This window comes from Aedes albopictus, chromosome 1 (genome assembly GCF_035046485.1).
Source record: "Aedes albopictus strain Foshan chromosome 1, AalbF5, whole genome shotgun sequence".
Taxonomy (NCBI): domain Eukaryota; kingdom Metazoa; phylum Arthropoda; class Insecta; order Diptera; family Culicidae; genus Aedes; species Aedes albopictus.
In genome coordinates, this window is record NC_085136.1 from 263,358,450 (window position 1) to 263,430,538 (window position 72,089).

Genomic DNA, 72,089 nt, shown 5'->3' on the forward strand with positions numbered 1-72,089 from the left:
TGGTGTTACACGCAATATGAATTCCCAAGAAGGGATTTCAACATGCTGTGGTGCTAACATCGCCAAGTATTTCATCATATTGGAATTCTGGAGAAGGCTTCAGATGGTGATGATTTCAAGGCAATGCGAAACTTTAATATATGAAGTCATTATCTCAACTCTTATAAAATTTTATAAACGTATTTTATGCGATGAAAAAAAAACGAGAAAATTATCAATTATGCAAAAAAACATGTTGCGAAAGAATTTTATTCTTTCAAAACAATAAGTGATGCTTGAATTGAGTCAGAATTCCTAGATAAAAAAAATCGATCGAAATCCTTGTTGCAATCTACAGAGATTCCTCTAAGGATTCGCGCATGAGTTCCACCTGGAATTCCCCCAAAAAATCATTAATGAATTTCTTCACAATTTCCTCATAAAACTCCTTCAGAAATTCTTCGAGGAGCTCTTTCAGACGCTGCACCAGAAATTTCTCCAGGAAGCCTCATATATTTCTCCAGATATTCCTCAAATAATTCCTCCAGAAAATACCCCAGGATTTTTTTTTTCCAGAAAAACCTCTAGGAATTCTTCCAGAGATTCCTCCTGAAATTTCTTATAGAGAAAGCCCTCTAGGAATGTGTGCCAGTATTCCCCCAATATTTCCTCCAGGGATTCCTTCAGGAATTGCTCCACGGATTCCTCCAGAAAATCCTAAAGGAATTTCTCATGGAATTCTTCCAGGAATTCCTCTTGAAGTTCCTCGAGCAATTCCTCCAGGGATTCCTCCTGAAAATTTTCAAGGAAATTCTCAAGGAATTTATACAGAAATTCCTCCAGGGATTCAATTTCTTCAAATATTCCTCAAAAATTCCTCTAGAAATTACTCCAGATTTTTTTCCAAGAATTCCGGATGAAATTCCTCCAAAAATTCCTCCAGGGATTCCTACAGAAAATCCTCTAGGAATTTCTGCCAGAATTCTTCAAGAGAATCCCAAAGGAATGTCTCCCGGAACTCTACCAAGAATTCCTGCAGAGATTCCTTGAGAAATTCCTCGAGAAATTCCAGGAGGACTTTCTCCAGGGAATCCTCTACAGATTCCTTCAGGAATTGCTCCAGGATTTTTTCCAGGAATTTCTTCTGGAGTTCCACCAGTGATTTATTAACGAATTTCTTCAGAAATTCCTCAAAAAATTTCATCTGAAATTCCTCGAAGAGTTCCTTCAGACACTCCTCCAGAAATACATCCAATATGCCTTCAGGGATTCCTCCAGAAAATCCTGAAGGGATTTCTCCCGGAACACTTCCAGGAACTACTCCAGGAATTCCTCGAGGAATTCCGCGGGGATTTCTTCCAGGGAATCCTCCGCGGAATCCTCCAGGAATTTCTTCAGGAATTCCTCCAAGGATTCATTAATGAGTTTCTTCAGAAATTCATCCAAAAATTGCACCAGAAATTCCTCCAGCGATTCCTTCAGGAGTTCCTTCAGACATTCCTACAGAAATTTCTCCAGGAAGCCTCATAAATTTCTCCAGAAATTCCTTAAATAATTCCTCCAGGAATTCTTCCAGTAAATACTCCAAGAATTACTGAAGAGATTCCTCCTCAAATTTCTTCCAAGAAAATTTTTCTTTGAATGTCTGCCAGATTTCCTCCTATATTCCACTTGCCACGGTTTCCTCCAGCATATCCTAAAGGAATTTCTCACGCAACTCTTCCAAGAATTCCTCCTGGAATTCTTCGAGAAATTCCTCCAAGGATTACTCCATGGATTCCTCTAGGAAATTTTCTAAGAAATTATCAAGGAATTTCTTCTGGAATCCCTCCAGGGCCATGAATTTATTTAGGAATTCCTAAAAAAATCATTCAGAAAATCCTCCAGGATTTTTTTTCAGAAATTTCTCGAGGAACAACTCCAGAAATTCTTCCAAGAATTCTTCTAGAAATTCCACCAGGGATTTGTTCAAAAAATCCACTAAGAATTTTTGCCGGAATTCTCACAGAAAATCCTAAAGGAAAGTCTCCCGCACTTCCAAGAATTCCTCTAGGAATTCCCAAAGGGAATCCTCCACGGATTCCTGCATGAATTTCTCCAGGATTTTTTCCAGGAGTATCTTCAGTAATTCATTAATAAATTTCATAAGAAATTCCTTACAAAATTCCAGTAAATACTCCAAGAATTCCTCCCGAAATTTCTTCCAGGACAAATTTTATAAGGATGTCTGCCAGAGTTCCTCCGTTATGTCCAAGAAATTTTCCAGGAAATTCTCAAGGAATTTCTTCAGGAATTCCTCCAAGGATTCCTCCAGGAACTGCTCCACGGATTCCTCCAGAAAATCCTCAAGGAATTTCACACGCAACTCTTCCAAGAATTACTCCTGGATTTCCTCGATAAATTCTTCCAAGGATTACACCATGGATTCCCCCAGGAAATTCTCCAGGAAATTATCAAGGAATTTCTTCAGGAATTCCTCCAGGGATTCATCCATGAATTTTTCCAGAAATCATAAAAATTCTTCCAGAAATTCTTTCAGGAATTCTTCCAGAAATACCTCCAAGAACTCCTCCAGAAGTCCCTCCAGGAATTCCTCCAGGGATTCCCCAGAAAATCCTCTAGGAATTTCTGCCAGATTTCCTCCAGAGAATCCTAAAAGAACGTCTAAATTTCTTCAGAAATTCATTTAAAAAATCTTCCAGAAACTCCTGCAGGTATTCCTTCAGAAATTCCTCGAAAAAATCCTTCGAACATGCCTCCAGAAAGTCTCATATATTTCTCCAAAAATTCCTCAAATACTCCAAGAATTCCTCCTGAAATTTCTTCTAGGAATTTTTTTCTAAGAATGTCTGCCAGATTTCCTACTGTTTATCCTCCAGGAATTGCTCCACGGATTCCTCCAGTTAATCATAAAGGAATTTCTTACACAACTCTTTCAAATATTCCTCTTGGAATTCTTTGAGAAATTCCTCCATGGATTCCTCCAGGAAATTCGCTAGGAATTTCATCAAGAATTCCTCCAGGGGTATATCCATGAATTTCTTTAGAAATTCCTTAATAGTTCTGCCAAAAATTTCTCCAGGATTTCTTTCAGAAATTTCTCAAGAAAGAACTCCAGAAATTTCTCCAAGAATTCCTCCAGAAATTCCTCCAGGAATTTCCCCAGGGATTTCTTCAGAAAATCCTCTAGGATTTCTGCCACAATTCCTCCAGAGAATCCTAAAGGAATGTCTCCAGGAATATATACCTCCAGAGAATCTTCCACAGATTACTCCAGGAATTTCTCTAGGATTTTTTTCCAGGAAATCCTCCAGGGATTCATTAATAAATTTCTTAAGAAATAACTTTAAAGCATCCTCCAGAAATTCCTCCAGATATTCCTTCAGAAATTCCTCGAGGAGTTCCTTCAGACATTTCTCCAGAAATTTCTCCAGGAAACCTTATATATTTCTTCAGAAATTGCTCAAATAATTCTTCCAGTAAATACTCCTAGAATTCCTCCAGAGATTCCACTTGAAATTTCTTCTAGGAAGTATTTCTGCAGGAATTCCACCAGAAAATCCACCACGGATTCCTCCAAACATTTCTCCAGGATTTTTTTCAAGGAATTACTCCAGGAAGTCATTATTAATTTCATCAGAAATTCCTCAAAAAACTCCTCCAGAAATTCCTTTAGGTATTCGATCAGAAATTCCTCGAGGAGTTCCTTCAGACATTCCACCAGAAATTTCTCCAGGAAGCCATATATATTTTTTCAGAAATTCACAAATAATTCCTCCAGAAATTCCTCCAGTAAATACTCCAGGAATTCCTCCTGCAATTTCTGCTAGGAAAAAGCCTGTAGGAATGTCTGCCAGAATCCCTTCAACATTTCCTCCAGGGATTGCTCTAGGAATAGCTCCACGGATTCCTCCAGAAAATACTGAAGGAATTTCTCCCGAAACCCTTCCAAGAATTCCCCCATGGATTCTTCCAGGAATTTCACCAGGATATTTTCCAGGAATTCCTTCAGAAATTCCTCCATGGATTTCTCCAAAAATACCTCAAAGAATTTCTTCGGAAATTCCTCCATTAATTTTTCCAAAAATTCCTTTTAAATTACTTCTGAAATACCTGCAGGAATAGCAAGATTTCTGCCAGGAACTTCTGCAGGGGTTCCTCTAGAAATTCCTCCTCGGATGTCTCCAGAAAATCCTCAAGCAATTTCTCCCGGAGCTCTTCCAGGAATCATCTCAGGAATTCCCTTAAGTATTCCTCCAGAAATCCCTCCCAAATAATTTCTCCAGGGATTCCTCCAGGAATTCCTCCACGGATTTCTCCAGGAATTTCTAAAAAAAAATCTCCCGGAACTCTTCCACAAATTTCTCTAGGAATTCCTCGAGAAATATCTCCATGGATTTCCCCAGGAAATTCTCCCAAAATTTCTTCAGTAATTCTTCCAGGGATTCATCAATGAATTTATTCAGATATTCCTCAAAAATTCCTCCAAGAATTCTTTCAGGAATTCTTCTACGGGTTCCTCTCCTCTACGGATTCTTCCACGAAATTCTTCAAAGATTTCTTTAGGAATGCCTACAGGGATTCCCCCAAAAAATTCTCTAGGAATTCCTGCCAGAATTCCTCCAGAGAAGTCTAAAGGAATGTCTCCCGGAACTCTTCCAAGAAATCCTCCATGGTTTCTTCCAAGAATTTCTTTAGGTGTAGATATTCACTAATGAATTTCTTCAGACATTCCTAAAACAAAATCCTCTACGAATTCCTCCAAGAATTCCTCCAGGAATTTCTTCAAGGATTCCTTTAGGAATGCCTCCAAGAATTCCTTTTAAAATTCCTCCAGGGAATTCCTTCAATAATTGCTTCAGCAATTCCTTCAGCAGTTCCTCCTGGAAACTCTTCACGAATTTCTCTAGACACCTCTTGCAGATTTTGTGAGCTTCCTTCAAGAATTTTTTCAAGCACACCTTTGTAAATGCCTCCAGGGATTGTTCCAGGAATTTCTCGAGGTAGTAGAGTGATTCGCAAAATGATCCACGAAATGCTATTCTGATGCGCGAATTACAAAAAATGGTAAATAAAATTCAATTGTGGTGTATAAGATGCCTGGATTATACAATGAACACCACTAAGGTGCATTGCATTTTTTAATAGGTGTAGGATGTTGGTATGATACATTATATACCTTAATGATTAATGTATCGTCAAGATAGTGCATGCGTGGCAAGTAATTGTAATTTGATTTTTAAAACGCTAAGATGAAGCAGAGGATTTGGAGATGGTGTTAAAATTAGTTACTGCATCAAAATCAAATTGCGTGCGGCAATAACGGTGCATGATGTAACCGTGGTGAATAGGTTCCCTAGATAACACTGAGCTGATTAGAATGGTGCATGGAATGCTGATATGGAGCATGCCATGCAAAGATGGCGCATGATATCTGATACATTAGAGTTTACATATAATAGTGGTATCGGGTATCAGTAGGTCGGCTCTAGAGGCACGTTCTCCTCCATTCGGGAAATTTGTGCCATCGCCATGAACACGAGCCTATTCATCATTTACCTGACGGAGAAGGGAAGGAAAAAGGATAGGACATGGGAAAGGACAGGTAAGGGAATAGGATCGTCATACTCGCAAAAGCGTACCACAATGGGTTCACATAGCGTCCTGAAAAGGACACTGTAATAACGCATAAGCGTGCCACAATGGGTTCGAACAGCGCCCTGAGAAGGGCACCGTGATAATGCATAAAGCGTAAAGAGAGCCTATAGCTCTTTACCACAGCGGGTCAAGAACAACAGAACATCCTGAAGATTCAGGTTTCTGAAGTCAGTTTCACTTAATAAGTGTTTCCCGAGTGCTCGGAAACGCAATTGCGCAAAAGCTGGACAGATACATATTAAATGATACGAAGTTCCATAATCGGATTCACAGCTATCACATGCAAATGAATCAGCTTGCTGAATATTCGCCATGTGATAACTGAGTCGGCAGTGGCCACCCAAGTAACCACGAAGCCGTATTTAAGTGCATCAATTTTGCCATATATTCATATTTAAAATTGTGTATATAATGCTGCATTACTTTATACACCTCATTGAAGCAATATTAAAGTCGAAAAGGGCCCCACTAAAATCAGATTAGTGCCACATATTGCAGCACGTTGACAGCCATTGCTAAAGTGACATAAATGCATGTGCTGTACATTTGCATTTGCACATGCTTAATACGTGCAACATGAAAAACCAAAACAAAAATCTATTTTTAGCACGGTTTCGTTATCGACGGTACTAATGCCCCCCACATGAATGTTTTAACCATCATTTTTTTGTTGCCGGATCGGGAGTCGAACCAGAAGTGTTGAAGACCGCTAGATGAGTTCCATACGTGCTGGCGCCTTGGACTGTTTCTGCTGCAGTGATAACAACAGATATTTCGTTAACTAAAAGGAAACTGTTCTTCTGTCTCAATCATTGCTGTAGAGGGCAAAACGACTATGTCATATGTAATAGAATCCCTGTAATTACATTCTGATAAATCACTGAAAAATACATAATGCATTTTAGAATATATTTATTCAATATAAGAAAATTAAAACACCTCTCGCACACAACTCATATGCTAATTGGGGTTTCCAGCATTATTTGCATGCGATAGCAGGTAACAGAAAAGAGAAAAGTCATCTCTAAAAAGGTTTTGCTGAAGAAAGGCGTGGATCGGTGGTTTAAACCGCTTCAAACGGAGATTAAGTTGATCGGGAGTCGAACCAGAAGTGTTTAAAACCGCTAGAGTTGACCGTAAAGTTGTTCACTCTTTTTGATTTCATTTGTTTACCATTAGAGTCAAGCTTTTATAATTGTATTGTTAGAGCAACCTTTGCTAGTTTGTACATTGCATTTATTCAGTTTTTGCAGTGTTGAATTATTGAATTATCGTATATCACCTTTTAATGCACCCTAATGTAAAGAAAAAATGTAATGCATCAATACATTGATAATGTCAATCTAAAGGATTATTGCATGAGAAGTGTGGAGTTACTGCATTTTGCATTGCAAAGGATGATATTCAGTCTAATTCGTGCAATGATATAATGCTTGTGGTTACTTGGGCAGTCAATGCTTTGACCAGCATGCTGCAATTCTGCTTTGACAGATTTGTTAGATACTTTGCCACCCCTAGAGATGGCTCAGTACAATACAATTTTGTTTGACGACATGACTCCAAACTATTCCAGTATTGTTTGTGCTGAGTGGCAGCCCAGGTGTCAATCTGAAGCTTCACCCAACACTTGGATACCGGAATAGCTGGCTCAGTCATGTGATGCTCCAGTGCGAGCTAACTCATCAGCCAATTCATTTCCAGCGATGGAAGAATGGCCAGGTACCCATACAAGGTTAACAGCGTTTGCTGAATTCAGCTCCTCAATTTGAGTTCGACAAGCGATAACTATCTTCGACCTGGAGTTCGCCGAAGCAAGTGCTTTAATAGCAGCCTGGCTATCTGAACAGAAGTATATTACTTTGCCCATTACGTGCTGCTGAAGTGCTGATTGCACTCCGCACATAAGAGCAAAGATTTCGGCCTGAAAAACGGTGCAGTGTCTGCCAAGTGAATAAAACTGATACAGCCTTAGCTCACGAGAATAAACACCAGCACCTGCTCGACCTTCGAGAAGGGAGCCATCAGTGTAACATACGATGCCGTCTGAAATACTTCTCTCCAGATAACCAGATGTCCACTCTTCCCGGGAAGGGAATTTCGTGGAAAATGTCCTATATGGAAAATTACAAGCAATTGTAAGATCACTTGGAGCAAGGACAACTTTGTCCCAATTCACCAAAAGTGGAAACAACGAGGTGTGTGTTGAACTGCGGTTCACAGGAGTTTCCTCTAGTAAACCGAGTACCCATAGGCGGTAAGTGCAAGAAAGTGCTTCTTGTTTGAGATGAATGTGTAGTGGAGCAACGTCAAAGAGCACTTCGAGCGCTGCCGTGGAAGTTGAAGAGAACGCTCCAGACATCGCCATTAAACACATCCTTTGGAGATGGCCTAACTTTGATTGGACCGTTCTCACTTCGCCCTTTTGCCACCACACAAGACATCCATAGGCCAATATTGGCCGAACAACAGTTGTGTAGATCCATTTGATATACTTGGGTTTTAGACCCCAAGTTGTACCAAAGGTTCGCCGGCATTGCCCGAAGGCCATACAAGCTTTCTTGATTCTGAACTCAACATGAGGTGTCCAGGAAAGCTTGGAATCAAGAATGACTCCAACGTACTTTACCTGTTCAGTCACATTGATTTCAGAATCAAAGAGACGTAAAGTTCGAACACCATTACGGTTTCGCTTTTCCGTGAAAAGAACAATAGATGTTTTACTCGGATTTACCGAAAGGCCATATTGGCGACACCAACCCTCAACTACCTGAAGAGCGTTTTGCATCAGGTCGAAAAGGGTGCTGATGCACATACCGACTAACAATGTTAGGTAGTCGTCGGCAAAACCATAAGTAGGAAAACCGCTATTATTGAGTTGCCTCAATAGCGTATCTGCTACGAGATTCCATAAAAGTGGTGATAAGACTCCCCCTTGGGGGCATCCACAAACACTCAATTTCCTAATCGCCGCTCGACGCAATGTCGAGAAGAGATGTCGGTTTTTGAGCATTTGGTGAATTCAATTGGAAATCATTGGAGATATACCATGACCCCGTGCGGCTTCCAATATGGCATCGAAAGGCACGTTGTCAAAGGCACCCTCGATATCTAAGAAAACACCCAAGCAGGATTGCTTTTGAGCGAATGCCTTCTCGATATCGTAAACAACTTTGTGTAAAAGAGTCACAGTGGACTTTCCAGATTGTAAGCATGTTGGTTCACATGAAGAGGCACATTGGCCAGATGAACATCACGGATGTGATGATCGACTATGCGTTCTAAGCATTTCAGAAGAAAAGAGGTCAAACTGATAGGTCTGAAGCTCTTTGCTTCTTCATACGACGCGCGACCCACTTTCGGAATAAACTTCACAGTAATATCCCGCCAGGATTTGGGAATATACCCTGTAGCAAAACTGCAAACAAGTAGTTGTTTCAAAACATGTTTGAAATGATCAAATCCCTTCTGAAGCAAAATAGGATAAATCCCATCTGCCCCAGGAGATTTGAAAGGAGCAAAGCTATTAAGTGCCCATTCAATCGATTCTAAAGTTATGATACTCCGAGCCGAAGCTAAAGAATCATAACTACAAGAAAAGACATCAGGTTCATCCGAAGATGTAATATCCACACATCCGGGGAAGTGTGTACTGAATAAACATTCTAAAACTTCCTCATCAGAGGAAGTGAAATCACCATTTGGCAAACGAAGTTCGTTCACTTGAAAATCCTTAGATTTTGGAAGGATTTTGTTCAATCGACTGGCTTCACTCAGACTGGAAACATTTGTACAAAGGTTTTTCCAGCCTGATCGTTCAGCAGACCGAAGAGCTTTCTGGTAGGCCTTGCGAGCCGACCTGAAAGCCTCCGATCCAGCCGAACGTCGTCTGTTCCAACTCTTTCTACATTGTTTCCTGAGCTTCGCCAGATCGGAGTTCCACCAAGGGGTTCCTCTTGTGGTCTTCACAGACCGCAGAGGGCAGGCTTCTTCAAAAGCTTCCATGATGAAGGCCGTTGTAGTATCAACGGCATCATCTAAATCACTTGGAGTGTCAATTGATGGTGAGTATCCATGAAATTTGGCTGCAACCAAATCGGTAAAGAGATCCCAGTTGGTTGACCGGGGATTCCTGAAACGCAAAGTTTGCGAAGTAACATTCACATGTTCAAACAAGATGTAACGATGGTCAGATAAAGATTCTTCATCTGACACATGCCAATTGGTCAGCTCATGACTAATTCTGCTAGAGCAAAGCGTTATGTCTAACACTTCCTCTCTACCAGATACCATGAAGGTTGGGCGGTTGCATATGTTAAGTAATCCAAGATCTGTACTACTCAAGTATTCCATCAAACTGGAGCCTCTCAAATTGATGTCTGAGCTGCCCCAGATTATATGGTGAGCATTAGCATCACTACCAACAATTAGCGGAAGGCCTTTTGAAGTGCAGTATGCAATGACTTGCTTGAAAGCATCCGTAGGGGATGGTTCATCATGCGGTAAATAAACCGAACAATAAACGTATTTCCTGTTGAGGTTTCCAACAGATACATCCATTGTGATAGCACATACATCTCTGGTAGTTAGTTCAGAGATGAGTGTAGCAACGATTGCGTTGTTGACAAGCACACATGCTCGAGGCATGACACGTGAGTTTGCCATTTCATTTTTACTGAAAGTAGCAAACACCGGATTCACAAGGTTTCCTAAATAGAAATTCCCCTTACGAAAGTAAGGTTCTTGGACTAACGCCACTTGGGCTGTACCATTTTGCATAAGTCTACAAAGATTGATCGTTGCTGTTCTTTTGTGCTGAAGATTGATCTGAGCTATCCTAACCGTAGCCACTACCCAAACTAGGCAAGATTAAACTCTTAACAATCACAGCACAAAAAAGAACAGCAACAATAAAGCCAGATCGGTATCGATTTGAGTGCGCCAAAGGCGAGGATGCACAGAATACACTGTGTAAAACGCATAATGCGAAACCATATAGGTGAAAATTTAAACTAATTAATAACATCTTCATAATCCCGCCCTTATTCAGCCTCAAGTATGAGATTGAAGAAGGGCAGCTGATTGTCTCGGAGAAACACAAGGTCCACCGCGCTATTGCTCCGGTTAGCACAGTAAGGGCAAATACTGTGGAGGGTGCCCTGGTACTCCACGGGCTCCGTTTGCGATTAGGTTTTTATTGGACCCCCCTAGCCATTCATTCCTAGGCACGGTAAGCGTAAAGCCGCATAACACCATGAATTAGGGGTCACCTGATTAGTGGATTCCTACCACTGGAACAGGCGGTCCGTAGTGCTATTCTTAGCCAGTTGAACTAACCGCTACCGACACTACACAGCTATCTAGGCTGATCGGGAAAAGAAGTTAATATTGGTGATCAACTTCATACGGGCCCGAAAAGCCGAAAAAAGATTATACAATGCACACCACTAAGGTGCATAACATTTTTTAATAGGTGTAGGATGTTGGTATGATACATTATATACCTTAATGATTAATGTATCGTCAAGATAGTGCATGCGTGGCAAGTAATTGTAATTTGATTTTTAAAACGCTAAGATGAAGCAGAGGATTTGGAGATGGTGTTAAAATTAGTTACTGCATCAAAATCAAATTGCGTGCGGCAATAACGGTGCATGATGTAACCGTGGTGAATAGGTTCCCTAGATAACACTGAGCTCATTAGAATGGTGCATGGAATGCTGATATGGAGCATGCCATGCAAAGATGGCGCATGATATCTGATACATTAGAGTTTACATATAATAGTGGTGCAATTAATGCCAAAATGATATAGCCAACGCCACGATTACGCTTGAAAAGCTTTAGTATATGAAATTTAACGATGGTGCATGATTTCGCATTAGACACATATTTGATTCAAAGATGGTGCGTGAGATGGTACCTAGATGATTCTGTAAACAACAATTCGTGCAACGGTGCAGGAAACTCAATGTGCAATAAAAAAAATCAACATGGTCCAGGTCCAGGAACATGGAATGCTATTTTGTATGCGTGAATCTGGTGTGATGGTTAAAGCACGTGACTATCACGCCGAGGACCTGGGATCGAATCTCACTCCCGACAAACTCACAAAACGCGGGTCCCGAGATGACCTAGCCTAGAGCTAAAAATCTCTTTAATACAGATTAAAAAAAAGTTTATATGCACAATGTCAAAATGGTGCATCGAAAACCACATCATAATGGTGCATACGATGCCTCGATGATATAGTAAATGCCAAAATGGTGCATGCAAAGCTTTGAAGAAGGCGCATGATGCTAATGTGCTGCATTAGTTTGTCACCGTAATTCAAAGATTATCAACATGTTGCATAGTTAGGTGCACGAATTGCAAAAATGATGTATAGAATACAAAAAAGTATGTGATCCTCACACCATAATGGTGCATCAGATGCGTGGATGATATAATAAACGCTGAAATGATGCTTGGAAAGGTTTGATGGTGCATGCAATTTATTGATGGCGCATATCAGTATGAGATTCCAGATTGATTAAAAGACAGTGCATGAAACCAGCATAATGCATGGATACCTAGATGATTCTGTGGACGCTTTGAAGAAGGTACATGATGTTAAAGTGCTGTATTAGTTGTCACCGTCAGCGATACTCGATATTTTGTATAGCTAGGTGCACGAATTTCAAAAATGGAGCTTGTAATTGAATGTGATGCCGAACTCACCATAATTCACGTGCATGGAATACAGTTTTGGAATACGAAATACCAAAATGGTGCATGTTATTTAAATATGGTGCTGACATCACTAATTAGTTCAAAGATGGTGCGTGAGATCAGCATGGATGCCTAGATGATTCTATGAACATCTAGGTTGTGCATGGGATACTTAGAAATTGTATGTGTCAGTGGTGCATTAGTTGCCACCATGATTCAGTGATTCTCAACATTGCATGATAAGATCGAAGGTGCAAGAATTGCAAAAAATGGTGCATAGAATTTGAAGTGGTACGGAAGTCAACATGGATCAGGTACATGGAATACAATTTGGTGTACGATATACCAAAATGAAGCCTGTGATATTCAAATGTGAATTAAATGCTTAGATGATACATGAGATGTTCAGATGGTGCACGGAACTTAAAGATGTTGCATGATGTCAGTATACTGCATTTGATGGCAATAGAATTCAATTACTCTCAATATGGTGCATGAGATATTTTTTTATAAAAGGGGGGGGGGGGCAAGTGCCCTCCCTTGCCTCCCCTGTGCACGCTAGTAACTGGCATGTTTCTGATGAGAAATCATTATCAGATCACGAACATATCAGGTTGGGGATGAACCAGCCTCGGGCTGAATTTCCCCATAATAAAAAGTCAATAATAATAAACATATCAGGTTCGATTATAAAGCCGGATCAAATTTATTTGAAAGCTATAGAAATCCAAAGAAATGCCCATATAGCCGAGGCGGTAAACGCACGGGTATTCAGCATGACCATGCTGAGGGTGACGGGTTCGATTCCCGGTCGGTCCAGGATCTTTTCGTAAAGGAAATTTCCTTGACTTCCTTGGGCATAGAGTATCTTCGTGCCTGCCACACGATATACGCATGCAAAATGGTCATTGGCAGAGGAAGCTCTCAGTTAATAACTGTGGAAGTGCTCATAGAACACTAAGCTGAGAAGCAGGCTTTGTCCCAATGGGGACGTTACGCCAAGAAGAGAGAGAGAGAAATCCAAAGAAAACTAACTGGGAGCTCTACCGCTTTGAAAAAAATGCCGATTTTAGCGTTACGCTTTATTTATTGGACGCTGCCCAATAAATAAAGGTTTTCAGGTGATAGGACACGCAGATGGTGCGGCCATTTTGGTACGTGGGAAATACGATACTACACGATTTCAAATCGGCTTCAACATGCGTTGAATGTTACTCTCAAATTGTGTACACTTAGTATGACTGGTTAGAATTATCTGCCTCTTTTCGTAAGCGAGCAAAGCCAGGATTAACAAATGCAACGTAGTTTGATTTTTTGATGTTTCATCTTATAAGGACACACTCGTTTTGAGGGCACAAATCTCATTGAAAACCAAACCAGCGCAACGGATCTTCTTATTTTAAGATTATTACAAGAACAAAATACAAATTACACTACCGTTGAAAGTTCACTGGTTCATTTCTTAAGATTTGTGCATCTGAAGTTCTAGTGCAATATTGAGCTGGGATTTTAAGACGTTTGTCCTTAAGGTATCACTGGCATGAAAATGGACTGTTTCTCTATCATTTTTCCACTAAAATAAACGCAGTAGTTGCTAGTTACTCTTGATAGCCAATAAATTTATTTTCTGAATTTCAACTTCGTTGCATTTTCTCTGAACTTTTATAATCTTTGTACGGTTTTTCTTCGTTTGATCAACAGGTTTTAACAATTCGCCTCGATGAATATATTACAATATTTAGTGCCACTTCGAGTCAGTTTCAAGTTTCTTACATTATTGTTATATTTTCTTCTGTTCCGTTTTTTGGTTTGAACTTGGTTCGCGTTCATCAGGTACTCTTATCAAGTAGGTGAGCGTTTCTTCGATTTATCATTTACTTATTTTTTTTTTGTATTTAAACTATGCTTAGAAATCTAAAACGAATCTGAAAAATGTCTAGTTTTGTAGTTTTTGTAATTTTCATTAGTATCGTGGATTTATCTATATCTATAATTATTTTCATCGCATGAGTAGTTTTCCTTGAAGTGTATCTAAAGTGGAACCATTCCACAACAGTTCCGCAGCGGAAACGAAGCATGCAGCGGATTATCTTATGTTCCATCGATAAACATAAGGCCAGCAAAATGGTCCGATCAGCAGACAGAAGAAGTTGCAAAGTTTTCTTTACAGCTCATAATGGGTTGACTTTGAGGCTTCTGAAAAGAACGGTAAAGGGTAGGGTGACGACGACGTATTATAGGATTGCTCCGAGGGAAGGGGCAGATTGTAATCTTTTTCCCGAACGGTTGTCGTTTTCTTCTGTAAAGTTTATACTTCACATTGGATTGGAATGGTTGGTTGGTTGGTTGGTTGTGCGGGCATTGGCCCATCCCACTTGTTGTTTGTTTCGACTGTTTTGCGCCACGATTCGGTGCAGTGATTTTGCTTTCAGGATTGAAAAGGACGAAGAGGGGGTTGCCTTGCCGTTTGTCGTGTCGTGTGTCAATTCCGGGACCGGTTTGTTTGACCTGGGTAAGTGTGGAAAGTCTGATTTGCAACTGTTTTTTTTTTTGTTCGATCCAGGTGATAACATTTATGAGTTGCAGCTGTTTTCTGCGTTGTTTGAATAGGGGTCGCAAAAAAGGGTAACTACTTCCTCGACATTTTGTACCGGTGGGAATTTGAGTTTTGTTCCGAGGTGAACAAATTTCGATCCACCGATTTCAACGAAAAACGGATTTTTATACAGCTAACCCGATTAAAGTGAATCGTGCAAACGCTTTCCATCTGAAATCGAGGTGGAAATTTGTTTCAGTGTTTGGAGATCAAAACAGCTTATTTCAAACTGTATCAATTTTTAAAGATTTAAAAAATACAAAAAAAAAGCATTTAGTCTTTCCAGTACACTTAGTGTACGAGAAAGGCGAAACACCCCCAAATGTTCAATAGTGGATGGTTTTTACTCAAATACATTTCTTAATGTGTTGTAAATACATAGTATTTTATGAACTTTCTGACACTTTCTAACATAGTGTTTCATGAACTTACTCTAGATTTCTTCAAGTGTCAAACAACCAAGTGCAATTGTTTTATTGATTGTCAAATTATATTGCAAAATTGTCGATGAAGCAGTAATATTAATGCTTATTGCAGGCACGGACGTTTGAAAAGTTATTCTGGATATGATTTTCAACAGTTTTTCATGTCAAATGTCGAATTCTTGTAATCAATAGTTGAATATGAATCATTCAAATACTTCGATTTTCAATTGTTAAGATTCATGATAAGAAACAAAAAAAAAACAAATTTGTTTAACTCGAATTGATAGGCGGGATGCTTTACTGGGCTTATTATATTATGAATAGCTCTGTAATCTCGAAAAACCAAACGGAATGCGCTCCGCTCCGATCATTAAAGCGGTCATCTTTGAAAGCATTGCGACAATTGCCCGCCTCTTTTGTCCCATTCAGCAACGTCTACAATTTTCAATTTTTAAAATAAACGAATGTCATGAAATATTTGACAATATATGATAAAATTACTAAACTTGTCTTAACTGTACCGTATACGGTATTATACTGTCAGTGTTCTCTGGATTGTAACAGGATTTTTAAGAGTGGCATACTGGCAAGCAAAAGCTTATTGCATTCGTGTAGTTATTGAAATTTGAATGAATAACTAAAGGAATGTTCCCCCAGATCCTCCATATTGAATTATTGTTAAAATACTGTATTCAAACATTACAGTTTTTTTTTCAAATTGCGCACATGCAATTTAGCAAAAGAGGAAACTATTATTTTATATTTGTTCGCCAGGTTTATAAATGCGTCTGAAGAATGTAGTACAGATATTATTAAAGTATCATTTGCTATGTCATTTCCAATGCGGTGTCTTTTTCATTTTCCTTTTTACTGTTCTTATTTTCAAATATTTTACCAAAGGTATATCGTTGTTTTTTTTTTTTAAATTCCAGAATCTAAATAAGATTTTTCCACTATTACAAATTCTGAATTAATTTTAAGATTTATCATGAAGATAATTTGAAAAACGAATTTGGCTTCGTTGAAATTGATTTAACTAATTCATTGAGTGTTTTTTATCAGTTTTAAACTTGGAGTTATTTCGTTATAGGTAATTACATGGAATTTAATTGGAACCTTTAAACCAACTGGCGTTTCTTCTTGGAATTTGATTCTTATCAACTAATCCAACTGGTAAATGGGGGTACTATCGGTAACTGTACTGATATGGTTGATACATAATAATAGTTATTTATGTAACGAGTGGCAAAAAGTTTATTTTTTCAACACGAGTCGTACATTTAAATACAAAAGGTGCTGAAAAAACGAGTTTTGCAACGAGCTCCATACACAATTTTATGCAATGATTTTTTCCATTATACCACTCATTTGAGTTGCATAATGAACATTATGCAACTATTTTTCATTATGAAACTGATTCCAGTTGCATAATGAACCGGTACGCAAAAGCGGGTCATTATAATACTGAGATAAGTAGAATACAATAGAAATTATGATACCGAATTGCATAAAAGTGTTTTTTTTTTGCAAATATGACTGATTCTAGCCATTTTCAAAAATGTTTATTCTAAAACCATTTTGTTTCTTCACAAATTTGAGTTTTAAGCCACCGAACTTTTATTTTAACATATATTCCTCTTGTCTGTGAAAGTTTTATCATTCAATAACCATGATTCAAATCAGAATTCTGAAAAAAACTTGAGAAATTTTTGAGAATTTATTACCCAACTAATTATAATTTCGAGCGTTGATTGAAAAGCTAACATTGAACCATACGTTAGAAGTGTAAATATTCATGTTCGAATCATTCCAAACTCGAATTTTAAAGTTTCTTTTGTTGATTCATTCATACATGAATGAATGAATACAATTAGAAGTTCATGCTAAATGTGTTTAACTTGTCAAATTAGTTCAATTTTTTTTTTATTAAATTCACTAGTTTACAGCATTTTTGAACTCGGTAAGCTGATGATTGTTTTTGGTGTAGAATCATGCCCTGAGTTTGAAAACGCGAAGGAAAAAAATTACAGTAGAGCGGAATTTTTTTCGACTTTCCATACAAGGTTGATGGTTTGAAATCGATTTTAGTTCTATTTTTTTCTATTTTTAAGCAAAGTCGCTCACTTCACACATCTCATTCTCCGTAATCAATGCTCCGATTGAGCTGAATTTTTTACTGTAACTCGCCCTATGATATGTCAAATAAACGTTGAGAAAGAATTTTTAAATTATTTTTTTCTTATTGAAAAAAATACATTTCTTCATATATTTTTGGAAATTATGCTAAAATTTAAGGAGATCGTCCCCAAAACTCGCCAATATCTTGAATTTCATCCATCTGACGCAAAACCTGCATTCAGATGATCGAATGGTATTATATTCAGCTTTTAATTTATGGAAAAAGATTTAAAATTGGTTGAACAAAACGCAAGATATTTGAATTTTATTAAATTTCATATTTTAAAAAGTTGTTAAACTCGATATTGAGCTAAAACTCAAAAACTGCTCTACGTTAAATTTATTGAAGCCCGGGTTCGAAATTAGCGCTAAATTATGCCTCAAAAATTTTGGTTGTTGACAGAAGTTCACGACTTTCGTTTTAATTTGTAAACTAGTGATTTCAGTCAACATTCATTTTGCTCTTTTCAGCAAATGCCTTTTTTTTCAAAATTTTTCTCTTTTTTTATGTTGAAAAAAAAAATTAAAAAAAACTATCCGAAAAAGTTCAAAACTAAAATTAAGCCATTGTTTCTTAAAAAATATTGAATATGTACCAAGGGTAAATTTTAATTGAGAAAGTCCATATCCAGAAATAACATTTGTGATGAAAAATGTGCTCAAAATTAAAGTTATTCAAATGCAAACCTTTTGATATTCTACCATAACCAGTTTTGTCAACCAAAATTCAAACAAAAGATATGATAATGAAAAAAATATATTTTAAATTTTGATTGGTTGAATGACTAAAACAAAGATTTTTTGAATAGAATCAATCGCGTTTAACGAATTCGCAAAATTTCATTTGTAGACAAAAAGTTTTAAAACAAGATGTCATCGCTCAAGAAAATGACCAATTAGCTTCTTTAGCAGTGTTCAGATAATTCCATATTCTGAATTTGCACGCCAAACTGGGCCGAAGTCCATTTTTTTATGAATTTTGGTGATTTAAAAACAATTTGAAAACACTCTTTGAAATTGATTTTGGGTATCAAAATGGAGTTCCAAAAATCCGAAAAAAAATCATAGTGGCACAGAAAAACGTGCTTTTTCGAAAAAAAATATAATAAAAATTTACATTTTTTAAATTTTAGATACCGAATTTCATCCCGGCAAAGAAGAAGAGCGTGTGAATCGTTAAGGCCCCTCGCTTTTATTTGTTTTAGATCATCATTCATTAAGTTATAAAAGTTTCTAGACGTATAAAGATTCACATATTTTAAATTTTCACATTAAAGGTGGTAGACAATCAAATTTTTCAAATTTATGGTGCACGGGAACTAATATAAAAATGTGGGTTTTGCTTTGGGCCGAGCTTTCATGAGGAAAAACCAAAAAATCTCAAAGACATTGTTATTAGGTATTAAATCTTAGTGGCTCAAAAAACGTGCTTTTTTGTTAAAATTAAAAAAAAAATCATTACATTTTTAAAAACTAATCCTGGCACGCAAGGGTAACACAGAGCGTATGAATAGTTAAGGTCGCTCGCTTTAATTTGTTTAGATAATATTACATTTAGATATAAAAGTTTCCAGAGGTATAAAGATTCACATATTTTTTTAATTTTCACATTAAATGTGGTCGACAATCAAATTTTTGAAATTTATGGTGCAAGGGAACTAATATAAAAATGTGGATTTTGTTTTGGCTGGAGCTTTCATGAAGAAAAGTCAAAAAATCTCAATGAAATTGATTATAGGTATCAAAAGAAAGTTTTACAAATCTTAAAAGATAGCGGGTAAGGAAAAGGTATTACGTAGTTTAAATAAAAAAAACAATTACATTTGAAGGACGCAATTTAGTGAATAAAGCAATTCAATCTATCATAAAAGTAAACGTATGCACAAAATATCCACTTTTTTTTGTAAACTTTAAAGTTTGATGCGGTCGATTTTATAAATTTATTCAACTTTTTTTCCTTACTTTTTAGAAGTAACATGTTTGAATGGTCAATACACGTACCTTTTTTTCAAAATAGCAGATAAAAATGTATTGTTTTTCGAAACATTTAACATTTTGATAATTTTTAAAAATTCAATACAAAATTTCAATACCGTCAACCCCCGTTGGTTTGACCTCATCTATCTAAACACTTTTTAGTGTGACCCCTCTAATCTGCACATTGTTCAAACTAAAAATGGTTCAAATGTCATTCTGCTTATGGAACGGGGTGAAACGGAACGCAGAATCAAAATAAAACAGCAAAAAGGGTTACTATCTGTGTGTGTTTTCGATGCCCACAGGGTTCCTAGAAGTTCAAATTAGAAAATGAACCCCGTTGATTTGCATGAGGTGTCGTTCAAACCAGCGGGGGTAGACGGTACAGTGCTTTGGAGGTGAACAGGAGTATTTTAAAGTTTGGCAGTTTTGTTGAAGGTTCAATTTCCATTGGTAACTTCGATTAAAGTTTTGATAGGTCTAAAATTCTAAAATGATCGTGTTTTCATTCCATCCATTATGCAACTTTATTAAGGTGAATATATAACGAAGCCACACTTCGAATTTTCAAAAGCACAAATCTGAAGAACCGAGGGTTGGTTTGCGCTGAAAAGTTGATCGATTGGTCACCACCAGCGGGTCACCAATCGATCAACTTTTCAGCGCAATCCGTCTTTTAATTCCTCAGATTTGTGCTCTTGAAAATTCGAGGTGTGGCTTCGTTATATATTCACCTTAAAATTTTGGAATTTGCAAGCTAGGAAACATGTTTAAAACAAATTACCATACATTCTACCAAATCAAATTTCAAAATATTGTGTAATTAAGTTAAAAAACATTGAAAAATAATAATCATCAGATGAGATTCAGAAGATGAAATATGTTACAATAGTTGTGTTTGGAGATTTGTGAAGCATGCATTGGCTGAAAAGATGCAATTTGCCTAACTTGGTGGAATTTCGATCGATTTCTATAAATTAATATAAAAAAAAATATATATATATAGGACCTCTGTCCAGAGTCAAATCCCTATCAAGTACAGTAGAAGTTTGGTTGATGCAAACGGTTTAACTGCAATGCTTTTTAACTGTAAGTTCAGTAAGTGCAACAAATTTGCAGTTATCGCACTGCCAATCGTCAAAATGGTACGCCATGTTAGCCCAAATGAACAGTTGGATGAAGTTCACGTCCATTTAACGTCAATTGATGGCTTGTTGATGTCTGTCTGGCGTTGCAGTTATCAAATTTCGTTCGATTAGTGAAACGCAAAAATGTTGCAGTTATCGAACGTCTACTGTATCAAGGCAACCACATGTTTTAGATTTTCTCGAAAACTGAGCCTAAAAAAAAAAACAAAATCATAGCAGCTCAGAAAAAGAAGCTCTTCAATATAACATTTCTTAAATAAGTAATCACATTCGTCGAAAAAGATTATTTGATCCAAAAAGTCCGTAAATATATACCAAAAACAAGTGAAATTCTTCACTTTTTTTGTAAGAAAACGAATGTCATGAAATCGAAAATTTAAAAATGTTTACATTGACGTTACAAACAAATTTCATCTGAAAATTTCAATTGAAATTGAAAATGTAGGGCCCAAACGAAGATACTCGATGCCCAAGGAAATCAAGGAGATTTCCTTTACGGAATGTTCCTGGATGCCGTTGATTTTATAAATTTAATCAAAAATGTTTCCTAACTTTTCCAAACTAGGTTTTTTTTTGTCTCTCAAATAGTCAATAATCTTAGATATCCTCCAAAATTGTAGATAAAAATGTAAAATTGCTCAAAACATTAGATAAACTTTGAAAATTGTGCTTTCAATTTTTATACAGTACATGGGCACCAACTATATATTTATTCTAATATATTCGCCAATTTTGATGTTTTTTCAACTTCAATACATAATTTTAATTTTATTTATTTTTTGCTGTTACATAAATCCAGATTCAAAAATTCGGAAATATATAAACACCATACCTGGCATAAATTCAAATGATCGCAGTGGAATTTCAACGCAATTTCAGAAAAAAAAATATGTTGTTAATATCAAAAAATGTTTCAAACAGATTACCGTAGTTTTGGCTAAATAAAATTTCAAAATATTATTTTCTCGAGAACAAAAAAATGATCTTCAGATGAGATTTAGTAGAAAAAACATATACCTAACACCAATTATGTTTGAAAATTTGTGAAGCATACATTGGTCGTGAAGATACAATCATGCAATGCTAAATATGGTTGCATGTAAAGCAATTTGTTTGAGTTTTTTTTCTTTTTTTTATTTTTTACTTGAGTTAATATAAATTTTAAAAATAAAGTCCTCACTCTTAGAAGGAAACAACTATCATTTATGTGAGTCTGTCCGTGTCATAGGGTCCAAAAGTCGAATTTCGGGTCTTGGTTCGAACCGAACTACAAAACATGGTCCAAAAGAACATTCACTATTTTCTATGATTGAACTGGTTGTGGTAGATTTTAAGTTTAAATTGAACTGTTTGTCGCGGTGTATTTACAGGTTTGTCTTTCATTCTTTTGTTTTAAATGTTTGTTAGTAATACTGTTGCGATCAAAATGGCATGTTTATTTCCTTTATTATTAAACTAAAACGGGATGATTTTAATTTAAGGACTCAATTTTATGAAAAATTGTCTGGGTTTATAATTTGTTCATAACGAAACAAGCGTGGGCTGCCTACTAAGTATATTGGATTTTTTGCTGTTGCTTGACCATAATTTCATAAAATTTTGTCTTGAGAAATTGTGCCCAATGTTTTGATGCTGAATTTTCATGATATTGGTCTAAATTTGTTACTGCCATTATGATAATGATGATACCGATGATGTTATATTTTTTTAATCTTCACATAAATGGAGTTGAATGATTTAAAATTTACAGAAAAAGCGAGGTAATGTTCCTGTGTTGTGAATTATAAAAATGGTAAAAAACTACTATGTCATAGTTTTAAGGATAATAAAAAAAAGAAAATGAATTGTGTAATGCGACTTAGTATTATCTGGAGTTCATGTTGGTTTCCAGAAAAAAAAAATCTAAAAAAATAGTAAACTGCTTCGAAAAAATCGGGCATTGACAGTTTGCATTTTGTTTGAAAAAGTTCGACCGAAGCTAGGCCATTTTGTTGTTATAGTGATTGTTATTTCGTTGAGTTGTTGTTGGCAGGTGTAATTTTTAAATGTAAAATATCATGTTATCTAGTCACGGTCACCATCATAATAATTCCAAAGCTTTGCTAATTCAGGCTGAAAATGTATAGTTTTTTTTCTATTATTTGATCTAGCATCATGCCAGTCTAGAAATATTTGTTGTAAAAACAAAATTAGTGGATTTTCTGTCGATTTTTTTTTTGTTTTTTTTTTTTAGTTTATATTAATTTTGGATTGTTGGCCACTGCTTCGTTTTCATTCTGAACTAGCCAACTGTTCCTTTATTACTACAGTCAGAAAGAGTGGTTTTGCGATTGAAAATATTTTGACAATCATTAAAAGTCAGATTTTTTGAAGTTTTATTTTTTTGATTTTTGTAAGTTCTATCGAATAGGTATCTTTGGAAAACCAATCATGGAAATACCACAAAGAGATTTGTCGCTGTTTTCGGCAATGTATGGCCTTAAGAGTTAAAGTCTTACAGGCCTTTCATAATTTATCAGAATTATTGGGAGAAGTAATAATGGAGGTCACGTATGCATTTTATGAAAAAAAAAAAACATAGGAATTCGCCTGATGTTTTTGCTTCCGTAGACAAGATGATTTTGGTAGAAAAATCAGCAGCGTATTCGTTGCCGGCTAATTGAGGACTTACATTTTTGTCAGAGAAACTGAAATTTGGTGAACTTTTGGAACACATTGGGCCAAAAGTAATCGCACTTTTGATTGGCAGTCTTATAGGGAGGTATTTTTTATATTTCTTTTTTTCACGTGGGTAATAGTAAAAATTAAAAAAAAAAACAATTCAATATTTTACAACGTGGTGCTTAGTTTTTGTTTTAAATAAATCTGTAAGTTGTATGCGATGCAAATTTTGGATGGCTGTCGTTAAAAATGTACAAAAAAGAATTAAAAAGAATAAATCGTGTACAAGCCGTATGGATGCCACTATATCAAAGCAAGGAGAAATCTGTTTTTTTTTTTACTTGAAGAAAGCTTGTTTTACGTATATTGAAACTGATGTTGTATAGGATGGATTGACATAGTAATGACAGGCTGATACCTTATAACTATCCCTTGGTTTTGATATCTTAAATGTGAAGAATTGTGATTTGCATTTATAACGATATATTTGTACCTTGATATAAATTTCCACTTGACAAGTTTGGGTTTTGAAATTTTTCAAAAATTGGAAAATTTTTAAAATCACTGGGAAATTTGCAAAAAATAATTTCGCCTGTTTTGCTGATTTGTCTGTGATTTGAGATTAAAGATATGGTTTCGACTTTGCAATCTTGTTTTAACGCAACTAAATGTTTGAATTTATCCTACGTTTCGAAACCGGACTCGACGTCTTCTTCAGGGAATAAAGTGTGATTTTTCCTCTGTATTTAGGGATATTTGTTCTGTTACGGTCAGTATTGGGTTTTGGTCGATACATATCATACGATTGGTCAATATTTTAAAATAGAAATTTATGGTTTAGTGACTTTGCATTCTGTTCACTCTGTTTTCGGGAACTACTGAAGCATAAGCTCTTATCGTGGACAATCGTACATCGATTATGCAAGTGCGATCAAGCAGTGCGATGAGTGCCATGTTATCAAGATGAATGTAAATGTCCCATCATTACGAGCTGCCAGTGGCGTAGCCAGAAATTGTCTTTGGGAGGGGTTTTCAGCGGTCAATGATACCTTTTTTGATTTGACACTTACATTTTGTAAACAGTAAGGAGTAATTGTATTCGTAGTTTGAAAATAGCGGCGCAGCCGAAAATTTTTTTCGTTGCAAAGCGCTTTATACTGAATATTTGTTCCACAAAATTTGGCTCGGGGGGGGGGGGGTTTAACCCTAAAACCCCCCCGTGGCTACGCCAGTGCGAGCTGCCCAGTGCTCATATTATGTTGTCTTGAGTTCGGATATTATTAAAACTTTAAAGTTATTATTTTTGAATGCTTTCCGTTCTTTGAAGATTATAAAAAAAATGGATTTTGAACTTTTTTAAATGCAGATTCAGAATTATTGTTCTAAAACCGTTCAGGAAGTATAATTTAGGTCCATTATATGGTTTAAGGTAATTAAATATGCTTGCGTTGTTTGCTAGAAAAACTTTCAAGAAGGGCAGAACTTTATAGAATATTATAAAACTTGTAACATATTTTAAGGCAGAATTGTTTTTTGAAATTGATGAATTTATGAATGAGCTTAATTTATGTACCCAAGACGGATTTAAAAATCTTTTTGACGTTTCAGATCTAAACATGGAAGTTATTGTAAAAGTTTAGATTAATATGAAACTATTTTTATTTCGAAACTATAAAATACCATGATTTAAATGATTTGAAGCTTTTCGGTTTTCTTTTCACTGATCCTTTAGGGATGCTGTCTTTAAAGTTTATGTTCAAGAAAACAATCATTGGGACGTTATACTTTTAGTTTCGCTTATAAAGGTTTTTTGTTTGTTGTTGTTTTTCCAGATTCGTCTTAGTTTTCTAAGATTATTTGTTTTTTTTCGAACTGTTATATTTTGTTATGCTATTTCCGTATTCATCTATAGAGTTTGTTTGTGTTATTTGTACTTCATTGTTTGTTTGAACTTTTATTTTATTTCAATAATATATGTATAAGTTTCATTCTTAGTTGGGTAAATCGTGTATAAGGAACAACCTATGTTTTTTTCATTTCTATCTACGGTATAAGCGCGTTACTTTTCTATAACATTTCGTTGGTTTAATCTCTACTCTAATCGGATTTCAATTTGTTGCACTGAGATGCTGCGCCAATTGAAAAACATTCAAATCAAGAAGTTACGTAACGCTAGGTCTGTCCTCATCTAACCGGACAGTGTTGACAATGTTCTGCCGGAAATACCCATCTACGATCGCTGTTTGCGCTGTCGCCATTTTGTTTTTTGTCTAACGCTAAAGAAAAAAAGCAATGCAAATAAGCTACTGTGCACTCTAAAAACGAGTGATTCATGTCAATTGACAAACTTATAATTGTTAAAAAAAGATAAAGAGCGTCTTAAATCAGTTCCTTAAGAATAAAATATTGAGTGATGCGTCAATTAGTTCAACCGTGATAAATTTCACCATTTCTTTCGAAATCGTAAAACGAAAAAATGTGTGAGTGTGTGTATGTGTGCTCGAAAAAAATCAACAATTTTTTGCTTAAACCGGTTTGCGCCAAAAGGTCACAATTTTGACAGGAGCTATTGTAGTTTTATGAGTGTGGATGTTCGCGTTTGGTCAGTTCGTTTAGGTTAACTAGTACCTAAGGTAGTAAGGCATTAAGAAAACACTCGTTAACACAAGAGAAAAGAAAGCAATCTTTCTAGAAAACACTAAAATTTAAAGCTTCGGTTGAATTAAATATTGTACGCACCTCTTTGTTTTTTTCTCAAAGTAGTTTTTTTGTCGATCCAAAGGTCGCGTATCGCGTTTTTGTTTAGCGCGTTCTTCGCGTTCGATCCAAAACTTGGCCGCTTGGTTGTGTATTTTTTTTTCGATTGGATTGTTTTGTTTTGCTTGTATGTGGAATTCATTACTGTCAAACGAGTTCTCAGCTAGAAAGTTTGGTGGTTGTTTGGTCGACGAAACAATTTGACAAATTTCAGACAATTTTGACAGATAATGCATGAGCGGCGAAAAAACGAAAATCATAACCATCTTTGAGTTACTCATGCAGAACTGTCAAAATGACATGACAGCTGTCAAACAATGTAAGGGAGTCAGCTGGTTTTGTTTTTGTTTTCGATGACAAACGCCGAGGGGTCCACCGCACGCGCTTTTTTGCGTTCCACGTGGTCGAAAAAGTGATCAATTTTCGTTGGAGCCAAATCGGAAACATTTTCCCTCACAAGATGCGCCATGGCTGTCGCCCGTCGCGCCCTCTGTTCCGCATGGTTCCCAGTTCATAGTTTTTTTTCCTCCATGTTCGAGAAAAGCCTGAAGAAGGGGATTTGTTTTGAATTTATGCTCTGGATTCGGAACGAGTTTTTGCCGTGTGCGTGTTGTGCAGTCTTCCTGCAGTGGGGGGTCTTACCGGATTTTGATTCAAACTTCTTATGAATGATGGTAGATTGGGGTTTCCCGTTTCCTCGGCTTGTTCATGTCTTGCGAAACAAGAACCACACGAAGAAGCCAAGACGGGGCGACAGTCAGTAGTGAGACGAAGATGTGAGGGCGTCCGCAATAACTTTTCTCATGCGCCTGATTATGCCTGGACGAGTTTTCAGAAGATGGGTGTACGAAAACTTAAAATATGCAAATTCAGTTTAGTAAGCAAAATATGTTGTTTCTTTTGAAGTCTTTCATGTGTTTTCGATTCTCGGTGGTTTGATGTGTGGAACGCGGTGTAGCGAGGGGCAGGACCGTGTTTTTGCTGGACCAAAAGTTGGACGGATTTCGATGCCAGTCTGGTCGATGATTAGTGACGTCTCCTTTGAATTTGGAACGATTTGTTTTTTTATTTTTATTTTGGTTTCGGTTGAGATTTTGAGGCGACAGGGTTGCCAGTTTATGGCAAAGCATTTAAATTTGGGATTTGAACCTAAAACCGTTGCACTTCAAAGTTCGTGTCGTTGGTTGGGGATGCTGTGACGTGCGACCTGTTTTTGAATTTCAGTTCAGTGGACGAACCAAAACAAAGCAAGCCAAATACGCGTTTGCGATAATGGGCGAATAATGTGAGGAATTTTCGGTAGGTGGCGCATCCGCTCGCTAGATGGTTCCTCTTAATTAGGTCCGTGTTTTTGAGCGGTAACTAAACATGGTTGGCTTGTTTTCAGAGGACAAACTTTCCGAAAGATGGATCAAATGAAGGGGAGAAGCACCACTGCAGCAAGCACGATGCAGCTTCTTCCTCTGTCAAAGAAAAACGAGAAAACTTTTTGAATTTATTAACTCTCGGTTGCCGGTAGTCGTTTGTTGATGTACTTAAAAATTTGTGCCGGAAATAAAGCAAGGGATGCGCTCGCCATTGCCCAGAAAGAGAGTGAGAGGGAGAGATAGGGCGTGTAGAAAATATAAATTTAAGTCAATTACCAAGATGTGACGAGAGAAATGGAGACGACAAATGGGGGACACGAACTTTGAAGAAAGTTGCAGATGATGAATTTTAAAGTAAAAACACTTGGACTTTCGTTTTGATGTGTATTGCTCCCGTACCGGTGTCGTGCTGGGCGCCGGGGCATGCTTTTTGAACCGAGAAATGGCAGTCGTTCACTCTGAGTGACTTGAAACGATGATGCTTCCGGTAAATGGGAAATAATTTGCAGAAAGGAAATTTAGCTGATGAGACTTTCGCTTCGGAACCGGCCGAATATCATCAAGGAAATGTGTCCGCTTCCCAGCCTTCTGAGGTTTCACCGGAGCCGCCTACCCAGTTCGAGAAGAAAGATAGATGTTAATTAACGAAATAGTTTAAATTAATAGTGCAAATTTGATTAGATGCCGATATAGTTCCTAGCCGAAGAGAAAGACTGCTTCAATTTTCGAAAAGAAAAATTGATTTTCTACTTGTTTCGTCAGTTGGTGTCAAAGCAGAGCTGAATCATGGATTTTGAACAATGCAACAATTTGGTTGCAGTTTTTGGCGTACCCTTTCGAAAGGTGTCATTCCCCTGCGAGCTGTCACCTGATGGCTGCCAATCAGAGTGTATTGATTTGTTTGTTTTCACTTGTCTTGGTCCTACATTTGGTAGGAAATTTTCATCACGGAGGTGTTCAGATTCAAAATTGGAGCAAACATGAACTTGGCTGCCGCTAACCCCGGATCGAGCTCAGCTGAGGAAATGACAACCCTGCCAATTGGGTTGTCAAATTTGGATTAACCGGGTTGCCAGTTTTATAAATATTGTTTTTGAATCTCGTCACTGTTTCGCAATTTCGGTTGTTCTGGTATATTGGATTGAATTTGAAAGGGTGTATCTCTTTCACTGTAACAAAACTCGTCTTGCTTGCCAGAATGTCTTATTTTAAAGCCCGATCTGTGTAATTTGTTTCGTTTAGATGCTACCGCCTAAATGTGTTTTCTCCAGAAAAATAATTAAGACACAAGGGGACGTTTAGAACGACGACGAAAGCAGCGACGAGAACGACGTTCAAAGGCTATAAATTTCGAAGACGCACCCTGGATTACCGCGCTGCCATGAGGGTCGATTCACGTTCAGTCGAGCGTTGAATTTTGGCGAGCACGTGCTCGGTTATCTTTCGCCATTCGGTTTTCGCTTGTGTTTGTGTCAGAAATGTGAATGTTGTCCGAACAGAAGCCGCATTGCTTTGCTCTCGCATAAGGTTTTGCTTCGATTCAGCCTGCTTTGATGGTTTTTGTCTTGAAGATTAAGAATGGACGAAAAAGCAATTTTGCTGCCGTTAATCGAGAATAATAACAACACAGCCAATAGATTTCTGTTTTATGATGGGTCTATTATTTTGGAATTTCGTTAGTATTTTGATCAGTCTCACACCCTCCGTTTCGAAACTATTCGGCACCACAACCCCAACCCAGGAATTAATAATTCATTTGATCGAAATTAAACGTCTTGCCAGAAACTCAGAACCCAAAATATTATTGCTTCTTTTGGTTTTGAATTTTGCTGCTCTGTTTTGAATTATGAAAGGGTTCGATTGAATATTACATTTTCGCGGTTTTGCAAAAGGAATTTTTGGCTTTGGACTAATTAGTTTCCAATCGGTATCCTGTTTTGCTTGCGGAGAGGTTCCTTCTTAGGTCAAACTGCGAACAAAATGAATTTTTATACAAATTTCGAAGGTTATCCGATGGGAATGAGTTCAATCATAGCTAACCCTTTGAAAAGAACCCTTTCCATCGAATTGATCGCCGATCGGAATCAACACTTTGTGCAGCTACCGTCGAGTAACCCCTCGTTTCAATTTTCTGCTAATGTTTTGAATTTTGTTTCGGTTTTTGACTCAAAATTTGTCGTTCTTTTCCGCTTCGGAAGAGAAGAAATTTTGATGATTTTGTTTGTTTGGCTTTCATTTGACTGACCCCAGAAGACGCCACTGTTTCATTTTTAACTCACAAAAGTCCTAACTTGTTCACTGAACCCTTCCGTTTTTTTTATCTTTCAACGAATCAAACCTATCACCAACTATTCGGCACGCCCCTCGTTTGACAGCTGTTTCCCAGTCCAAAAGTCATAATTATCACGAATCGCGTTGATTTTCCCGCTTCATCTTTCGAACCGTTATTCATTTCAATCCAACCTTGCTGTTTGAAAATACAAAAAATAAACGAATGAAAATATGCATTAATTGTAGTTGATTCCAATTCCGAAGCCTACCGGTTAATGGATTTCGGGATTTCCTTGCGATCGATCGGTTATTTTTTCGTATCTAAGTTTTGGGTCATTTGAGAGAGAAATACAATAAACAAACCGAAACTAGGAAATTCGGGGAAAAATCCCCATTCGTGTGCGGTTAACTGCCCAACAGAAGAATTTATGTAGTAACTTGGTAAAATAATTATGATTTGTTTGTTTCAGTGTGTTAGGTGTAGATTTGTTTACTATAAGTAACATGTGGTAATGTGTGGCAAAATTATTGAATTCGTGTCTGATTTATTTTTGTGCCTTTGGAACGTGGCGTTCCATTTTTTGTTTATCGTTGTTCTTTTCAACGTTCCAGAATGTGTTTATTACAGAAATTATTACCATTATTTGCGACTTGTTTAGAGCCTATTTCAAAATATAGAATCTTTTTGTGTAACAATCTCAATGAGTTAACAATAAATTTTCGCTTAAAGTTTTGTTTTGGACTTATTCCAATAATCCAGTATCACTTTTTCTTCGAGTTTTGGATTTGTGTTTTGTATTTGCTAAACGTTAGAAAGCAACAAATTGTCATTTACTATTTTTGTCTTGATTGGATGCAATTTGGTTTTGGAAAAGTAAATTTAACTATTGCTGCGTGGTTTCACTTTGAGTGAGCAGCTTTTTTTTCTTTTGGTTTCGTTTGACGTGTTTTCAAAGTATTTCGATTAAAGATATGTTTGTCACGCAAATGTGTAAATAAATGTTTTTCAGTTTTCAACAAATATGATGTGTAAACATTTCGGCTAAATAGTAGTTTTACTTTTCTTTTTCCTAAAATTTTCCTATGAACAACTGGATCAGTTTTCAGTTTTCAACTAAACAATCCTCATCACGGGGTTTCACGCCAAATCGGTTACCCGAAATTGGTTCTTTTGGTTTTAACGACAATGAAAATAATTTCTGTCATAAAGAGCTTGCATCATTTAGTTTGTGCGTATTGTCAACATTGTTTTTGGTTATTAATTTTCTCTATGATTTTTTGACAGTATTCCGGGTAATGTCCCATTAGCCGAGATTGATAATTTGTCTCCAAAGCTTGCTTAGTAGGTTTGAATCCAATAACTTTGTTCTTCCTGTTAATAAATTATTCGTATGTTTCTGTTAATAAACAATAAACAAAACATTCCAGTTATTGTTTACTATTGCCTTAAGTTTGACATGTTGTTTATGTTTTCTGTGCATTGAGTTGAAAAAAGATTCGGTTTGTCAAAACGGAATCCTAATTAAGAGAACTATCATTATCCTAGCTATTGTTTGGTTGTGGTGTGACTAATAAAAAAAAGTTAAATCTAAGCTCAAGTTAAAGAAACCTATAACCTATAGTCAAAAACTTAGGACTAAATACTTATCGCAAAAGTAGAACGAAAATTGGAGCGATGCATACGTTTGACGTTTATTGTTTACTGTTGTTTGTTGTACTGTTTTTGTTTTTGCTTTGCCTGCCATAAATTGGTTTGTAATCTGAACCAAATCAAAAACAAAGTGTAATTACTCTGCGTTCGGATTTGATTCTCTATGGTTGCAACATTCGGAAAGTATACTTCTCTGAAAGCTTCCGCTCGATGGGAAAGCTTTGATTGGTCCTCCTGTTGCCTCCTCCTGGATGTCTCTTCCTTGGTGACACGATGGCGTCGGTGACGACGCCGACAACGACGACGACGACACAAAACAAACGACCCGTCGTCTTCCACACAGTTTCTTTCGCGACGATAAACTTCCATTTCACTTTGGTTTGTTGTTTTTTGTTTCCTTTTGCTGGCCTCGTGGTTGGTTTTGGATTGTTCGCTTTACGTTCGGGACGGAATTTGTTCTCTATCGCTGATGCTTGCTCGGGAGAAGTTTGAATGTCTCTGGTACATAACCTCGAACCGAAACGTCGGGTAGCAGCGTTACGCTTCCCCTCTTTTTTGATGCAGAATTTCGCTCTCTGTCTGCCGAAAGACAACTTCCCCTCGATTATGTTTTTGAACTTGAACCGGTTCCCCCTCTGGCGGAGATGTGTGTTATTTACGAAATGCTTCGTTTGGTTGTGAGTGAGCTTCTGTTTTTGCTAGTAAATAGAAGTCTTCGCACGACTGTATTGGCAGCGCCGGCTGTTTTTGCTTGTGTGTGCGCCAGGGCACGTGGTCGCGCGTAGCGTTACCGTGCGTTACGACGAGCGTGGGAATGCTGCGAAGACAAGATGGCGTATCAATATTTTATTCTTTCGCATCTACGCTAATCAGTGTGGTGAGCTGTGAGCTCTTTCTTAAAAACAAAGTGTCTAATTCCTAACAAAAAACGGCGGCAGCGAGGGCGATCGTCCCGGAGGGGTTCCCCCATCCGGACGGTGGCTGTGTATTTACGGCAAACATTCCGTGCAGTCGATCTGAATGTTTTCCATTGAGTGCTTTCGGAATGGAATTTTGCTTGCTGTATGTGTCAGGTGACTGAAACAAATGTCACTAAACATTGTAATCATCATTCGTGGTAGGTCGGTTGTGATGAATTATTGATTGAACCATTCTCATTTTAGGTTATTTCAAGTTGCATCCAGTGTCTATGGTGACTTTTCCCTGAGGTGAAGCGTTCCTTTGGAGATAAACAGTGACGGTGGTAGGGCTGGAAGTATATGTCGCCATACTGGAGCTGTTTCGTTGCGACGAGTTCGTTCAAATCCCTCTGTCTGTGGAGAAGAGAAATAAAACAAATATTAGTACAAATATACTTATTGTATTTTATGACATGTGGTAGAGATACAATAAAATTAAAACTTTAAAACTTTCCAAGTTTTATTATTTAATTTTGTTTATGTGTATTTTAGCTTAAAGCACAGAGAAACAGACGTCACACTCTCATCGCTTCCCATCGATCACCTTTTTAACGGTTAATTCAAATAGCCAGTAGTAGCACAGAGAACAGACGTCTATCTTCGCTTTTTGCTTTGTGTAAAACTTTGTAACGGTCATATTAGAGTAAGTGGTTATGCTCCCGTTGCGTGGCGCTAGCGTCCCATCACTTATATTGTTGTGTTGTCATTTTTGTTTCCAGTGCTCGCCGTTTTCGGCCGTTTGGCGCTCGTGTCGCTTTGTGGGCTAGTGTATTTTAACGATGAACACTGCCATCGCGGGGTCAAATCGACTTTATATGTGGGGCAGTCTCCGTTGGTGGCGTTGAGGTACACTCAAATCCTTTACACACGATTGCGACGTATTTTTGTTCGAGCTTAAATGTCTGTTCTCTGTGGTAGTAGGTCGATTGACCACTAGCGGCGCAGGTATCGTTTTTGCTCCTGTTTGACGTTTGCTCACTACCGCCATCTAGTGGCGGCCCGGTCAAACATAGTACATTAAGCATTTGGCGATTAAGTTTTCGTGACGATGTTTTTTAATGAAATTCGTTCTAAGTGTTACGTCTGTTTCTCTGTGCTTAAAGCTTATTTTACACTTACTTTTAAAGGGACAGTAAGAATAAAAGCATAATGAATATGGTAGTCAAACAATTGGTAACAATGAATGTGCATCTAGAAACAGGATGTTGATCACGGCCAAGCAGTGGAACCACTAACATTGAATGTGGTTAAGTTTTAAGAAGACCCTTAAGAAGTTGAAAAACAACTAGGCTTCTGGGAAGAGCGAGATTCCAGTCGAACTTCTTACATGTGGGAGCGAGCAGCTACACCATTCAATCCTCCAGATTCTTAAAAAAGTTTAAGGAAGATGAAAAGCTAGCTGGATGGATGACCTCATATATCCAAGAAAGGCCTCAGATTAGAGTGTGCTTATTACAGAAAAAATATCCCTTTTAAATCTGACGTACCACAGTATTGTCGCGTGTCCTGTTTAACAGACTGATACCTCTTGAGAAGTCCTTTGTCGGCGTATACCAGGCGGATTCCCTCCGGAAGAACCAATACAAGTGTCGGGAATACATCTTGAAGATTCATGATATATTTTGTTCTAAATGTTACATCTGTTTCTCTGTGGTATATTGATCGATATAGAATTAGCGCATGATTCATAAAAAAAGCGTTGTTAGATAATTTCAGAGCATACGTGTCTTCACAGACGAAGTGTCTACCTTGTTTATGATCTTGGATGGACTGCATCAGAACGATGCTCTTTCAAATTCACGGATCTAGATAGCACTCGAAGGAGCAATTACTTAGGGAGTCCGGTGTGCAGAAAATTGTATTTTAGGGCCGATTTATTTACTCTGGCTTAAGCGTTAGACCAGGTTTAAGGACAGACTTGTTAGAATCCCAAAATGGCCGCTACAATGGTGGACTTTGGCACCTTCTCACGATTTCGAGCGCACAATCTCTTCGTAAACAAAACCAGCGCATCTGATGTTCTTATTTAAGCTTATTATAAGTGAGCAAGAACAGAATAATAAAATGCACTGTTGTTTGAAGCTTGCTTCTTGAGACTTAAGTTTTGTGCATCTGATCACAGAGAACAGACATTTAAGCTCGAACAAAAATACGTCGAAATCGTGTGTAAAGGATTTAAGTGTACCTCAACGCCGCCAACGGAAACTGCCCCACATAAAAAGTCGATTTGAGCCCAAGATGGCAGTGTTCAACGTTAAAATACACTAGCCCACAAAGCGACACGAGCGCCAAACGGCCAAAAACGGCGAGCACAGGAAACAAAAATGACAACACAACAATGTAAGTGATGGTACGCTGGCGCCACCCAACGGGGACATAACCACATACTCTGATATGACCCTTACAAAGTTTTACACAAGGCAAAATGCAAAGATAGACGTCTGTTCTCTGTGATCTGATGTTCTAACGCACAATTGAAACGGATTTCAAGACGTTTGTCCTTAGTTGTATGGGTAAGCATGGTTTACCGATTAAGCCGAGGAGAAGAAATCAGCCCTTAATCAAACGTTCGGACCTGCCCCTCAGCTTTGCTCTTATTGGAATCGATCGCAGAGTAGGAGAGGAAGCTTACTCCCTCTGAAGAGGGAAACAGTGAGGAGGCTTAACGATTGTGTTAACCCATTTCCGCCCAGTGATCTATTTATAGATCAGATGCCTCGAACGCCCAGTGATCTACTTATAGATCAGTAACTTATGCGATAACTGCGGAGAAATGAAGCATTTTGGAAGACTGGTGTCTTCAGCAAAGTTGTTGAGAAGATCAAGGACTCTTCGATAGTACGTAATTTAGTACGTATTCGCTCCAGTAGGTGGCACTAGTGATCACGAAACATTGTGCTTTGACAGGTGTTTCGTCAACAGCCATTGCCAATACTGTCGCCTTCGTATATTGAGAATCAAACTACATAGAAAAAAATTATATTCAGCAAAGTTGATCAGGACATCAAGAGCTATCCGATAGTGAACTAGTTGGTTCTAGGTTTATCCGCTAGGTGGCGCTAGTGAGTCCTAAAAAATTTGAACCTCTGTATCTCGAGAATCCGACTACATAGAAGAATTTCGTCTTCGGCAAGGTTGATCAGGACATCAATAGCTATCCGATAGTGAACTAGTTCGTTCTAGGTTTATTCGTTAGATGGCGCTAGTGAGCTCTAAAAACATAAACCTCTTTATCTCGAGAATCTGACTACATAGAAGAATTCTGTCTTCGGCAAAGTTAATCAGAACATCAACAGCAATCCGATAGTGAACTAGTTGATTGTAGGTTTGTCCGCTAGGTGGCGTTAGTGAGTCCCAACAAATTTAAACCTCTGTATCTTGAGAATCCGACTACATAGAGGAATTTCGTCTTCAGCTAGGTTGATCAGGACATCAATAGCTATCCGATAGTGAACTAGTTGGCTCCAGATTTATCCGTTAGGTGGCGCTAGTGAGTCCTAAAAAAATTAAATCTCTGTATCTCGAGAATCCGATCACATAGAAGAATTTTGTCTTCGGCAAGGTTGATCAGGACATCAAAAGCTATCCGATAGTGAGCTAGTTCGTTCTAGGTTTATCCGTTAGGTGGCGCAAGTGAGTCCTTAAAAATTTAAACCTCTTTATCTCGAGAATCCGACTACATAGAAGAATTTAGTCTTCGGCAAGGTTGATCAGGACATCAATAGCTATCCGATAGTGAACTAGTTCATTCTAGGTTTATCCGTTAGATGGCGCTAGTGAGTCCTAAAAAAATTAAATCTCTGTATCTCGAGAATCCGATCACATAGAAGAATTTCGTCTTCGGCAAGGTTGATTAGGACATCCATAGCTATCCGATAGTGAGCTAGTTCATTCTAGGTTTATCCGTTAGGTGGCGCTAGTGAGTCCTTAAAAATTTAAACCTCTATATTTCGAGAATCCCACTACATAGAAGAATTTTGTCTTCGGCAAGGTTGATCAGGACATCAATAGCTATCCGATAGTGAACTAGTTGGTTCTAGATTTATCCGTTAGGTGGCGCAAGTGAGTCCTAAAAAATTTAAATCTCTGTATCGCGAGAATCCGATCACATAGAAGAATTTCGTCTTCGGCAAGTATGATCAGGACATCAATAGCTATCCGATAGTGAACTAGTTGGTTCTAGATTTATCCATTAGGTGGCGCAAGTGAGTCCTAAAAAAATTAAACCTCTGTATCTCGAGAATCCGACTACATAGAAGAATTTCGTCTTCAACAGCTGATCAACAGAAACATTTTGTCTTCGGCAAAGTTGATCAGGACATCAATAGCTCTCCGATAGTGAACTAGTTCGTTCTAGGTTTATCCGTGAGGTGGCGCTAGTGAGTCCTAAAAAATTAAATCTCTGTATCTTGAGAATCCGACTACATAGAAGATTTCGTCTCCAGCAAGGTTTATCAGGACATCAATATCTATCCGATAGTGAACTAGTTCGTTCTAGGTTAATCCGTTAGATGGCGCTAGTGAGTCCTTAAAAATTTAAACCTCTATATCTCGAGAATCCGACTCCATAGAAGAATTTTGTCTTCGGCAAGGTTGATCAGGACATCAATAGCTATCCGATAGTGAGCTAGTTCTTTCTGGGTTTAACCGTTAGGTGGCGCTAGTGAATCCAAAAAAATTAAGCCTCTGTATCTCGGAAATCCGATTACATAGAAAAATTCTGTCTTCGGCAATCTCGATCAGGACATCAACAGCTATCCGATAGTGAACTAGTTGATTGTAGGTTTGTCCGCTAGGTAGTGCAAGTGGGCTCTAAAAATTCTGAATTTCTGTATCTCGAGAATCAGACTACATAGAAGAATTTCGCCTTCGGCAAAGTTGATCAGGACATCAAGAGCTACTCGATAGCGCACTAGTTGGTTCAAGGTTTATCTGCTAGATGGCGTTAGTGAGCCCTAAAGATTCCAGACATCTGTATCTCGTGAATCAGACTACATTGAAAAATATCGTCTTCGGCAATGTCGATCAGGACATCATGAGCTATCCGATACTGAACTAGTTGGTTCCAGGTTTATCCACTAGGTGGCACTAGCGAGTCATTGAAATTCTTAACTTCTGTATCTCAACAACCAGACTACAGAGACAATTTTTGTCTTCGGCAAAGTTGATCAGGAAATCCAGAGCTATCCGATAGGTTGGTTGGTTGTAGGTTTGTCCGCGCAAGGTGGCGCAAGAAGGGGTTTTAAAAACTCTGAACAAATATTGATAAAGTCGTTTTTACGATGAAATAGAACTGCATGGCTACTGATTGATAACAAAATCAGCTAGGTATCAAACAGCCGTCTCATTTCACTAAATATAATATTGAACAAAATATAGTACAGTATAATTAGTTATCAACTTGAACTAATGATAACGTAATTTTCGATAATGTGCTATGTTCTATCAATTTGTTATCTTTACTCAGGTTCATTGTGACTCTCAACTCAAAGACATTCGTTTGGGTCGAACGTGCCCCTAGAGCCGACCTACTGATTCGGCTTCATGCAAAATAGGTGTAGATAGATAAATTGAACGTAATTTGATCATTTAGCGCCTAGCAATTTGGTTAGAGGCCAGAAGACTTGCATGCCCAATGGTCTATATTCACAGATCAGTAAGTTTTGCTAATACCGTGGAAAATGAAGCATGTTGCACCGTCCTCCATTCTCCTCTCTTTTTCGTGCTCGTTCAGGAGAGTTATTATCCGATGATGAATGGGTTGGTTTATGTTGTTCAATGATTCATAGAAATTTTGAATTTGTGTATCTCGAGAATAGAACTACCTAAAGGACTCTGGTCCATATAATTACAGCTGTAAATCAGTTGATCCGTAAAATACGATCACGCATCATCAGTGGAAATCGTTTCCACTGTGAGCTTCGGAAGAAAATGAGATAGATGAGAATGAGATGTTGATTCATTTCATTCATTTATTTAGTATAACAACAAGTTCAAGATAAAACTACGCAGTTTTGCACACCTTCCATCGTTGCTTTTAAATATCAGCCTAGTCAGCTTCCTAGGAAAGCCGTTTTGGTCTATGATTTTCATAGCTCTGTGGTGGTGTGTGGCGGCAGAGCAACGTGCTCGCAAAGTCAGAAGGTTATGGTGGGCAGGATATACTACTAGAATGCCGAATATCAACCCATTATATAGAGAAATTATTAGAATGATGCATATTGAAATGCCCAAAAACTGTTGAAAACTATCCATTGATAAGCTACAAGCAGATTATTTCACTGTTGAAAATGCTTTGACATCCATGTGCACAACAGAACATGTGCTCGATGAACAAATTGAGATTTGAAATTATGAAAAGAAATCCACGTACTCCGGTGAGACTCGAACTCACGACTCCCAATTCGCTAGACGGGCGCTTCTATTCCTTCAAGCTACGGAGTTACTCAACTATCTCCGTCGCCAGCAGGCCTAGAACTGAACTCGATTCCACAATCGCACATGGTTATCTTCTTTTCACAATCCAAACCCCCTTCGGATGGGATTAGATGAACATCTAACACATTTGTCTGTTGTGCACATGTATGTCAAAGCGGGAGAGGAAGTTATTTTTAATTGTCGAGAGCTTCGGGCACTGCCTTCCAATCACTTATTGGTATGGCAATTAGTGTGCAGTCGGACTCTCGACGGGTCGGTTCTCGGCCGACCGAATACGGTAAGGGTGACCGCAGCACCTTACAAATGTCAATTTCTTGATTTTGCTTTGGCTGAGTTCAGTTCTAGTCCTGCTGGCGACGGAGATAGTTGAGTGACTCCGTAGCTTGAAGGAATAGAAGCGCCCGTCTAGCGAATTGGGAGTCGTGAGTTCGAGTCTCACCGGAGTACGTGGATTTCTTTTCATAAATTCAAATCTCAATTTGTTCATCGAGCACATGTTCTGTTGTGCACATGGATGTCAAAGCATTTTCAACAGTGTAATTTCCCACATGGCTTGGTCAGCCAAAGCAAAATCAAGAAATTGACAGATTATTTCAGTTATTACTAATGTAATCCATTTCTGGAACATTTCAAACTGTAACTTTTTTTTATTAATAGAATATCAACTATGATCAGTCATCTAAAACAGATTTACATAGCTCATAGAAATAAGGTAGCTGCGCAAAAAAATTAAAAAAAAATTTGTTTTTTCAACGTTTCACGTGCATATGCCCCACTGTGTATTAAAACGAAAATTTCACCGTAGATTTCCGTTTAAATGACTGCAATAACTTTCTTTTATGAGGTTGAGGTACTCCAGAAAAAATCAGACATCTACTGTGATTGTGGCATAATTCGGGCGTTAATGGGTTAATAACTCGGCCAAGACGAAGTACATGTTAGCTGGTAGAGATAGAGGCAGGCCCATTGGTGGTAGTTCTGAGGTAGTGGGTGATAGATGAAGAAGTGTTTGAAGTCATTGGTGAATTTGTTTACTTAAAACACATGCGATACGTATTGATGGCGTTTCCCGTGATGTGGCTCTCAAGATTAGATCCCATAATTTGCAAATACAAACGAAATTTGCTTTCAATAAGACGCCTATTCTTCCTATGCTGAAAATCTGCTTTGTGGCATGAATTACGAGTTATGTCAGTTATGTGAAACGAGCAAAATGTGGTAGACTTCAGTGAGCTGGACAGATTGTGCGAATGTCGGGAGAAAGAATTGCGCAAACAACATTCACCACGGCACCAGCTTAGGAGTTTATGTCACCGAAAAATACATATATTTATTATTTACTATTTAAAAATATCATAGAATAACTTTCCAAAATATATGATGTGGGACCACTTCGGCAGGGGTCCTATTCTGGGAAATTTTGCCTATATCTCGGTCATTTTTTTTAACATTTAACTTCAGTTTTTGCACACGGTCAGATATGTACAGGTGGCGCTGATGAGTCTTGTAAAATCTCAACTTATGTATCTCAAGAAGAACTTTGTCTTCAGCAAACTTGTTCAGAACATCAAGGGACATTCGATGCTTGTCTAGTTGATCCTAGGTTTATCCACTAGGTAGCACTAGTGAGCGTTGGAAATTTTAAAAATTGGTAAAACAAAGGTTAATCAAGACATTAAAAAAAGGTTATGAACTACTTGATTTTAAGTTTTATCAGCTAGGTGAAACTAGTGATATAAGGAAATTTATCATTTTTGTATTTATTTCACATAGAAAGTTGATTTTGGAGCCATTCAGCAAATGCCACTATGTAGTGTATATTAGTTTCTTAGAGCAAACTTTCTCAAGCTTCTTTACTGACGCGTGTATTTCCGGGGTTGGTGGGTCACGACCCATAGTTTGAGAAAGACGGTCTTAGAACCAGATTAAGTTCTTTGTCGCCAGGTGGCGTTAGTTCGTCTTTGAAATTCCAAATTTCCTCAATGCTTCGGATTTTATGGGTTGGTGGTTAAATTCCAAGATGTAAACAAAATTTGAAGCGTCAATACTTCGGCAAACTTGATCAGACCTTCAAGAGTTAATAGCAATCACAGAATACGTCTCAAGAGTTACGAATCTCAGAATACGTCTATGTGCGACGTCTGTGTTTTGGACAAATCCGACCTCGAAAAATGTTCATGAATAAATATATTCATTACATAAGTAAGCCATTCCATTGAAACTTGAAATCTTGGAAATCCGAATGTTGTGATGCTAGCTGGCTTTATAGTTCATAGATAAAATTTAGTCCCGTATATTTATTTCGTCATTAGGGTGACTAATTTTAAAATATGGCGGCCTAAAAAAAAATCAAAATTCTATCAAAATTTGAATTTTTCAAAAATTTGTAACTTTTGAACGAGTTGGCCAATTTCCAATTTCTTGAAATCAATTGAAAAGTATTCAATTGTAGTTTACAGAAAAAAAAAACCTCGGTAAAAGGGCCTCGGTGTGTTTAGGTACAATAAACTATATTAGTTTTTTCGTGTCTTCATTGTCTCGGAACCAAGGCAGCTTTCTGTTTTTTTTATTTTTTAGAAGTATTTAGAATATTGAAAATCAGAATATCTAACGTCATTTACCAAAAATTCAGCAATATTTGTTTTCGGTTAGCATATGCCAGGGGTTTTCAGACCTTTTGGCGTGCGGTGCACTTTTTGGAAATTAATATTTTCGCGGTGCACCTGACCATTTAGGTGAAACTGGAAGCATTTCCTCATTTTTTCGGTTTTTAATTTTTTATTAAATAACGAAGCAATATTTTCAAAATAGGTTTACGTAATGTGGAGTATGGATCAAGGAATCTTTTGAATTTTGTTTGTGGTGGAAAATGTTTACCATTTTTGTGAATACCATTTTTTGTGAAATTTTGTTCAAAAATGGTTTCGGCAAAAACGAAAAACATTTTCCACTAGGAAAAAAATCAGGAGATACTTTGATCCATACGCTACATGTGTACGAAAACTGATTTTGAAAATATTGCTTCGTTATTTAATAAAAATCAAAAACCAAAAAGTGAGGAAATGCTTCCAGTTTGGCCTTAAGATCAAAGAATACAATTTAGAATTTGTTAAAGAAGCTCTCGTAATTTTTAAAAGCGATTCTTAGGGGCATACGCTCGTCCTTGAAACATTTTTTTCCCACACAGATGTAATTATGATAAGGTACCCCGGGGCAAGTGAGAATCCGGGGCAAGTGAGACCTACAGCTATATTTTTTTCATTCGTTAGTTTTAAGGCAAACATTGTTCATAGAAAATAGAGGTGTCACACCAACGGATACTTTGAATTCAAAAATTGTTATTGTTCTCACCATAAAGAGACCGTATATGTTATTGTTGTTCATATGTAATTTTAAATTCACTAAGTGAGATTAACGTACTCTACTACATTTGTAGTTTAAAAATAGAATAACAAATAAAGTACCGTCAAGGCGCCATTCACCGTGGGGGCTCCATTCACCGTGTGCCTTCGAATATTTTTTTCATTATTTCCATATTATGATTGAATGATATGACAATTTACCTTCAATTTCACCAATACAACACTAATGTATTGTTACCATGCTATAACGCTCATTAGAAACATTTAAAAGTATCATTTTGACACTAAAGTGTGTTTACATGAAGCGGGTTTCTGCTCGTTCACTGCATTGATAGTGAAAAAACGAAAACTGCGCTAAGGTGATATAAGCGATAAACTAAATGTAGTAACGTTTTTATTCTACCAAGAAGCAATTAAATTCACATATCAGGTATGTATTTTGCATTACCGACGTAAGTTTAACAAGAAAGTACGATTACTCGTACTTTTTCTTCTTCTTCTTCTTCTTGGCGTAACGTCCTCACTGGGACAAAGCCTGCTTCTCAGCTTAGTGTTCTATGAGCACTTCCACAGTTATTAACTGAGAGCTTCCTCTGCCAATGACCATTTTGCATGTGTATATCGTGTGGCAGGCACGAAGATACTCTATGCCCAAGGAAGTCAAGGAAATTTCCTTTACGAAAAGATCCTGGACCGACCGGGAATCGAACCCGTCACCCTCAGCATGGTCTTGCTGAATACCCGTGCGCTTACCGCCTCGGCTATATGGGCCCTCGTACTTTTTAATTGAAACAAAAAGGCACGGTAAATGGGTACCCTAAAAATCAATGGTCTCCATTCACCGTGCCCCATATTGTCCCATATATCTAGGAAAAATCGAAAATTTGAACATTCATTTTTCTAATAAAATCATGCAAGTTATTACTTGAATTGAATTTAAACGAAGAAAATTCCCTTGGCTGGGTTATTTTGATCATTTTTAAACAAAGAAGAATAAAATTTCTCATACACGGTGAATGGGTCCCTACTACCACGGTGAATGGTGACCTACCACGGAATTAGGCGACCCTACTACCCTTTACTAATTGTACTATATCACCAAATTTTGTGAAAAATTTTCTACTTCTGTGGATATTGCTTTAATTTTAACCTATAATGAAGGCAATTAAAAGCAGCACCAACAATGTTTATAAGACTGGTGTCAAATGACAGCCCTTATTTGCCCCGAATCTTCTTAGATCCACGGTGAATGGTGCCTTGACGGTAAAACTTTTTCGGCTTCAGGATAATATTTGGAGTGCTTGCAAGTTATTTTAAGCGAAAAAGCTGTAATTTATTTTCATTTGTTACCTTTTGTTAACTGCTCTCTCTTGCCCCAGTACATTTCAGCATATGGGGCAAGTGAGACCTATGAGAGTAAACAAACACAATTTCATAGTTTGATCTCTCTTTCTTCAGCCTAAGTCGAAATCTACACAAAAGTGAAGTAAAAATCGACGCCTTAAGTAATCAATCGTTGAATTATACTTAATTACTTCTATTCTGATAATGAAGCTATTGTTTAAAATGGTAAAGTCTTTGACGAACATATTTTTTTCGAAATCATCTATTTCTCATATTTTCGTTCAAGCAAATTCTATTATTTTTTCATTTTTAGCTGCATAATGAGTTTTTTTGAATGTTAAGGAACCGGCCATAAGGTATGAAAAAAATGGAAAACAACTTATTCGAAGTTCACGATTTACAAATCTTTATTTAATGATCGTAAAATTATATATGGGAAAACATAACATCTGTTAATGTTGAAAAATCTTTTGGCGAAACTCATCAACTACGTAATATGAAAGTAAGTTTCGAAATCTTACGGCATTTAACCTTAGGACGCTTTTTGTATAAATAAAATCAATTTGTTTTGCACGAGCTGCTAGAGTTAAATCAATTTTTTCTCAATGATTCGTTATTATATGTGTTACGTAATTTATGCACGATACCACCAAACTTTTTTTAATATAAATCGCTAAACATAGTTATTTGCATAAGATAATTATAATTTATGCGACCTTACATATATACAGCAACTATATTAAGTGATTAGTACAAAAAATCCGAATAGTCCCACTTGCCCCGTGATACGGTGTAAATGAAGATCTGCTCCACTTTTCATTATATGCATAATAGACACAATTTAAAATTTTTGAAACAGTATTAATGCCCGTTGATAGGAAGAAATATACCATTAATATCTTTTAGAAACATTGGAATTATAAAATTATTTATGTTTAGAATTTTTTGACTTGACAAAACCAAACTAGCATTATTTTAGGTCCCACTTGCTCCGGGGTACCTTACTGACTTGCATTTTATTTTCATTATTTTACGGAGCTTCGCTCGTAAAATGTTATCTTGCTGGGATATTCTGGAAATTTTCGGGTCAGATCCTGTTCACACCCATAGTGAATTTCTTGCAACATTACTGATAAGTTTCAGGTGGATTCCTAGGTTTTCTGGCTTACTGATGAGATCGAAAGAAGATTGCATTGAAATCATTAACATTTTTTTCAAGATTCCTAGAAAACTAGTTTCTAAATCATTGATTGATCCCTTCTGAGACACAACCCAACTAATTGGATTACTTCCACAAGTTGGATTTCTTTCGGAATTTTAGAAAAAAATGTGAAGATAGATTCATTGTAGGATGTTTGGTGCTATGGACATTCAAAGCAAATTTTTGAGAAAAATGTTATGATATACATTTAAATTTGAGTGTTATTAAAATTTTACACTTATCTCTTGCAAGTGATGTGAAGGCAGAACTTTTGAACTGCCGCGGTGCACTTGTCAAGGCTTTACAGTGTACCAAGTGCACCGCGGTGCACGATCTGAAAACCCCTGGATGCTATATATAGCCTAGCATAGCATAAATACTTGCACAAATCTTAGATGAAGTTGCGAAGTTGAATATATCCATTGACAGAGCTGATTCAGATACTATCATACTATCTACTCTACACTATCATAGATCTATTCAGCTCCACACACCTGGCCAAGTCCTTGCAAGCATTGTTATTCAATAAGCCTTATAATTGTTTAAATCGGCGTACTCTTGCTCTTCAGTTGATAATCAGTCATCGAAAGCAACAAATTGAAAGTTTTAGTTTATCAAGTACTCTTGCTAACATATGTACTCCAGCTTCCGTTTTGGTTATCTATTAGCATTGTTTGTTTTTCCTTTAAGAGAATCAAGAGGTCAAATTGCTAGTCGAAATGAATTGCAACAAAAAATGCAAGACAATCAAAAATGTTTATAATGTCAAATAGTAAAATTACTGAAAAGTTACCAAACCTTAATTAAAAAAAAAGTCTTCACAGGACATTGCCCCACCAGATATGATCTGAAAACGATAAACCGATGCCAGTATTTATTGTGCATAGAACAAAATATTTATAATAACAGGAGGGTCGTAAATCTTTTGAATTTTGAATAGTAAATCCCAATCTAGTTGTAGAGATCATTCTTAGAACCATACCAGATTGACCAACTGTGCATACTCAGCAAATGACGGCTACGGTGTTACGGTTGAAGGCAAACAAACTTATCAGGGGTACACACCATTTTTTTTTGAAATGCTTTCAGCACAAAAAAATCAGCAAAATAAATTGCTGAATTTCAGCAAAATTTTTGCTGAGTATCAGCACAACGTTGCTGATCAACTGTCAAAATTGCTGGATAGTTCAGCAAGTTGAAAAATAATTGCTGATACTCAGTAAATTCGTATTGCTGAATGAAATCAGCACAAAAAAATCAGCAAAATTTGCTGAATACCAGCAACCAAAATTTGCAGTGCATATACCACAACTCTTCACAGTAATGGTCCCTGTGATCCCATAAAAAAAAACAATAAAAATGTTTTATGGGTTTCAAGATATGCTACTTTTTTGACAATATAAAGTCATATATTTTAATACTTGCTACTCAAAAATGATCTAATATTGTACATCCTCATGAAAATTAGGCATTGCATTGCATAGTTAAGTAATCTCGATGTTTTTTTGTACCCGTAGTTATAGGGTAAGTGTACCAATTATGGCTATAGTACCATTTATTCGCCATAGTTGATTTTCATCCTTTAACGATATATATCAACAATAAAAAAAATGTGAGCAACAGATCACGTTCACAAAAGATGGTTGCATTCATTTAAAGTCCACGTTTTGCTCAAATTATGGTAGAAATAAATCATTTTCTTTAAAATTTCGGCTTCCTTGCACCCTTTTTCGCCATAGTGTACCAATTATGGCTAATCCCATAAGAAATGCATGCAAATAGTGCGAAAAAGAACCGAAGTTAAAAAATGTAGCTATAACTGGGACAGGGTTCCTATCATTGGCACACGCCGTAATAAATACTGAAAGTAGTTTTGGCTCCGTTGTTATATTTTTCCTGTAAAGTATGGGAACTAAACTATCTTTTAACATATTGGTGACATTCGTTGGTCTTCTCGTTATTTTTGTACAAATAGTTTTCCTTAGGTAGTGCCATAATTGGTACAGGCACCCTATTAGGATTTGAACTTTAATACAATTTAAAGAAAAGTCCATTATAGTAAAAAGTAGTAATAAAAACAGACTTTTTTTAAGCCATAAATCAAAAACTAAAGAAACATACATGGTTGAATTTTTGATATGTTAAGCCATTTCGGCAGGAGCTCCTATTTTGGGCACTTGCTATTGTAATTCAGTCAATTTTCTAACAATTGACTTGATTTTTCTAATACGGTAACATACGCACAAAAATCATATCAATTGGTTTAAAATTGACTGAGTTATAGCAGCAAGAGCCCACAATAGGTGCTCCTGCCCAAATGGTCTTAGACCATACATTTTTATAAATTTTATTTGGTGCATTTAAACACGCTTGAGCTCTTTCAGTTAAGGGTACGCAGTATTGGAGTTCAAAAAAAAAACGATACGAAACGAAACGAATTGTAAAATTTCTGATATGATGTGGTAAGAAATTTCTGAAGAAACCACTAAAGTAAATTTTAAGTAAATTCCTGAAGGATTTTTTTTGGAAAACAAAAGATTTTTTATAAGATTTCTTCTGGAAGATTTATGGTATTCTTAAGCAATCTATGAATGGGTTTATAATAGAACGCTTGAAGAGATATTCCCGGAGGATTTATTTTACTAATTAAAAAAAAAAAAAGTTTCTGTAGAAATTCATGGAGGACTTTCTAGAGCAATCTACGCTGCATGATTTTGCGTGAATTTCCTCCAAAATACTGCTTTTTTGCTTCAGAAACATTTTTTTATGAAGTTTGGGAGGAATCCTCCCAGAGGTATTTTTAAAAGATCACTGGATAAATTTTTAAACAATTCCCGCAAAAACTATCCGAATGAATCCTTAGAAAACTGTTTCATCGATGTTTATTTTTTAGAAATTTCTGATAGATTCTGATTTCTTCGAAAGTTTCCCGATGATTTTTTTTTTCAATAATTCAAGGTTTTTTTTCACAAGTTTCTCTGAAAATTTCTTCTTAAATACTGAAGAGTTCGAAATCGTACTCAAGTCGGCATTTTTCAGACCGGACAAAAAATCATGAGTTAGTATAGGCAAAATATCCCGCTCTTCCGTCTTTTCTAGGCGTATTCCAAATTATTTATTAAAACGTCTCTTGTTATCAGTGCAGGAGAGTCGGCTCTTCGTGTTACTGGTGAAAAATTTCATGAACAATTGCAGATATGTCTAGCAAGCAAGGATGGGAACACTCACTTGCAAAGAGTTACACTCACTTGCTATTTTCTCAGCTCAGAAGCATGCTATCGAAAAACGATATATGGAGGACTTTTACCTTGTTGTTTTTTTTCTGAAACTATGCCGAATAAAGCAGGGGTCGCAAATGCATACCAAAGTTGTGACAGAGCTTTGAAAGCAACTATCCACAAGGTGAGTGTAAATTACACTCACCTCGTGGAGAGTTGCATTCATGGTTCCCTCATTGCTTTGATATGCGTGTGCGACCCTTACTGTATTCGGAAAAGTTTCAGATAAAACTTATAGCGTAAAAGTCCTGGATACACCGGTTTTTGATAGCATGCTTCTGAGCTGAGAAAATAACAAGTGAGTGTAACTCTTTGCAAGTGAGTATTCCCATCCTTGCTAGCAAGGACGGTTTTGGTCTAATTTATACCAATAAAGCATTGAACATAGATTTTGATTGTGTTACACCTTATAAATTCCTCCAAGAATTTTTTGTGGAGTTAACTAAAGAAATTCCTATGGAAGTTATTAAAAAAAAAATCACCAAAGATTTCTTGAGAAAACTTTGCATAGATTTTATCAGTAATTCTTCCATGAATTAATTTGGAAATCCTTCCACTGATTCTTTTGAAAAATCTTTCATGGATTTCTTGGAAAAATTCTCCAGTGATTCCTAAAAAACTCGTCCCAAGATTCTCATGAATTCCAAGGATGTCATGAATTCTCAAGGAGTTCCTGCAGAAATTCGTACATCGCTTTCGTCATTTATTCCTGAAGATATTCCTCTTTGTATGTCTCGAGAAATTTCTCCAGGGTATCTTCCAAGGATACATTTAGGTGTTTCTTCTAGGATTCTCTCAGGAATACATTAAGAAATATCTCCAGAAATATTTCTTCGGAATTTTTGCATGAATTCCGTCAGAATTTTTTAGATGATTCTTCCAGAAGTATTAGCAGATATTTCAATACGGGTTCCTTTAGATTTCATGAATTCCTTCAGGATTTTCTGCTTGAAAGTTTTCCAAGAGCTTTCTTCTGGGGCCTTCATCTTGGAAGCCTTTTGTAGTTTATGTGGTTTTGTAGTTTATACCTGATACATCATACCATTGTGGAATAATTCTGATGATTTCTCAGAAAATCTTGTAGGAGCTTCTTTAGGGATTGCTGTAGAAGGAACTCCTGGAGGATTCCTAAGAGAAACTCCTGAAAGAATTCCAACAAGATGTCCTGGAGGATGTCCGTAAGGAACTCCTGAAGGATTCTAGAAAGAATTCCAGCTAGATTCTCAATATGAACTTCTGAAGCATATATTCCCATAAGGGATTTGCCAGGCATAACTCCTGGAAGGCTCCCAGAAGGAACTTTTGGAAGGATTTTCAAAAGAAACTGCTGAAATATTAATATTTGCAGCAGATATGCTTGTGGGCCTCGTGGCCGTGTGGCTAGAGGCGTCAGTCATCTAGACGTTTCGTAAGCCTCGGAGTGTGGGTTCGATTCCCGCTCCAGTCGGGGAAAACTTTTCGTCAAACGGAAAATTCTCCACTGGGCCACTGGGTGTTATGTGTGTTGTCCGTTGTCATATGTTAGTGCTTGTTCAGTCTGTACAACCTCTGGTTGAAGACGGTGTAGTGTCTTTTTTTTTTAGAAACGAAACGGAATTCAAAAATGTTCCGTGAAATCGATACGAAATCGGAACCAACTCGGTAGTTTTCGAAAAGAAACGACATTTTCGTCAAAATTTCGCGGAATTCGTAAGTTATATGATTGTTGTGTAAATTGGTACTGCGTGGTTGATTTTTTTTTCCCTAGCGGCGTCAGTCGTTTAGGTATTTCGAAAGCATCAGTGTGGGTTCGATATTGAACGGTTGCAACAACAGCCTTACATGATTGCTCCAATAACCTTATAAGATAACACCAATGCATAGCTTTACTGCAGTGGTTTAACAAGATGCTCTAAGGCCAATTTATTATTATAAACCTGAAACACATGATATGGAAAATACACCAGATGTTTACCAATCAAATTCAAATAACGAAACTTTTGGATAAACTTTTCGATAAGAAATCGATGCAAATGGTTCCGAAAAAAGTTGTGGTAGATTTTTGTTTTATTTTTGTTTGGAATTTAAAGATTCTATTATATTTATTAGTGCGGAAACTGGAAAGGAGGCTTAAGAAATGTATGCGGAACTCATTTGAAAAAGCATCACGATTTCCAAATTGAAATCTAAGCTGAAACAACGAGCGTGATAATTTAGTATGAAACTCTTCTCAAAATAACTTAAAATTATTCTTACGCATTTTTTCAATTATATCGCTTAAAAAAATAGCAAACCCAAACGACATGGGATCCCAGTTCTACATTGCAAAAGATCCTCAGATACACAAATGTCTAGAAGTAAATGTTTAACGACAGTAGTTTTGCCTTATTCAAAAAAAGTAAAAGTTCAACGTGCCAAATGATAGCTTTTGCTAAAAAAATGTCAACATCTAAAATCCGTATCTCCATGCAGAACGCGAAATTTATTCAACGAAAAAATAGGCTATCCTAATGCAAGTCCAGAGAAGAAACTGAATATCAACGGACGAAAAAATAGGCTATCCTAATGGAATCGATAACACTAGTTTACAAAGTAAAACGAAAGTCGCGAACTTCTGTCAAAGACCTAAAGTTTTGAAGCATAATTTAGCGCTGATTTCGAAACCATGCTTCAACAAATTTTAGGTAGAACAGTTTTAGCTCAATATCGAGGGCAAGATTCTACACCAAAACTGATCATCAGCTTACCGAGTTCAAAGCTGTAAACTAGTGTAATTTTAAGACCCTGAATATGTTTGAGATTTTAAATGAAACCTATCCTGATTTACCAAAATTCTCAAAAACAAGTGGAGATATCGCAATGCTGAACACATTTTTTGCACTTTGAAGTCTAAAATCATCAATTTTTCGTTGCAAAAACTTTGAGCGCTCATACAATTTTTGGTTGATTGCTCAAAAAATCTAAATGTTGCAACATTCTAGCTAAGCTTTTTCACATTGCTCTATGAATAACTTCACTTACCTTCATCATGTTTCGTACTAGTTGGTTCAACGTCAATTTATTTAAGTACAATTTCACTTTCTGGGTTGTCGTTTTTGTTATATAGCTCGATGAGATTTGTTTCCACTGGTATCACTTTTGTTTCCGAACTATTATCATCTTAGCCAAATTTCAGAAATTTTGAGTCCATATTTCCGGTTTCTGTTTAGGGGCCGATATCACTTTCTATCATTGCAGTCTAAAATCATGGTTTGGTTCCGAACTTTCAACTTAAGGCACTTTCCGTTGCTTTGAATTGATCCCGAAGCACAACTGTTTCATCACTTGGAATTTTGAGAATCACTTTCCCATCACTGAAGTAGAATGCCATTGGTGGTATGGTTTGTTGCACAGGCTACTAGACTTAATCCTGTCACGCAGTATTTCCGAAATGGTCACATTTGATCAGGCACAGGCGAAACTAGATTTTCCCCGGTCCGGTCCGGTGTCTTGGGTCCACAGAAATAAGTTGATGTTGAACGCTAGAAGGACTTGAGCGAACTGATTTCCTAGCTCGCGCAGCACTCATCAGGAAGATAATTTCATGCGAATTTGCCCGGATGCGCCCATCGATCCGGTTTTGCTTCCCTTTCTCGACGTCGTCACTGACTGTGAGTGTGTTGTGTGTGCGCGCGCATTTGGCGCAGTTGATATCCGGTTTTTATCCGTTTCGTTCCCCCTAGTGATTTTTTTGAAAAACCGACTGGACAGCATCTCGCACTGCAGCAGAGGATAAAGGAAGCGAAGCCGGTTTTTGGGAAAAATATCCGGATTTCATCTGCGCACGCAGATCATCATCAAGGTGACGGATGTTGGCTGTGCGTTGAGATTTATCTCCGGTCTGTGTGGTGATGTTGGTGGGAACACTGACCGGTACGGATGGTATTGCACACCTGGACCACGCGTTGCAAGCTGTTGATTGTGCTCTGAGGACTGACTACAAGAACCAACGGACATTGGGAACTAGTTTTTCCTGTTCAATTCGTTAGAAGTTGGCTTGTTTGGACTTTGGCGGCGTATAAGGGATGCAGCAGTGATGCTGTGAAATATGAAACGAGACGCGTCCGTTTTAATGCTTTCAAAATTGTTATTATTTGGAAGAGGACATTGGACTCTGCATAAATTATTCGCTCCAGTTCGGTTTTAAAGATTCCTGTTTTCGGCGGGGAGAAATCATGGTAACGGAAATTTTCATTCTATCTATTGAAATTCTTCTTGTTTTATGGCTATTCTTAAAAAAGCATTTTGCTTCTGATAGGGCTATTTTTCGCTGATTAGTTATTCAAATGGATTGTTTGCTTGCTTAGACCAGTATTGGGGGATAACCGTTCTGCTGCATAAATTTTGATTACACAAATTCAGGTTTCTCAGAATTAGTGTCTTTTAAAAATCTACATTTTAGCTGCATTCGAACAAAGGTTTTGATTCCACTTCCTGTTGTTCTCGTGCACCGGAAGTGAATCCTTAAGTACATCATTAATCTCCGCGGTTTTCATGCAAATTTGATAATTTGCCCTTGTCTGTGGAATATAGAATTCAAATTTTTATTTTCGGATTGTTTCTTTTTCCTACCGTAAAAAGCTATCAGTTCATTTTGCATGTGTGCAGCACTGGCCAACCGGTCCGGACTCTTCGGAGTATAGTACTGCGTTCGGGGTATATGAAGCAAGGATCCCGTTTTGGAATTGTTATACTCTGGATTCTGGTATACGGATGCTGTGAGGGAACAAGTTTTATTCTCAGTTGGGATAGCAGGGATAGTTGTGCACGATATTGTATGCAAACGATGGGCGATATTCACGATTCTGCGCGGATGAGGGTTACCAGAGTATTGCAATTAGCAAACATGCTCCTAATAAGATGAAAAGTATGTATTGCAATTGCAATGTATCTATTTAAGGCTTGCAAAATTTTCAAAATAATCCAAAATGAAGGAAAGGTATAGATTTGTATGATTATGATTTATGGTTTTACAGAGACATAAATATGTAATATTTATATTTCCAATCGAAAGTTGGGACCACCCTCTAAAATAACACGGTATTTTTGAATCCCTTTCGGGCCTAGTTAGAAAAGTAATTTTAAAACATCACCGTGATTTTTTGAAACTTCTTCGATAGTTTCATTGGAATTTGATCGGAAAGTTCTTTGGAAATCTGTTTTGAAATTTCAACGGAAATTTCTCTGAAATTCTTTCGGCAACTTGATTTTATTGTATCTATATTTATGGCTTCGAAAACTGCTTCGACAATCTATCTTGTACACGGTGTTCAATAAGTTCGGATACACAATAAAATTGAATTTATTTCTCATCTGTTATTCAGATTTGAAAAATGAATGTATTAATTGAAAGCTCACATAATACTGATTAAATACAGTATATGTTTTGAAATAAATTGTCCTTTATCCTTTTGTAATAATTGCAAATGTGTATCAAGTTCCTTTCGGCCGGCACGCACGTCTTTCTTTGGCATTTCGTCTAGTTTTTATTGAGTAATGTTGTTAAGTTAAATCAAATTAGGTTGTTGTCCTCAGCATTAGTGGTAGCAACTATGACCATACGAAATTATTTATAAGATTCAGATTGGGTGAAGTACGGAGTCATTTTATCTTGATCTTTAAAATTGCTAAAATTGTTGCTGTACCTGTTTTAATGATTTTTGTTTTGTAAAAAAGCAAGGCTGCGTTATATCCCAGTTTAATCCATAATTACCTTTTTAAAAACTTGATTATATCCCTATTGTGGTAAATTTTAACCAATTTATGCCGTTTATATAGATTTAAGCACATTTTGACTAAACTTGAAAATTTATCGCAATATCATCACTGAAACAGTAGTGTAAAATGTTTGTCTATTAATTTAGTTATTTTAATTTAGTATAGTGAGATGTAAATTCAAAAGTCAACGTTTTAGACTTCTGTAGTATGAGCAACTTTTCGAAAATTATACTAGCGTGTCGGAGCTATCAAATATTAGATACATCTAAGGCTTATCAAAAAAGTAGAAAAGGATGTTATTCAAAACCATATGCTGCATTTGATCAGTGTTATATAACCTTTCAATAAATACATTTACTTAAATCTGAATTACAGATGTGAAATAAATTCGAATTATATGGTGTATCCGAACTTATTGAACACCGTGTATATATATAATTAAATCAAAACTTTTACTTTTAGTTTTGGTTTTATGATGGTCCCAAAAATATTTGTAGCATAAACTGGAACCTCCATTTAGGTTAAATCAAGCCCGGATTAAGGATTGTGGGGACCTGAGCGAATATGAGAGTCTCTTGGAGCTACAAAAACGATGACCGAAAAAATGTTTTTTTTTGTTTTAAACAGTATTTGAGCCACCTGATACATAAAGTTAATGAGTAATAACCAAAAAGAGGTTATTGTACTTCCGGCCCTGGGTAAAATCTATTTATGCAATTCAGTATCATAATTTCTACTTCTCTAACTGAAATGAGTTGCATAATGAAAAATAGTTGCATAATGTTCATAATGAAACTCATTTGGGTTGCATTATGAATATTATGCAACTCAAATGAGCTGTATAATGAAAAAATCATTGCATAAAATTTTGTATGGAGCTCGTTGCAAAACTCGATTTTTTCAGCACTTTTCGTATTTATCTAACTCGGCAAGCCTCGTTGGATAAATGTACGACTCGTGCTGAAGAATCAACTTTTTGCAACTCGTTACATAAATAACTATTATGTACCCCCATTTAGGTAACGTTACCTGTATGGAATCCGATTGCGTTCATAATAGTTGGAGTACTTAAGATTAGGATAAGGTTGGTTAACGGGAAAGAAGTAGCGAGTGGAGTTAAAGGGAGTTTAAGGTATGCTCAGGGGTGAAAGATAAGGGTAGTTGGGGCTATTTACCATTCTTTGAAAATTTCTTGAGCATAACTTGTTGTATTAGATTGAAACTCAAGCTAGCACAGCATCATGCAACTATGTGCTTTTAATGGGTGAGTTCAATATTTCTTTAAGATTCTACAAGAGTTCCGTTGAATACAGATCATCGTACCTACAAGCGTATTTGGTTTGGAACGTCTTGATTTACTTCTTAAATCGCCTGAAACGTTTACGAAATACTGTAAAATACCTCTAAAATCCCCCAGAAGCTTTTATCCCAGAAGCTTACCAGCGAGCAGGGATCCAAAATGTATTTTCAAAAACAATAGCCCCCTTAAACTCCCTCGAAACCTTCTCTAGTGCCCCTGAAACTCTTCGGAATCCCCCCGTACGCTTCGGAAATCAACTGAGAACCCAAGTAACCAATAGTTCAGATAAGAGGGTACTTTATAAGCTAAGCAGCTTGATGGAAGTTGCTCTTTAGCCTTCTAAGTAGCTTCATTTTTAAGTAATTTCGGAACTTGAAAGTTCACATAAGGAAGTCGGATTAGCAGCTTCTGACGCAACTTCCTCAAAATGAATGTGAAAACAAAAATGTACTGTTCAGATTCATCACAACTTGTTTTAGCTTGTATTATTGAGAAACATACTCTAGCTTACTTTACATTATTTACTCATGCATTTGGCACTCCTATGTAGATTTGGACCTCCTGCGTGATAGGCTGCCGTCATACCGCTGCGCTGCTACAAATACATAATATGGATAAGTTAAATTCGCCACTGTACAAGTGTGCAAACCTAGATGTCAACAGAGGATTGGTTGAAGTCAGATTTCATTCGCCTTGCACTTAATCGCAATTATGGTGTCGGAGTAGAGTGTAAGACTTTAACGCAGCGACTACCAGTTCGAATCTGTTGGTAGTCATATATATTTTTTTGTTTTCATTTGCACTTCATATTCATTGATTTGGCGAATTTAATTAATTTGTCTATGAAAATTTGAATATAATGAGGCTTTTGCTAAAATGACAAAAAGACATCCTTATAACGTTAAGCTACTGAAATAAACCACGCCAGCCAAGGGCTGAAAGTCTCTTAAATAAAGACAAATCAATCAATGAAATGAACTTCAAGGAACTAGAAAGATCCAACAAAGTTTCCCATTTTGCCATGGGAAGCCGAACTTTTGGTAACTGGAGAATCCCCTTAAACTTCCTGAAATGATTTCGAAAGTTCCTGAAACCGCCTCGGCCCATATAGCCGAGGCGGTAAACGCACGGGTATTCAGCACGACCATGCTGAGGGTGACGGGTTCGATTCCCGGTCGGTCCAGGATCTTTTCGTAAAGGAAATTTCCTTGACTTCCTTGGGCATAGAGTATCTTCGTGCCTGCCACACGATATACGCATGCAAAATGGTCATTGGCAGAGGAAGCTCTCAGTTAATAACTGTGGAAGTGCTCATAGAACACTAAGCTGAGAAGCAGGCTTTGTCCCATGAGGACGTTACGCCAAGAAGAGAGAGAGAGAGAGAGAGAGAGAGAGAGAGAGAGAGAGAGAGAAACCGCCTCGGATCCCCTGTAACGCACATGAGTACCGCTGAAACCTCTACGCTTCTGCAACGCCTCCGAAATCTGCTGTTTTCTGAACTCTGAAACCTGAAAAGCCACCGAAAACCCCTTGAAACCCCCTCGGATCACATGTAAAGTTTCGAAACCCCAGAAAACGCTTCTTAAACGCCAACTCATGAAATGTCTCCGAAAAGCTCATGAAACCCCCTGAACTCCCTGTAACGCAACTGAGATTCTCCGAAACCCCCGAAAATGCACATGTGACGCCTCCCTCTTAAAGTCCTGTGAAATTTCTTGGGATGCCTCTTAAAACCTCCTGGAACCTTCTTGGACCCTCTGTAATGCACATGATATCCTCCTAAACCCCTGAAAACGGTTCAGAAATGCCTCCGAAACCAGCCGATATTCATCTGAAAATTCCTGAAATGCCTCCGAAACCCCAAAACAACGCCCCTGAAGCTCTTTGTAATGCCCTTCCCACTGGAACTTATGTAAATACTCTATTGAGGTGATTACAATTCTCGCGAAACTTTTGTAAAGGGCCTGTCTGCTTTTTGTAAACAAACATGATTCTGACTCTGTAGGGGTCTCTGCATCCACCTATGCACACAAACATCTTTAACAGACAGCTTAAACAACACTCTTTCTGATAAGGGTGTTGTTGGGCGTGGGTGGCCTACAGAGGCAATACATGTTGGTTTACGCAAAGCAGATAGGCCCTTTTAAAATGAAGGCTCAGGTATTGCGAGGATTGGAACCGCTTCCAACAGTCATCGAAGAATACAGGACTACATTCCCTGATCCGCTGCCACTGTAGGGATCCAATGAAATACGTCCAGTTATGATTTTCAAAGGATTCAGACAAAACTTACTATTAACCTACAATAGTTCGGCCATCTTGACTCTACTTATCGCCCTCGATGTGAAACACCCGCAAAATGTCAGGTTTCTTCAAACTCAAACACTCGGTAACATGCTCTCCGATGTTGTGATGCGCTTTCTTCTGGAGAATATACTCAACTCATCTGCTTCGTTGATAGTGACAGCTAGGCTACAGCTAGATCCATTAATTCCAAACTCTACTCGCATATTTTCTCGGTCGAAAGTAATGCGCCGTATTAACGTCTATTTCAGCATCCCTTCTCCAACTGCAACTCTTGTCTTCAACAACCAGTTTATGTCTGTACATTTTCATTCTTCCATAATTTTCTCCAAGTTTGGGTTGGAACTTCTTAAATTGACTCCGTACCTCCTCTATAACGTTACTTTGTTCGAGAGTAACATCTAGATCACATTTCATTTTGCTTGTCGACTTCGTGTGTGTAACTGTTGTCTTGACGGATAACTTGAAAATTTGAACATTTTAAGAAGAATCAAGGTTGCAGTTCCACTTCTGAAATTGAAAGGTATCAATGAAACATATCCAGCTCAGGCTATCACGTCCTTTATTCTGACAAAACTTTTTTTTTCATTGATTTGTGGGTACACAACCCACCGTTCATTAGGCATTTCAGGTAATAACAAACCATCTCTTAGTCGACATATCAGTTTTGATTAAAAAGAAGAAAAAATAATCTCTAGTACAAATACACTACTGAAATGCACATTATTATAACATGATTTTGGCATAAGTTACGAAACTATTAATTATTTGCATAGCTGGAACATCCATCGTCCCAAGAAAATCTCTTATGGGTATTCTGAGAGGTCTTCCGATTCGCGACATTTCATCCTGCAATCTCATTTTTAAAATGGCTTCTAAAGAGATCAAACTATCTGAGTAAATTAAGAAATTTCCAGGTAACAAATGGCCAATATGATCCAAAACATACCATATTGCCATCAATTCAGCCATATACAGTGAACACGGTTCTGCTAATCTAAAATTTGCTTGGTGACTACTGCATTAGACCCCAAACCCCACCAGGCCGTCCAATAAAGATCCATATGTATAAATATGTTCTGATCTTCAAACGCAGATGATCTTTTTTTGAAAATGGCTCGCAACGATCTTGGTTCAATATACGGCATATCTCTCGTTACCACAAGAAGAGACTTATCAACTATAATTTTAGGAAAAGCAGATGAACGATCTATATCGAAATAATTGATATTTTCTTGAGGTCCCGAAGGAATAGTCAAACAGATTCGAAATGATTTAAGATAACTAGATTGAGGATTCAATTCAAATAGTTTATCTATGTGGTCGATAATTGGCGAAGATGATACATGTTTAGCAACTAAATATCTCGAATTTAACTCTAGAAACCGAGCGTCAATTAGAGGAACTTCTGCTAGCACTTCAATTTACATAGTGTGAGTTGATGCCATTAATCCTAAACATATCCGTAGAGTTTTGTATTGAATCCTCTCTAATTTCAAAAAATGAGTTTTTGCGGTTTGATGGAACACAAAGCAACCATATTCCATTACTGACAGGATAGTTGTCTTGTACAGTTTTATCGTTTCATTTGGATGTGCGCCTTACCATGTACTCGATATTGTTCGAAGAAAATTTACACGTTTTTTTTGCATTTCTTAACCAGATATTCAATGTGCAATTTCCATGTACATTTCTGATCGTACCAAATTCCAAGGTATTTAGAGCTGGTTGCCTGACATATGTTTTCTAAACCCAGTAGTAGTTGGACTTTCGAAGGTAAAACTTTTTTGAAATATGCTATTATTTCTGACTTACTAGACGAAAATGTAAATCCTAGGTCGTTCGCCCATTCCATTAGATTATTTAATGTAGTTTGTAAATAATGTTTTGCTAGAGCTAAGTTTTTAACAAACGTCCAAATACAGCTATCATCGGCGTATTGAACTAAAATGCACCTGTTGTGGATGCATTTATCCATAACACTGGTATATATATTATAAAGCAACGGACTTAAAACAGATCCCTGTGTTAATCCGACGAAACTAGGGTGCCTGTACCAATCATGGCACTTCCTAAGGAAAACTATGTGTACAAACATAACAAAAAGACCAACGAATGTAATCAATATGTTAAAAGATAGCTTAGTTTCTATACTTTCCAGGAAAAATATAGAAACGGAGCCAAAACTACTTTTGGTATTTATTACAGCGTGTGCCGATAATAGGAACCCTGTACCAGTTATGGCTACGTTTTTTAACTTCGGTTCCTTTTCGCACTATTTGTATGCATTTCTTATGGGATTAGCCATAATTGGTACACTATGGCGAAAAAGGATGCAAGAAAGCCGAAATTTTAAGGAAAATGATTTATTTCTACCATTTTTTGAGCAATATGTGGGGTTTAAATGAGTGCAACCATCTTTTGTGAACGTGATCGGTTGTTTCCATTTTTTTTTTGTTGAACTACATTGTTAAGGGGTGAAAATCAACTATGGCGAATGATTGGTACTATAGCCATAATTGGTACACTTACCCTACAACGAATTTGTTCTATCTTATTGTTTTGTTCAAAATGCAATTCCTTGAATTAAAGCAACGAATAAAGAAAGTTTGCTAGTTGATTTGGAACTCCTAGGTCGATCATCTTTTTACAGAGTAGGGGTGTTGGGGGTAAAGTACTCTTTCGCTAGGAATGTAGACTCGATAAAGCCGGCTGAGAAGCTCGTTATATACTACATTGTTGGCTTCTGACCGGTCGGAAAAAAAATGATGCGAACCTTAGTGAATCCGAGCTGTTTAACTTCCTTCACTGACCGAAAATGTTTATGAACTTCTGCGGAAACGAGTAGAACCTTGACTGGCTTATCTTTCTGGTGAACGAACACTTCGAACGGCCCTTACAGGACTCTGGGTAACATCTGTGCCACTGCCAAAGATGCATTTGGTTAGGAAGTGTCCCCAGACAACCAGTCATCGTATAAGATGTTGCATAAGATGTTAAAGTGGAGGCGATATGCGTACATTTTACATGCGCCTACATGGAGGCATGTGCGCATAAGGCCTCCACTTTATCATCTTATGCAACATCTTATACGATGACTGGTTGTCTGGGTCTGAGAGGCATTGGCAATTGGCGACAGAACTTACTATTTTCATCAAAGCACCCACCCACTAAACCATTTCCATTGCCATACAGCCCTGGGTGGTCTTACCAGTGGTTAGTTATCACTCCCTTTGTCTTCGGATGGCGGAGAGTCTCAGCCGCAGACCACTTTCCATTCACGGGCTCGGATCCAACCCAGTACACCGTGGATGTTCTCCGCGCGGTCACTAGTTCGATAGAATGGTCGAGTTCGACCGCTGGGCATCGAGGTATGACCTGTGTAGTCGACTCCAAACCCTTGAGCCATTTCTTGATTAGCGCCTGTATTTGCCGCTCCTTAAGGACAAACGTCTTGAAATCCCGCTTCAACAGTGCAACAGAACTTCAAACGCACAATTCTCAAGAAGTAGGTTTTAAACAACAGTGCGTTTTATTCGCGACTACGAAGTTGATTTTGACAGTTCGTGTGCGTGAAAGAAATCGTAAACAAAAAAGGTTTTTTTTTCACGGTTTTAATTACTAAATTTCAGATCATTAACGCTATCAAATTGAAAATGGTAAGTTGCAATCGGAAGAGTGATTCAATACTGATTCAATAAAATCGTGTTTCGAATTATATCAACCTACAGTGCTTCGATATTCGTCCGTGTAACAGTCGTCAATTTTCAATAGGTCAAATGTTTACAATTTTCTGAAACGAAATTATGAATGAAAATTATAAAAAAATATGATAACGGTGTCGTGAAAGTGTTCAGCTATGCCTTCTATATGTGCTGTAAAAATTTCACAAGAATAATGCACTCGAAAACAAGTTTTTTTTTGTGTTTTTAATCACACTCATTTTCAGGAGGCAAATAACGAAATCGACACTTGTGAGGTACGCGTGCAGCTCTTGGACATCTTCGATTTCGCCGCCGGTGGGAGCCGTCTGGTGCAGGAAGGAGAAAGAGTAATTAATGCTGCCCACCTGTTAATTGTTGGCGTGGAACAGGTGCATGAAGATGGAGTAAATATCTTTTCGACGTGCTTGCACAAAGGAATCGTTCTCGCAATGGTCCTTAACTTGCACATGCAAAGCCGGAAAAGGAAAGTGCAAGCATCAGATGGCTGTTTTATACCATTTGTTGAAGTGAGTTATCTTGCATAAAGGCCCATTCCAGAAGGTGACTTGTGTGACATTTAAAAATATTTAAAAGTCCGTATTAAACTTTCTTCCAGGTGTTCTACAGTTCCGCTGCTAACAGTAACAGATATAAAACAAAAATGGGGCAAGATTACAGCTAAAACAGCAACCGATATGTACAAAGCAACGCGGTTAAAAGATCTTTGTTATAACCGGAAGTTTGATGAGAACATGCTGGATACTTCAAAAACGGAAGACAGTTTGCTCAACGAATCTACTCTTGAAGAATCTTACGATGGTAACAGAACTCCTAAACCCTCAAAGTTTCGGCAATATACTGCTACGGAAGATGAACAATCGCAAATTGTGCACCATTTTGTATCATGTACGTATTTTTATTGAACATTTACAATGATTTACATATTGGTTTGGGTTTCTAATCTAAACGAATTACAGGTTTCCCGAACAGCGCATTTGGTTACGAAATGTGTGGTAGAGCTTAACCAATACAATCAATATTTCCTCCTCAATAGTCAACGATGAATGCTTCCTTTTCTTAAAATCTTTCAGAATCATAACAGCAGTGACAATCGACTGTAACATGTCCTTTGATTTCAATCCTGTCCAAGCTACCATGTCATCTTCATCATTACCAAAAGAGATCGCACAAGTCCGTTTGATTTGTCGTTTATCGATATCGGTGGTATCAACCTGAACCCCAGCATCAACAAATACAGGTCGCGTTGATTCTGCCTGATCCGGTGTGTTGCTATTTATAGTCCGTACACGTTGATCGTTTCGAAGTGATCGCTTCGTAGCCCTTTCGGCACGGTTCTTTATGAGTATCTCCTTAGCAGCGCATCCAGGCAAATTGATATAGGGAACTGCTGATTTTTTTAGTATTAAACGGTCTGTTTGTCGATTAATGGCTACAAAAAGGGTTTTCCATAAGTATCGCTTCATTAAGAAAAATATTTTTGTACTTACATGGTGGTATAAAGTTTTGAACGCTGAAGTGATGACTACACACGCGAGTGGTATTTGTTGGCTCGTATTTCAGGCGTAATTTTTTTGTCCAAATCCGGTACCGTTCTTTTTCGTTCTTCCGAGGAAATGCATGGAAAGATATTCCGGTGTTGTACCGCTCGTTGCACCCTGGAACACAGCACACTGTTCGATTGGGTAATAGCTCTGTGGTTGGGTCAGTTTGCTCCTTGGTTTGCTCTCGCTCTTCCCCAGTTCTGTCGGTGAAAGTTGGTCTACTATCTTGGCAGCCTTGTGGAAAATCTCGCAACTTTGAAGCACTCATTTTGTCGAACCTGCGCATAAAAACATCAACACCCTTTATGTTTTCTCATTTTTGGGATTATTGCTATAATTCGCATTGAAAATCTAAGCATCTAATGCTAATTTTCAATCATAAATCTTTGAATGAAAATACTGCATTTTTCGGCTGCGTCAGTAGGGCTCCCATCAACACAGCATAGAAAATCAGGACATTTCATGTAATTTCTTGAAAATGAGTAAAACTCATCGGATTTGTTAAGAAATTTTGGCCGAAATTTGTCGAAAATCAGGACATGTCCTGCCAAATCAGGACGGATGGTAACCCTATGCGTCAGCAGCTGCTCACGGTAAGATGAATTTTCACACATTATTCAATCAACTTGCCTGGATTCCACGCCACTAATCTTGAGTTAACTTGTTTAATGATGAAATTCACACGGAAAAACTACCAGTTCAAGTGAAATTATCATAAAAATACGCGAACGAAAAATGCACCAAAAACAGCCAAGTTTGTTTACGTTTTGTTCACGCACAAACGAAACTAAAGTAGGTGGCGACACTGTACCTTCGAACTCGCGAATTGTTCTGTTCTTGCTCACTTGTAATTAGCTTAAAATAAGAAGATTAGGTGCGCTGGTTTTGTGCGCTTGAAATCGTGAGTAGGTGCCAAAGTCGGCCATTGTGTTTGCCATTTTGGGATTCTAACAAGTCTGTCCCTGTCGGCAAAGGATGAACCACGATGAATCCAGCATATACACGCAGAAAAATGGCGCTTGTTTAAAACAATAAAACGCATGGTTGATTTTCAAACTGAGAATTTACTTATTCCAAAGTTATATTTAATTGTTTTCATTTAGAGTTTATCGATAAAAACAACCGATTACCATCATTTCATATAATGTCAAAAATTTCATTTGTTTCAACAAAATAAAAACCATAAACATGGTCCGAAAGCACTCACACACCTATAAAATGCTTACCCCAACATCGCCACAACGAAGAAGGTGCAGCAAATCCATCACGCCAACTTCCAAGTGCAGCTTTGGTCGTGATGGATAACGCGCTGGTACTCACGACAGCATCCACAAAAAGTTGATCGGCTTCGCCTTTTTTGTCTTTTTTTTAGTCGTTCTCCTCTCCATCCGCTCACCGACGGTCTAAAAATAGATTTCCGAGCTGCCGCAGGAGCTGCCGTCACCAACACAATCACATTCCGGCTTTGTTAGTCACAAAAGTACAGTCGTTTAAAACAATCTGTTATTTTATGTTGAAACTACCAAATCTGTGTTTGTTCTAACAAACTGTGAAAAATTTCGTCAAATGAAAATATTTGTAATATCAAACAATGCAACAGTTCAGTTTAAACTAGAAATCAATTTGTCGCTATAGTAAACTGAAAAATCGGTTGATTTGAACTAGAATTTAATTATGTTTACAATTTATTTTTCTGCGTGTAGAAGGTGGCCACAACCGGAAGGATACGGTGGATAGAAGATAAAACGTGTTGCAATAATGCCAAACAACAACTCTGTAAAGTTGGTCTTCTTCTTTATGGCTCTACGTCCCCACTGGGAGTAGGCCTGCCTCGCTTCAACTTAGTGTTCTTTGAGCACTTCCACAGTTATTAATTGAAGGGCTTTCTTTTGCCTGCCATTGCATGAATTTGTATATTGTGAGGCAAGTAAAATGATACACTATGCCCATGGAGTCGAGAAAATTTTCGCGACCTGAACGGGAATCGAACCCGCCGTCGCGCCGTCTCCGGATTGGCGTTCCATAGCCTTAACCACTACGCTAACTGGAGACCCCCTGTAAAGTTGGTGTTTGCTGCTTATCTGGTTGGCCTAAGAAAGGCGTGGAGAGCAGAGAGCACGATGGGTGAACTAGATAGAGTCATTAGTATTTTGTTAAAGAAGCACATTTTTTATAAGGAAAAAAGTTCATAATTCCTACGAGTGAATCGACTCGAAAACGCCAGCCGAAAAGATCAATTTAATGGTTTCCAGTCCACCAACATTGGCGACGACGCCGTGGTTTGCTCGAAGAAATTCGACAACATAGCACACCAAGGAGATTATTGGTCGGTTCGCCTTGAGTCGAACAAACCACGCCTTGCCTCAAACTCTCCCACTCCAGCAAAGGAAAGCATTCTTATTGCTTTTATGCTACATACTCTGTCTCATCCGGAGACGGGAAGATGGAGTATAAAAGCAGCAGCAGCAGCAGCAGCCAAAAACTTCCCCTTCCACACAGCTTAATTCCGAAAGGCGCATGAAACGTCCCACATAGGGAAACGGGACCGAGCCAAAACGTGATTCGATGCGGTTCAAATCTGCTTCGGAGAGCACGCTGTTGCTCTTTGCGCTTGACTTCCCTGTGTCGCTGTGCTAAACAGCTAGAGATTCGTTGTTCGTCAGGGGCAGGGGTTGGAGGACAAAATAATAAGTAAGTTTTTGATGGCTTATCTTAAAACGGAATCGAATTCGGTTTTATTTAGCGTCCCGACCCGACCCCTGCCCCGATCCGGGACCAAACCGGACAGGAACCCGCTCCAAGTTCGGAGAGGAGGGACTGACCGAGCTTGAAAATAGAGACAAAACGTCAAACATCGTTATACGGGTGATAGAGCTTGGGACCGCTTCTGGACCGTCAACTTCAGCTTCATCAGTGTTCTTTCAAAGCAAAGTTTCGGGACGGGATTTCTCTGCGCTGCTGGCTGGGGGTGGCACAAGGATATAGTTTTATCTTGTGTGTAATAAAAGTTTTCCTTTTCCGTTACGGGGCATTTTCGTCGGTCGGTGCACCGGGTTTCCTCCGCCTTCTTCATCTCGATGTTCATCAATTTCCCACTATCTTGCCGGTTCCATCTTTTGAATCTTTTTCCAACTCATGCTGACAATGACAGAGGACAAATTTTGCTGCTTTGTGTGGACTAACCGAGGACGCTTCTGCTGGCTACGGTTGCCTTGAAGGGGTGTGTGTGAGAGGGGGAGAAGTTTTGAGAACTTTTATGGATGGACATTTTCTATGGAAGTGGCAAATACAGATAATCAAATTTTCCAAAAAATATGCAAATTGAGGAAAAGTTGTTCCAATGTGCGATTGGTATCGACAGCGGAAGAAACTGTCGGGGTGATCGTTCCATAACAAAGAACAAGTTGGAAAGCTTCCTCCACCATCTGCTGATATTTTATTCATCACACAAGAAAGTTAAATCATTCACACAAACCCCAAAAAATGCCATATAATTTTTCATCAGCTGTGAGCTCTGAGTATGCTGCCCTCCAGTAGGATACCATCATAGTGGGTGGTACATCCTATCGAATCACATTTCGTATGCATTCCGTTCCTCCCAGCATGCAGGCAAAAGGACGTTTGGAGCTTTCCTTACGTCCGAGAGACATCCCAAGAACCACCCGCTCACAGTTGCAGTTGGGATCCATCCAAAGTTTTCATTTTACATCAGCACGATAGACGACTTCACATCAATCTGCATAGAGCTGCAGCAGCACAGAGTGACTTTCTCGTCCGCTTTCGGTCTTTATGGTGACGACGACGACGTGCATCTGCTCTCTCCTGAAACTCCTTCGTGGTCTTGCTGGCAACCCAAGTCATTTCGGGTGTATAAGCAGTAATTGGCGACACTTTGTGCAAAAATGGGAACTTTTTGATGTTTTATGCAAACTATTGGTATTGGGAGTATTATATTTGATTGATATTTTTTCATTAACTAATTTCTTCAACATTTTTACTAGAAGTGTTTTTTAATGTATATAGTGTGATCAAATCAGTTATGTGTCGTAGTTATTTGGGTACCATTTCGGCATTCTACGGGACAATTTTATTTGAGTCCCTTCTCCACTCTACTTTGCTTCATTACTCAATGATTTAAAGGAATGAACACGTTTAATACTTCCAGTAAGCTATTCGCTCTTTGAAGGAAGCATGACACTAGACAACGAACAACGCCCAGTGGCACTACCAAAAACTTTTCCTGGCAGCTGCGGCGGAAATCGAACCCACGCTCCTCAGCACGATGCGGCTAAATGCTTGATGACACTAGCCGTATGACAACGAAGTCATACGTTTAGTATAGTCCCCACTTCCTAATTTTAACATTATTTCAATTATCCAAATTGAAATTGAAAATGGTAACCATTCGGATGCTCTAGGGGGGCTGTGTCCGAAAATATTCCTCTGTCGTTCTTTTTAAATGTTAATTTTCCCGACCGGAACGGGAATAGAATCCGCCGTCTTCGGATTGGCGATCCATAGCCTTAACCATTAGGCTGCCGTCTAGGCTGCCATTCTTCTGCAAAGTGACGTAAGCGTCATTGGCAGTTTAATCATCAAACTCTTGATAGTTCGCTATGTTTTCTTTCATAGATACTAGATTACCATTAATATTGAATATTAATATAGCAGACATACCACAGTGTTATTAATTCACCAGATATACACTCCCGTTCAAAAGTTTGGGGTCACCCCCTCTAAAACATGTCATTTTTTTAGGCCCATATCTCCGCCAATTTGTGTCCGATTCCAAAACCCTAGGTATCATTCAAAAGATAATAAGACAAAGAAACTTTGAACATGATTTAAAAGAAACTTTTTCAAAAAAAATTGTGTGTAAACTTAACCCAAAGTTGCCAAATTTTCTAAAAAATGAATTTAAACTTACGGCAGTGTCGCTGGAAGCTGGGTCGACCAAATTTTAAGATGAGAGCGGTAATATGACCCATTTTATATTAGATTTCAACTGCTTTTTACAGAACTTAGCTAAAAATCTAGAAAAAAAAGTTATTAAGTAAATTAATCCTTGATGTCATCGACCAAAAGTTTGGGCCTAAAAAAATGACATGTTTTTGAGGGGGTGACCCCAAACTTTTGAACGGGAGTGTATATTAAAAAACCCTAATAAATCCACCTAGTGGTATTGGCGCCTTTCTCGTGCCTTCGAAAACTAATTTCAACAAAACTCAAGTGACATCTTGATGAATATCGCACTTTCAAACGTTTAACAAAAATCAATTTCATTGTACTATAAATCTGAGACGAGACTCGCGAAGACGGTCTTCTTTTTCTCCAGTTTGATGTTTTTTTTCTTCCTCCTATCTGTGTTGACATTATGTTTTGGGCTGGTGGTTCAAACACGTACGTGACCGCATCACCTCACATGCAGTGTGACTGAATCCCATTAACGCACAAAATCATGTTGAGGTGAAATTTTGCATCGCCAAGCAAAGTAATCATTGGAATATTTTGTTTTCAATTTATTTTTGACATTACAGGAGAAGAAAATGCTGCTCGGAGTGAATTTTGGCTTCAGAATTTATCGCGGATAGCAATACTTTCCTCGTTTTAGGTAACGTAATCAAACGGGCTACATTTGACAGCTCAGTTGAGCTACACTTGACGTTGCTTTTTTTCCTCTTCGCGAGTCTCGTCTCAGCTATAAATCATATAGTTTATCTCGCTTTTGATGTTTGAGCCTTAAACTCTTAAAAAAGCCGTAACCTTGAATTTTGAACCGCCATTTTGGCTTTAAGTTTGCCATCTTGTTTACTCATACTGAATAGTTTTAGAGCAAAAAACTCCAATAAACAGTTGCCATCTTGAATATTGGACCACCATCTTGATTATTTTGGTTGTTATTCTCGGACTCCGGAGATCCTCCCTATACCAAATATACTCATATTGAATTATTTATTAGCCTAAAACACCATTGAAAAGCTGCCATCTTCAATTTTGGGACGCCATCTTAGATTGTCGATCGCCATTTTGGATATTCTGGCCACCATTTCTGGACTCCAGACATATTCACCGGATGACGAAGGGCCAGAATCAGCATCTCAGCAAGCATTCGATTCTACATGGCGTCCAATGTTTTTGTTTTGATTTCTTTATTTATAGGAAAAAATGCGCTTGAAACATCGGCACTGCTTCGTTTCTACATTTATTATCGTGCAAAGTGATAAACTAAGTGAAAAAATCATCAAAAACAACAGTTTCGTTTGAAATGTGTAATTTCTGAAATGAGCACTAGCAACACACGAGCCGCACACCCGAAAATCAGGAGCAAATTAAGGTAAACCGACCAGAAATTGGGAACCAAAACGCGACGTACCAAAAACGATGATAGTTAGAGCGGCGATGTACTGAGTTTGACAGCTGTGTCACCCCACTGATATATACCCATATTTCACTGTTTTTGAGCCTAGAGCTCAATTGAACAACAACCATATTGAATTCAGACCCGAATTATTGGATTTTAGACCGCCATCTTGAATAATCCGGTCAGCAATTTTGGACTCCGGACATCTTCCACATATCAAATATACCCATATTGCATTGTTTTAGAGCCTAAAACTCTATTAAATAGCTGCCATCTTGAATTTGGAGCTTGCAACTTGGATGTTTGGCCGCCATCTTGGATATTCTGGTTACCATTTTTTGGACTCCGGACATCTTACCCATACTAAATAAACCCATATTAAATGGCTTTTATGCCTAAACTTAATTAAATAGCCGCCATCTTGAATTTGGAACCACCATATTGGATTTTAGGTCGCCATCTTGGATATTTTGGTCGCCATTTTTGGAAACCAGACTTTTTCCCCATATCAAATATATCCATATTTCATTGTTTTTGTTTCTTCCCCACACCAAATAATCCCATATTGCATGGTTTTAGAGCCCAAAACTCAAGAAAACAGCCGCCTTCTTGAATTTGCAGTCGCCATATTGGATTTTAGAGTCATTTAGGATATTCTGGTTACCACTTTTGATCTCTAAACATCTTCCACTAAAATCCCCATATTAAATGGTTAAAGCCTAAAACACCATTAAACTGTCGCCATCTTGAATTTGGAGCTGTCATCTTGTATTTTAGGTCGCCGATCTTGGATATTCTGGTCGGTATTTTTGGAGTCCAGACTTCAGCCCCATACCAAATATACCCATGGTTTTAGAGCCTAAACACCACTAAACAGTCACCATCTTCATTTTGAAGGCGCCATCTTGAATTTTGGGCCGCCGTCGTGGAATTTCTGGTCTCCAGTGTTAATTTCCAGTATACCTAGTGTACGAGAAAGGCAAAACGTCAAATTTTGGAATGGCGTTCACGTCACTTTGCAGAAGAACGACAGTATGGTAACTGGAGACTGGAGGATTGCAATTGCATTATAGGGGTCCAAAGGCATTTCAGGGGATTTTAGCGGGTTTCACAGTCGTAACATGTGGCTCCAGGAGGTGTCAGGAGTGTTTTGGGGGTTTCAGAAGATTTCATTGGGTCAAATAGGCGCTTTGTAGCGTTTCATAGGCGCTACAGAAGGTTTAAGCACAAACGCTTCAACAGTGCATCAACGTTTCAGACGCACAAATCTCAAGAAGCAAGTTTCAAACAATAATACATTTTATTATCCTGTTCTTGCTCACTTGTAATTAGCTTAAAATAAGAACCTCAGGGGTGCTGATTTTGTTTATCAAGAGATTTGTGCTCTCAGTATTGTGAGTAGATGCTGAAGTCGCCCATTGTGGCGGCCATTTCGGGATTCTAACAAGCCTGTCCTTAAGGGATTTTAAGAACAACGCCAGTGTAGAACATAAATTACGTCTTTTGCACCAGTGGATAAAAATTCACTAGTAAATGTGTTTGCTGCAATAAGGGACATTTTAGCAGCTAGTTGCTTCAAGAGAGAGAATACACAAGGAAGAAGTCCTTTGACAATGTTCTTCACGGAGTCGGAAGCATTGAAGCATTTGAGAATTATGTCTACGATGTTAGACAACGCGAGCATTGAGACACCCTGAGTTACCTCTTTGTGCTTCAAATGCTGCCTTTCTGTCTGATAATTTAACAAAGTAGAGACATTTGGGATTTTTCGATGTTCCAGGGAGAGATTGAAAACTTCCTTCGCCTTGGATTCCATATTCTGGAGGAATATGTTTTAACACTTTCTTGTCATCCTTACAGTTTGGCATGTGGGGCTGCAGTCAATGCCAGGTAGATTCCGAGTTTTATTGTGAGTTTTTGGAGTCTCATCCGTTGCCTCGTTGCACCCTTTAGGCTGAGAATCGCATATTTTCGCAAACTGAAAAAAAAAAATACAATCGAACGTTCTTATTTCCTTCGATTGGTTGATCATTTTGGGAAAAAGTCACATACAATTTGACCAAACCACCGCACATTCTTCACTCCCATTTGTCACACCTTTAATATGAGACTTCTGAATTTCGTGTAAAGTTCGTCACACTTTACTGAACGCGTAATCTATGGACGTTCCCTTTTCAGTTTTGGAAAATATACAGTTCTCAATACAGTCTGAAAAACAAACGAAACTCCGTCCCAAAAGCATAAGAGTCAGAGCCCTTATCATCGGAAGACGAGGATAAGTAGATGTTGCGTAATTCAACAGCCTGAGCAGCTTTCTTCAGCATCTCGCAGGGCATCTGCCTTGAACGCTGCTGCCACCATCGTTTTTTGATGTTGTTTGCTTTTAACCATGATCAATAGTTAATCAATCGTTGGGCGGTCGTTGTCACAATAGTTAAACACACTTTTACGGAATTTCACGCATATGCTATATGGGTGGTGTGGCCAAATTGCTTGAAATTGATACAGTTCATTACTTTCGGTATATACAGTCAGTTTGTGACCAGGGGGTAGAGGATGATTGTCGGAAAACTTTCCCAAAGTTTCGACGTGATGACTTGGATGATCAAGGATACTCAAGCATAAAAATCTCATAGGCCATAATCTGTTTTGCCTGTTTCCGATCATCTAAGGTAACCCAAAACATGTCTGTACTAATCATGCCAATGGCGATAACAGAAGAAAATCGAAGTAAATCGTCGAAATCGCGTAGAAGCTCTGGTTGGTGTCCATTGAAGAAGCAACATATTAGTATATTAGTGCTTTTCCTGTGATAGAAACGATATAAAACACTGTTTGTTTACCAAATTAAATCTAATCAACAGGCCGAAGGTGAGAAGGTAACAATGACTGACGGGTAACTGTATTTTCAAAACTTTGTACTCTGTGTGCTTCTACAGGCTTGAAGACGACGCATTCAAGCGATTGGAAAGCCCACGTTTTGGAAACAAGTGAATGTGTCACTAAAGAAACGCAGGAAAGTGTTTATTTATTTACACCACTCCCTATAAAAATCAAATTTTGAGGAAACAAAACTGTATGGACGTTATGGATAGACTGGCACTAACACATTTCTATGTAATGTACTATGTCTGTGTACTATGTTTTACTAGTTAGTTGAATTT

General features: G+C 37.7%; 2 long non-coding RNA genes across 2 annotated transcripts; one reads left to right on the forward strand and one right to left on the reverse strand.

The window, feature by feature from the left end:
• Positions 1-13,942: 13,942 nt before the first annotated feature.
• Positions 13,943-32,787, forward strand: LOC109425538 (uncharacterized). The gene is made up of 2 exons (XR_002133830.3): positions 13,943-32,477; positions 32,540-32,787. It is a non-coding gene; the product is annotated as an uncharacterized LOC109425538 (long non-coding RNA).
• LOC115259841 (uncharacterized) lies at positions 27,144-52,277 on the reverse strand. Its single transcript, XR_003894309.2, has 2 exons — positions 50,959-52,277; positions 27,144-32,689 (listed from the first exon to the last, which is right to left on the reverse strand). It is a non-coding gene; the product is annotated as an uncharacterized LOC115259841 (long non-coding RNA).
• Between the last annotated feature and the right edge of the window lie 19,812 nt (positions 52,278-72,089).